The 70,148-nt window shown below is 45.3% G+C and overlaps 2 protein-coding genes across 4 annotated transcripts; one reads left to right on the top strand and one right to left on the bottom strand.

Moving 5' to 3' along the window:
* The first annotated feature begins 22,041 nt into the window (after positions 1-22,041).
* CCDC78 (coiled-coil domain containing 78) lies at positions 22,042-45,415 on the top strand. The gene is made up of 15 exons (XM_058157565.1): positions 22,042-22,398; positions 23,928-24,059; positions 24,578-24,664; positions 25,374-25,553; positions 27,251-27,427; positions 27,519-27,572; positions 27,712-27,800; positions 30,405-30,483; positions 31,832-31,957; positions 33,219-33,412; positions 34,137-34,311; positions 34,866-34,906; positions 41,072-41,162; positions 42,316-42,416; positions 43,789-45,415. The coding sequence occupies exons 1-15, from the start codon at positions 22,327-22,329 to the stop codon at positions 43,865-43,867; spliced, it is 1,677 nt and encodes a 558-aa protein (XP_058013548.1). The 5' UTR covers positions 22,042-22,326; the 3' UTR covers positions 43,868-45,415.
* Positions 34,850-60,334, bottom strand: ANTKMT (adenine nucleotide translocase lysine methyltransferase). 3 transcript variants are annotated; one of them, XM_058157563.1, is made up of 6 exons: positions 59,699-60,334; positions 58,697-58,863; positions 55,260-55,364; positions 49,359-49,409; positions 47,441-47,631; positions 34,850-34,935 (listed from the first exon to the last, which is right to left on the bottom strand). In XM_058157563.1, the coding sequence occupies exons 2-5, from the start codon at positions 58,856-58,858 to the stop codon at positions 47,443-47,445; spliced, it is 507 nt and encodes a 168-aa protein (XP_058013546.1). In that variant the 5' UTR covers positions 58,859-58,863; positions 59,699-60,334; the 3' UTR covers positions 34,850-34,935; positions 47,441-47,442. The 3 variants fall into 3 exon arrangements, with proteins under 3 accessions (XP_058013546.1, XP_058013547.1, XP_058013545.1); XM_058157564.1 differs by lacking the exon at positions 34,850-34,935 and adding an exon at positions 51,477-51,617 and having other exon boundaries at positions 46,819-47,631; positions 59,699-60,333; XM_058157562.1 differs by lacking the exon at positions 34,850-34,935 and having other exon boundaries at positions 46,819-47,631; positions 59,699-60,332.
* Positions 60,335-70,148: the final 9,814 nt, after the last annotated feature.

Raw genomic sequence — 70,148 nt, 5'->3', positions numbered from 1 at the left:
GTTGGGGAGCAAAGCTGGTATTCAGCCGGTTCAATCCGGTTCGGACGAACCTGTAGCGGTGGCTGCGGGAGGCTCCGCCCACCCGCCCCGACGTCATCACATCCTGTTTTTGAGACTGTGCATGCGCGGAAGGAGTGCGCGCTCACATTTGCAAACTGGTAGCGAAGGTACCTGTTGGGGATGATGGAGACTGTAATCTAATTGGTGGTCAAGAGACTGAAATAATGAATCTTGAAATGGGGGAGGGGGTTTCAAGATTCCTAATCCGGATTTTTGGGAAGAGGATCTTCTGCCACTAATTTTTGAATGTAGGAATTTGAATCACAAATTTAGACCCAGCAATATTTTTAACGGACTATATATATATTTTTGGTCTCGGTCATGCAGTTATTCTCTTAAGCAACTAAGCATGTAATTGCGCACGCGCGCGCGAGAGTATGGTGGCCCAAATGATGATGCAGTGGCTGATTCAGTTTGGTAAAGCAATGGACCATGAAACAGAAAGAAGCGAGCAGCTTCTGAGTCAGAAAAAGTCATCTGCCCAAAACTTTATATATATTCACATAAAGAACGGTTGCTGGAATTGGCTATGTCTAAGAAGGACAAGAAGTGACATGATAGCAGTGTTCCGATATCTCAGGGGTTGCCACAAAGAAGACGGGGCCAACCTATTCTCCAAAGCACCTGAGGCAGTGGTGGTATTCAGCCAATTCTATCCGGTTCGGGCAAACCGGTTCGGGTGACTGCGGGATGCCCCGCCCACCTGCACGGACGTCATGACGTCCCATTTTTCCATGTTTTCAAGGCTCTGCGCACGATGTAGGGTCTGCTTGGGCGGTGGGTTGGACTAGATCAGTGGTCACCAACCAGTGATCTGTGGTCCGTGCACTAAATACTATTTATCTTCTTAAAAAATTCATATTAGTGGTCCGCGGGACTTAAAATTAGGAATTTAGTGGTCCCTGAGGTCCAAAAGGTTGGTGACCTCTGGACTAGATGTCCTACAGGGTCCCTTCCAACTTTGTTAATCTGTATCTGTATTTGTTCCTCACAGCAGTGATGGGTTGCTACCGATTCACCCTGCTTCGGTGGGAGGCTCCACCCACTCGCATGGATGCTTCTGCGCATGCGCAAAAGCATTGCGGGCGCGAGTCGCGTGTGCACCCACGAGCAAACAGGTAGCGACGGGTTTTGAAACCTGCTTCTGCCTCACAGGATAACCTGAACGGCTTGTGTAAGTTCCTGTCCATGTAGCTCTCTTTCTCCTTCGATTTTTCTCATTGTCCATCTTTTAAGCCATCTTTTGCTTTCTCATCTCGGGGCCCCAAAAATCGCAACCAGGGTGGAGTGAGGGACTTCTACTTTCACCCTAAATGTGAACATGACCTCTTCTTCTCGGCCTCCATGCCAGAAAAAAAAATCAATGGCTGCAATATGTTAGCACTCCAAACAAGTTCCAATATTACACGGCCATTAACCCCACAAGCACTTAGTTATCTTCTGCCCATTAGGCGAAACACCAGGTTGTAGCTTTCTACATGCTTGTATTCACCGGCATTGTAAAAAAAACAAAACACAAGGCCATCACAAGTGCACGCGACTCTGAGGTGAGTAACGGAGGATGAAATGTGTCGCCCATTTTTTATTTATACCTTTGAGTCTGCCGTACTGGAACACAAGAAAGGCCGAACGCCGAAGAATTGATGCTTTTGAATTGATGCGGCTTTTGAATTGAGGCTTTCGAATTGTGGTGTTGGAATCCCTTGGACTGCAAGGAGATCTAGTCAGCCGATCCTAAAGGAATTCGATCCTGCCTGTCCTTTGGAGCAGGGATCTCCAACTTTGGCAACTTTAAGACTTGTGGACTTTGTTGGCTGAGGAATTCTAGGAGTTGAAGTCCACAAATCTTAAAGTTGCCAAGGTTGGAGACCCCTGCTTTGGAGGATAGATACTGAAGCTCAGGTTTTTTGACCATGTAATGAGAAGTGGTGAGTTTCAGAAATGCTTTACCACAGGTTCACCCCGCCCGCGCACCTTCCATGCACGCACCCGGCCTTCAGCACATATGCTTTGCTCGCACGCAAGCCTTCTGCATATGCACATGGCCTCAAAAATGTGCCTAAATAGGACGGCATAGAGCCGGGGTGAGTGGAGTTGGGACCACCTGCCATTTCCGCTACCGGTTCGAGTGAACTGGTCCAAACCAGCTGAATAGCATCTCTGGTAATGAGAAGAGATGACTCCTTGGAGAAGACCCTGATTGTTGTGGTCCGCCAGGGGCCTGTGGAGCTGGCAATGGAGTCAGACAGCGATGAGGCTGAGGAAGAACATGGGCCAGTCCTGGAGACTGAGGAAGGCCCAGATGAGGGCTCTGCGTCAGAGGCAGAGGTGGGGCCAGGGCCATCGGGGAGTGATGTGCAGACTCCGGAGCCTCCAGAGGCTGACAGTAGTGAGGCAGAGGAACAGGAGGAGCCTGTTCCTAATGCACACATGAGAAGAGCTGCCAGAAGGCAAGAGCAGCTCAAGCAAGGAGGATGACTTGGGAATAGGGCCAAGAGATGATTGGCCCCTCCCAGAAGACTTAAAAGACCAGCAACTGCATTTGGGCTCTTTGCCGGAAAACAACGTTGATAGCTTTGTCTTGTTGCATTTGTTTCGTGTTGGTGTCTTCTGAATTTTTGCCAAGAAAGGCCTTTGGCAGTTTGCCTAATTGGACCAAGGTTGGTGATAGGACTGAGGAATTTGTGTTGGGAGGAAAATGGTTTAATTTAGTTGGACTGCGCTGAGAATGAAGTAATTCTCAGCTGTTCTAATACAGTTTGTTTGTTCTTACACTGACTGAGTTTCCTATTACCTACTTGGGCCTGGGCCACAACACTGATGTTGGGAATGATGGAAGGCAAAAGGAGAAGGGGACAGCAGAGGACGAGAGGGTTAGATAATGTCATCGATGCAATGAACATCGATGGAGGATAGGGTGGCTTGGTGTGCTATGCCCCATGAAGAGTCGGACACCACTTGGCGACTGCACAACAGCAACAACTGAATCAATGTTGACTCCTGGCCCCTGTCTAGAAAAGTCTCAGCAATTTGGGCAAGATTTTCGGAAATGGTTTGCTGTTATTTGCTTCGTAGGATGGAGAGAGAGAGTGAGGGATGCTCCATTTTAAGTACAGGTAGTCCTCAACCATTCATTTAGTGACCATTCAAAGCTACAACAGGACTACAAAAAACCGACTTACGATCGTTTCTCAGACTTACAACCGTTGCAGGATCCTCATGGTCACGTGATCAAAATTCAGATGCTTGGCAACGGACTCCTATTTATGACGATTGTCCCGAGGTCATGTGATCACTTTTTGTAACCTTCTGACAAGCAAAGTCAATGAGGAAAATGGATTCATTTAACAACCGTGTCCCTAGCTTAACGATTGCAGCGATTCACTTAACAGCTGTGGCAAGAAAGTTGTAAAATGGAGCAAAACAAACGTTCTCACTTAGCCACAGAAATTTGGGCCTCGAATGTCGTAAGTCAAGGACTGCCTATACTTTTCATCAGGCATCTAGCCGTTCAGCTTGGTTCTCATAAATATGATTCTTATATATATATGAATATATATATATATTCCCTAAGAATCTGTTGAGGAATCCTAAACCTTTTGGATATCAACTTTCATCAACCCTTGCCAAACAAGAACAGCATTAAGGGATTTTGGAAGATACTGGACCCGAATCCAGCTCATCTAGGCTAACTGCTGTGCCTCTGTGGTTGTCTCTTTCTTCCTTCTCAATGTTTTTTTTTTAAATTTGCATTTATATCCCGCCCTTCTCCGAAGACTTAGGGCGGCTTACATTGTGTTAAGCAATAGTCTCATCCATTTGTATTATATACAAAGTCAACTTTTATTGCCCCCAACAATCTGGGTTCTCATTTTACCTACCTTATAAAGGATGGAAGGCTGAGTCAACCTTGGGCCTGGTGGGACTTGAACTTGCAGTAATTGCAAGCAGCTGTGTTAATAACAGACTGCATTAGTCTGTTGAGCCACCAGAGGCCCAAGATTGACTCAGCCTTCCATCCTTTATTTATTTCCAACTTTTGGAAATGCTTTATTTCCAACTTTTGGAAATGCTAAAGGGTTTGATGTTGGCAGCCCCAGATGCCCTCTCTAGAACAGGGGTCTCCAACCCCAGGCCATGACCCACTACCAGCAGGGGTGGGTTTCAAAATTTTTAGCAAGGGTTCTCGGCCCAGTTGCCGGGTGGGCATGACCATGATGGGCATGGCCTAATCGACCTCCTGCACCAGAGGGGGGGGGGGGGGTGTCGTGTTTTTGCCCTATCCAAGCTCTGGAGGCTTTACTCGAGCCTCCAGGAGGGCAATATGGCCAACCTAAGCTCCAGAGGGCCTCTGGAGGCCAGAAACAGGCCCGCTTCCAGCCTTCCAGAACTTCTGGTAGGCCCAATTTTTGCCCTCTCTGAGCCTCCATGCATACCCTGCACTTACCTACATCTAAAATGGGCCGCATGGGGACTCCTGGGAGGGGCAGAGTGGGCAGAGCCAGCCAGGAGTGGGATTTGGGGGTTCTCCGAACTGCACAGAAATTAGCTAGAGGTTCTCCCGAACCCCTGCAAACCCCTAGCAGACCACCCCTGACTACCGGGCCTCGGCCCGTTCGAAACCGGGCCGCGGGAGAAATGGGCTAGAGCGTGTGAGCACATACGCGCGCCCTCCACTCGTACAAATGGAGTTTCACTCGTGTGCTTGCCACTCACATGCCCTCCCCACGCCGGAAGGAGGACATGCTACACTAAACTGGAAAAGTTGGGGACCGCTGCTCTATAGAAGGTGGCTGCCCTGCGAGATTGGCAGAAGGAGCCCTACTTTTCAAACCCACTGTTTCGCACAAAAGGGACAGACGGTTTGGTCCCCTGACTCTTTAAGAGGTGCGTCCGGGTTTCTTTCACCGGGGCCCTTTGCACAAATGACGTGCAAATCCCAGCCCTGTGTGTGGGAGTACTTTGTCTTCTCCAAACATTGCGGCTGGCAGCCCTCCTGCCTCTCCCGCACGGCTATCAAAGCCATTTGCAGACTCGACAAACAGATCCAAGCCGCAGCTGATAAGGCAGCCGTTGCTCTTCCAATATGCTCCCGTGACGTCACCGAGGCCACTTCTAGTTCCGCGGTGCGCAAAGCAACCAGACTGATCTTTCAAGCCACGGGGTAGATCAGGAATCTTAGGATCCGTTCTACCTCTAAAGGAGTTAACCGGCCATGCCCACCCGGTCAAACACAACCCTGACACAGCCTCAGTGAAAACAAGTTTGACACTCCTGTCCTAGGGAGATACATCTGGCGGGACCCAGAAGAAGGGCCTTCTCCGTGGTGGCTCCCTCCCTCTGGAATACCATTCCCCCAGAGGTTAGAGTGGCCCCCACTCTAACACTTTTCCGAAAGGTGCTGAAAACCCAGTTCTGCCAGTGGGCCTGGGGAACTCAGAGAGGGATGGAGCCCTTTAAATGGCTCGTATAATAAATAGATGCTGTGGGTGGGGACTATCATTTTATTATTTTTTATTATTTTCTTTTATTATTCTTATTTTTATATAATGCTTTTATATTGCGTAAGCCGCCTTGAGTCGCCATGGCCGAGTGGGCGCCAATATAAATTTTCTAAAATGAATAAAGAAATAAAAGAATCCTCATTTATAAGTGATGATTACAGGTTAGATGCTATCAGGTTTTCTCCTGTCCAGTCGTGTCCAACTCTAGGGGCGCATCTTTGTAGTGATGCGGTGGCTCAGTGGCTAAGACGCTGAGCTTGTTGATCGAAACGTCGACAGTTCAGCGGTTCAAATCCCTAGTGCCACATAACAGGGTGAGCTCCCGTGACTTGTCCCAGCTTCTGCCAACCTAGCAGTTTGAAAGCACGTAAAAAATGCAAGTAGAAAAATAGGGACCACCTTTGATGGGAAGGTAACAGCGTTCCGTGGGCCTTTGGCATTGAGTCATGCCGGCCACATGACTATGGAGACATCTTTGGACAGTGCTGGCTCTTCGGCTTTGAAACGGAGATGAGCACCGCCCCCTAGAGTCAGGAACGACTAGCACATATGTGTAAGGGGAACCTTTACCTTTACCTTTACCCATCTTTGTTTCCTAGCCAAGGGAGCCAAGCATTGTTCGAAGGCATTTCCGTGGTCAGATGGCCAGCAGGAGTATATCCCGAGATGCATGGAACCCTGTTACTTTTCCACCCAAGTGGTACCTATTTATCTACTCACATTTGCATGCTTTCGAACTGCTAGGAGCTGGAGCAAGGAACGGGAGCTCACCCATCATGCAGCACTCGGGTCTCGAACCCAGGCTGTCAACTTTCCAACTGATAGGCTCAGGGTCTTTACCCACTGAGCCATCGTGCCCCAGATGCTCTGAAATCAGTGTCAACTCTGTGAGACCACCCGGATCTTCTCCAGGATGATTTGCCTTCTGGTCCTTCAGAATTTTGGATGGTGTGCCTATCACTGCTGTCAATGGGTCCATTCTCCTTGCTGATGGTCCTTCTTTCCTCCACTTTTTTTTTTTATGGACTTCTCAAGGAGTTGCATAAGTTTGTATTTTATATGCATAATTTTGTGTTTTGTATGCATAATTGTGTATTTATTTATTTTGTCATGTTTATGCTATGTATATTGGAGGCGGTCCCCTTTAAGAGCTATATGCAACATTAAAATTTCATTTTAGTGTATGCCGATTAATGTACATTCAAAGTGATAATAACGTTATTCTCAGGGGTGGGATTGAAAAATTTCAGCAACCGGTTCGCTGCCTGGTTGCTGGGGGTGCGTAGCAAAATTTATGTTGCTAAGTGAAGCATTTGTGAGGTTTGCCCCATTTTGTTAATTTAGGAACATGGTGGTTAAATGAATCTGGTTTTCCAATTGACTATGCTTGTCCTAAAGTCATAAAAAGGGGTTCACAAGACCCTGCGACCAGAGGTGGGTTTCAGCAGGTTCTGACCAGTTCTGGAGAACCGGCAGTGGAAATTTTGAGTAGTTCAGAGAATCGGTAAATACCACTTCTGACTGTCCCCGCCCCCATCTATTCTCTGCTTCCCAAGTCCCAGCTGATCAGGAGGAAAAGGGGATTTTGCAGTATCCTTCTCCTGGAGTGGGGAGGGAATGGGGATTTTGCTGTATCCTTCCCCTGGAGTGAGGAGGGAATGGGGATTTTGCAGTATCCTTCTCCTGGAGTGGGGAGGGAATGGGGATTTTGCTGTATCCTTCCCCTGGAGTGAGGAGGGAATGGGGATTTTGCAGTATCCTTCCCCTGAAATGGGGTGGGAATGGGGATTTTGCAGTATCCTTTCCCTGGAGTGGGTAGGGAGTGGGGATTTTGCTGTATTCTTTCCCTGGAGTGGGGAGGGAATGGAGATTTTGCAGTATTCTTCTCCTGCCAGGCCCTCCAAGCCATGCCCACCAAGCCATGCCACACCTACGAAGTCACACCCACAGAACCGGTAGTAAAAAAATTTGAAACCCACCACTGCCTGGGACACAACAACCGCCTTAAATAGGAGTCACTTACCGGTCATCTGAATTTGGATCGTATGACCCTGGGGATGCTACAATGGTTAGGAGTGTGAAACAATGGTCATGTCACTTTTTCCAGTGTCGTCGTAACTTTGAAAGGCCACTAAATGAACTTGTAAGTCGAGGACAACGTGTACTAAGAAAAACTGGCTTGTTGCAAAAATTGTTAAGACTGTGCACTTGGAAAAACATCTACTAAAAATCCCCAGTTTTGCAAATGCTGCAAAATCTGGGTTTTTTAAATCTGCCTGTTACAGTATTTTAAAGAAAGGTTTCTCCTTTCTTGGTTTCTAATGCTTTCAGGGTGTGAGCAGTCAAGGTATCAGGCCTGGAAGCAAAAGGCTGTGAGTTCAAGTCCAGCCTTAGCCACGAGAGCCAGCTGGGTAACTTTGGGCCAGTCCTATTATCTCTCAGACCCAACCCACCTCACAGGGTTGTTGTTGTGGGGCAAATAGGAGGAGGAAGGTATATTCGATGTGTTCCCAGCCTTGAATTATTTGCAAATAAAGTCGGGAAATGAACAAACAAGTAAATAAATAAACAGAATAAAGCTTGTCTGGATTTAGCAGGATGTTGCAAATGGGAAAACTGTCAGAGGGCTTGGAGAACTCTCATTTATTTCCCTTTTTTAGCTATGGAGAACATGAGTGACTTTGAACCAGTCGGTAAATCTCAGATCAACTTACCTTACAGATTTTTTGGAGTGTATGTGTGAAGCTTCTACTGTACTGCCTTTACTCCCTGAGAAAAAACTGGACTAAAATGAATGCAAAAATAAAATAGATGATAAGAAGAGAAGAGAAGAGAAGAGAAGAAGATCACGTAAGATAGATAAGATAAGATAAGATAAAGGTAAAGGTTCCCCTCTCACATATGTGCTAGTCGTTCCTGACTCTAGGGGGCAGTGCTCATCTCCATTCCAAAGCCGAAGAGCCAGCACTGTCCGAAGAAGTCTCCATGGTCATGTGGCCGGCATGACTCAACACCAAAGGTGCACGGAACACTGTTCCCTTCCCACCAAAGGTGGTCCCTATTTTTGTACTTGCATTTTTTACGTGCTTTTGAACTGCTAGGTTGGCAGAAACTGGGACAAGTCACGGGAGCTCACCGTGTTACGCGGTGCTAGGGATTCAAACTGCTCAACTGCCGACCTTTCGATCGACAAGCTTAGTGTCTTAGCCACCCAGCCACCGCATCCCAGATAAGATAATTAAACATTTCTTGTTTCAATAAGTTAACAGAAAAAACAAATGACTGCTTTCTTGAAATTCTAAAACCAATATTATTGTAAGGAATTGCTATTCTTTAAGGGAACTGTCTTGCAGGGATATTAGTAGTATGGATGTAAAAAACCCATGTCATACAGCTAGTCCTTGACTTACAACCGCAATGGAGCCCAAAACTATCTTGCTAAGCAAGACAGTTGTTAAGTGAATTGTGCCCTATTTTACGACCTTTCTTGCAAGACAGTTGTTAAGTGAATCACTGGTGACATTAGTAACACGGTCATTAATCTGGCTTCCCCGTTGACTTTGCTCGTCAGAAAAGGGGGGGTGTCACATGATCTCGGGACACTGCAATGGTCATAAATATGAGTCAGCTGTCAAGCATCTGAATTTCTGATCACGTGACCCTGGGGCTGCTGCAACGGTCGTAAGTATGAAAAATCGTCATAAGTCACTTTTTTCAATGCAGTTGTAACTTTGTACAGTCACTAAACCAACTGTTGTAAATTGAGGACTACCTGTACATAAAAACCAGGCAGAGCTTTGATCCTTTGGCCACCATCTGGTGTAGGGTTTCCTGCCTGGGCAGGGGGTTGGACTAGAAGACCTCCAAGGTCCCTTCCAACTCTGTTATTATTTATTATTATTATCTTGCGTTTTTTGACCACATTTTGGTCAATAGGTGCAGCGTTCCAAAAGTTCGTATGCCTGCAGTATATGAGAAACCCTCATAGACGTATTGGAAGAAAGAAGAATTACCTACAACTGAAGAATGGACACTCAAAGTATCAAATCTGGCAGAAATGGCAAAAATCTCTGCTTACATGAAAGACTATACACAAGAAAAATATATTTTAGAATGGAAAATGTGGATTGATTATATTCAAAATATGTATCAGATAAAAAAATATCGAATAGCATATGAGTAAATTTAGGAAATATTTTGTATTAGATATATTTCTGAAGGAGAGGGGAATTGAGAGTGTGATTATGTGTGGAGTGACTAGAGATTATAATTTAGAAATTATTTTGGATTATGATTGTTAGTTTTGATACCCTGCATTTTGTTCTGGGAAGTCGGGGTGGGGGTGGGGGTAAGGGGAGGGAATTGGGGGTTGAGGGTAGAGATGGAGTGATGGTTAATGTACAAGGATTATTGAAGATGTATAAATATAATTAATGTAGGGTCGGGTCTGCCCAGTTACCATTTTAGAACGGTGGGAGGGAGAAAAGAGAGAGTAGGAGGTAGGAAAGAGGAGAAGAGGAAGGAAGAGGGTAGAAGAGGAGAAGGAAGGTGTAGGGTGGAGGGAGGAGAGGATGTAGATAAGAGAAGGAGAGGAAGGTCTGGAAAGTAAAAGAAGGTAGAAGAGGGAAGAGTGTTAAAAAGGGGGGTGGTGACTGGGCAAGCCCGACTAATTGTATATAACTGTACATTGGATGAGCTGTTTGATATGATTGTAAAAATAAAACTTTTTTAGGAAAAAAATAAAGAGAGAGAAACCCTTATAGACTGAATATTCTCTGTATCTTTCCTTCCTTCTTTCCCTGTTCTAACGTTTTGTTATTATTGTTCCTTTGTGGTCTATTTAATAAAGATCCCCAATTTTTTAACACTCTAAAATGAAAGGCACCCTAATCTTTCTACCCAAGCATCTTGGTCTTTGTATCCTAAATGTTTTTAGAGATTCTCAGTCATCGTGGTCGTCCCAAAGGTGCTTTTTTCAGGAGGCAACTGGACTTTCTTGTTTGTTTTTTTCTTTTGAAGACGTTTCGCTTCTCATCCAAGAAGCTTCTTCATCTTTGACAGGATGGTGGAGAATGGAAGGATTTATATTCCTTGCAGATAGCTGGTCATTTGCATCCTTTTAAAGGGACGTTGAGGCCACTTGGAGGTTTACCTGTGTCCTCAGGGTCACCTGAGTAGCGCAAATGGTTCCTGTAGTCTGCAATTTTTCCTCTGGAAATCCCTTCCTACTCCCACACCATTCAAAAGGTATTTATCCCAAATAGTACAGCCCAAAGCCTGTAGAGATTCTCAGTCATCCAGGTCATGGTTGTCCCAAAGGTGCTTTTTCAGGAGGCAACTGAACTTTCTTGTGAAGATATTTCACTTCTCATCCAAGAAGCTTCTTCAGTTCTGACAGGATAGTGGGGAACCGGAAGATCTAGATTCCTTGCAGACAGCTGATCATTTGCATCCTTTTAGAGGAACGTTGAGGCCGCTTGGAGGTTTATCTGTGTCCTCAGGGTCACCTGAGTAGCGCAAATGGTTCCTGTAGCCTGCAATTTTTCCTCTGGAAATCCATTTCTACTCCCACACCATTCCAAGGGTGTTCATCCCGAATTGCATAGCTCAAAGTCTGTAGAGATTCTCCATCATCCAGGTCATGGTTGTCCCAAGGTGCTTTTTCAGGAGGCAACTGGACTTTCTGGTTTTATTTTCTTTTGAAGACGTTTCTCTTCTCATCCAAGAAGCTTCTTCAGCTCTGACAGGATAGTGGGGAACTGGAAGATCTATATTCCTTGCAGACAGCTGGTCATTTGCATCCTTTTAGAGGATCCTTGAAGCACTTGGAGCACTTGTGGGTTGCTCCCGGTTCTGTCCGGTTCTATAGAACTGATAGTAAAAGCGGCGGGAGGCTCTGCCCACCCGCCCGGACGTCATAAAACGCACGCTCCCGTTGCGAACTGGTAGTAAAGATAAGTAGAGCCCACCCCTGACTTGGAGGTTTATCTATGTCCTCAGGGTCACCTGAGTTAGTGCTCCTGGTTCACATAAGTCTGCAATTTTTCCCCCTCTGGAAATCCCTTCCTACTCCCACACCATTCCAAGGGGGTTCATCCCAAATTGCATAGCTCAAAGTCTGTAGAGATTCTCCATCATCTAAGTCAAGATTGTTCCAAAGGTGCTTTTTTCAGGAGGCAACTGGACTTTCTTGGGTTTTTCTTTTCTTTTGAGGACGTTTCGCTTCTCATCCAAGAAGCTTCTTCAGCTTTGACAGGATAGTGGGGGAATGGTAGGATTGATATTCCTTGCAGACAGCTGGTTATTTAAATCCTAGGAAGCAAAACGTCCTCAAAAAACAACGACAAGAAGAAGAAAGTCTACTTGCCTCCTGAAAAAGCACCTTCAGGTTGGGGAATATTCGAAAGGTTGCATTTCCCTAGCTAAGGCTTTTCCAATGAGGTGGGGAACGCCAGCATCTCTTGTTTGCTCACAAATTGTTAGATAAGCATTACTTTTCTTCTGGAGATGATTTCTACTCCTGGAGTCAAAAGACCATGAAATTTAATTTTACGCCTATTTGACCAGGATCAATTTGGGCTCCAAATCAATGTGAGAGATAAGAGTCAATGGGCGCCAGGCGGTTTGGCAGCTGGAGCTGCGGAGCGCGGAGGGAACTCAGTGGCCATAACACTTGAAAATCGCCTGGGAAGTCCACCATTAAGGTGAGTCCCTATCGCCCATCCTCGCTGGCTCCTTGTCAGCTCTGTTCTTTGGTTGCCGGGCACTAAAGCAAACCAAAGCTTTGTTTACGGAGTCTACGATTACAATGCAGGGTCCAAATATTTGCTAGTCTGCAATCTTGCAGCTCCCACTATAAATACTTTGGCTCCAGGTGGATGGGCGGAGAGCTAGCAGAGAAGGAGGCAGAGGGGGATTACCTGCAGAGCATCAGGTAAGCATCTTGGAGATTATTAGTGGTGGGTGGGTGGACGGGACTGGCCTTTTGGTCTCTGGCTTCTTGGCTAAAGATCATTCAGTGGAGCAAAATGAAGAGTACAGCCTTAATTAAGCATCTACAGAGATGTCTCCTCTTTGGTTCTTAGAATAGAATAGAATAGAATAGAATAGAATAGAATAGAATAGAATAGAATAGAATAGAATAGAATAGAATAGAATAGAATAGATGGAAGGGACCTTGGAGGTCTTCTAGTCCAACCCCTGCTTAGGCAGGAAACCCTACACCACTTCAGACAAAGGTTTATCCAATCTCTTCTTAAAAACTTCCAGCGTTGGAGCATTCACAACTTCTGGAGGCAAGTTGTTCCACTGATTAGTTGTTCTCACTGTCAGGAAATTTCTCCTTAATTCTAAGTTGCTTCTCTCCCTGATTAGTTTTCTACTCATTGCTTCTTGTCCTGCCTTCAGGTGCTTTGGAGAATAGCTTGACTCCCTCTTCTTTGTGGCAGCCCCTGAGATATTGGAACACTGCTATCATGTCTCCCCTAGTCCTTCTTTTCATTAAACTAGACATACCCAGTTCCAGCAATCTTCCTCTATTTTTCTTGTTCCTTGTTCCTTCTTTTCCCAAGTTGCATTGAGAACATTATGTCCCTCTTCTTTGGGGCAACCCCTGAGATATTGGAACGCTGCTATCATGTCTCCCCTAGTCCTTCTTTTCATTAAACCAGACATACCCAATTCCACCAACTGTTCTTTATATTATTTGGGCTTCCAGTCCCCTAATCATCTTTATTGCTCTTCTCTGCACTCTTAAGAAGTCCCTGAGGTAGGTCTAGTGCAGAGGTGGGTTTCAGCAGGTTCTGACCTGTTCTGGAGAAACGGTAGTGGAAATTTTGAGTAGTTCGGAGAACCGGTAGTAAAAATTCTGACTGGCCCCATCCCCATCTATTCTGTCTCCCAATTCCCAGCTGATTGGGAGGAAATGGGGATTTTTGCAGTATCCTTCCCCTGGAGTGGGGTGGGAATGGAGATTTTACCATATCCCTCCCCTGCCACGTCCACCAAGCCATGCTACACCCACCAAGCCATGCCCACAGAACTGGTGGTAAAAAAATTTGAACCCCACCACTGGTCTAGTGGTGACTTTTGTACAGCTCCAAATCAACCCAATGAACAAGGCGATAGCAGAGGTCCAAACTGACTGTTTTAAGACTTAAAACTCTGGGACACTTTCATGCTGGGTGGGAGGAAGAGGAGTGGGCTATTTCTAAAGTTTTCTGAAAAGAATGCCCTTCTCAGGTAGAAAGAGAACAGTTTCCATAGCAGTAAAGGGGTCCTTGTTTAGCCTGCCTTGTGTACTGCTCGTGTTCTATCTGCAGGGCCTGAACAAGACTGTAACTTACACACTGTAAGCCGCCCTGAGTCTTCGGAGAAGGGCGGGATATAAATGTAAATAAATAAATAAATAAATAAATAAGACAGCAAGGAGCATTCAGAATAATATTATTAGGTGGCCTGACTCGTATAATGCAGGGGTGTCCAACCTGGGCAACTTTCAGACCTGGAGACTTCAACTCCCAGAATTCCCCAACCAGCCCTGGATGAAAGACAGTAGCAAATACATTCAACAGACTCTCTGTCTCTCTCTCCATTTTGCTCCCTTTTTTCTCCCCCCCCACCCCCAGTGAAATAACTTTTGCTAAAAAAAACGTGGGGTTTTGGTCTATTCTGGGTTTGAAAGTGGAAACTGGAATAAGAGAGTTGGAAGGGATCTTTGAGGTCTTTTAGTCCAACCCAGTGGTGGGTTTCAAATTTTTTTTACTACCAGTTCTGTGGGTGTGGCTTGGTGGGCGTGGCAGGGAAAGGATACTGCAAAATCCCCATTCCCTCCCCATTCCAGGGGAAGGATACTGCAAAATCCCCATTTCCTCCCGATCAGCTGGGACTTGGGAGGCAGAGAATGGATGGGGGCAGGGCCAGTCAGAGGTGATATTTACCGGTTCTCTAAACTACTCAAAATTTCCACTACCGGTTCTCCAGAACCGGTCAGAACCTGCTGAAACCCACCTCTGGTCCAACCCTCTGCTCAAGCAGGAGACCCTATACCCGTGATGGTGAACCTATGGCATGCATGCCCGAAGTGGCACACGGAGCCATGTCGCCTGGCATGCGCAGCATCTCCCGTTCCTTTTCCAGGTTTCTAGTGCGCATGCACGTGTGTCGATTAGCTGGCCTTTTTGCATACGGCAGTGCTGGAAACTAGAAGATCTTCTAGCTGGTCTTCCGTTTTCCTTCGTGAGCATGCGCGCCGGCCAGCTGATCGTCGCGTGTGCATGCGCGCCAGAAACCCGGAAGAGTAGCTGGCTGAAACCGGAAGTTCAGTACCTGAAACCGGAAGTTCAGTACCTGAAACCGGAAGTTCATTTTCGGGAGTGCGCGTGAGCCCTGGGCAGCTCCTCTTCCGGGTTTCTCGGTGGCGGAAAGGTTCACCATCACTGCCCTATCCCATTTCAACTAGAGTCCCAACATCTTTTTTTGCATCGTGGCGACCAAAGCTGGATGCAATATTCCAAGTGTGATCATACCAAGGCATGGTAAAGCAATCAATCCATGTAATATTGCCCTTCTACCGACTTCTTCAAGGATTTGTTGAATGGGGTGGTTGTTTAACGCTGGCCTTGTTTTGGATCTCAAGAAGAAAGCTTAGAGATGTCACAAGCCAGCCAACTTTCTCTTCCTTTCTTTTGAACAGCAAAGAGGAAAAAGATGGCAGCTGGGGTGATACAAACTCTAAGCAAGTTCAGGCTAGCCACAGAATTCCAGCATCCATTTCTGACCTCCATCGCTGGCCAGGAGATGGGTTTCCAGTATTTATCTGGCGAAGATGACACCGAAGAGGAAGAGGAGGATGAGGCAGAAGAGGGAGGAAGGGAAGAGCTGGAACTAGAAGGAGGTCTTGTGAGCTCTGCGCACGAAGATGCCGTCGCGGACGTCAACCCCAGCATCAATAGCACGAAAAAGACCTTGCAGCTCCTCCAATTCGCTGAACGCATCAGCAACGACATCCAGAGGTATTTCGGCAAGAAGAACAAAGGGCAGTTAGAGGACGAAGAGGTGGAAGAAAACAGCTGCGACACTTACGAAGACTTCTACTCCCCGCCATTGCCCGGACCGGCAATATCCTACACAGACCTGATCAGGATTTCTCAACGGACGGAAGATGAAGGAGGTTTTTCTGACCCCCACAAGACTTTTGAGCCGCTCTGGAGATCCCTGTGTGGGAAAGACGAAAAGCTGGGGCCCCTGGCTGAACTTTTTGAGTATGGTTTTTGTAGGTGCCTTCAGCGGCATCTCTCTCCCGATAATAAGAAATTGATGAGGCTGGAGAGGAAATTTGCGCACGTCACCCCCATGCAGAGCAGGAAGTTACCTCAGTCCTTCTGGAGGGAGCCGACGCTCAGCCCCATCGGCACCCCCAATGACAACCCTCCCGACTTTAGTGATCTGCTGGCTAATTGGACTTCTGAATCTGGCCAAGAGGAGCTGAATGCCAGCCGAGAGCATTTGGGTGAGGTTACCGGTGATGGGCACTGAGAAGGAACCAAAAGAAGGGTGGGAAACTTCATTTTCCCATTGGCAGCCTTCCCTTCTCATCGGTTCAATGTGTACATTTCTAAAGACATATTCAGATAAATGTTGGTATCTTCCAGTACTTTCCCTTCCCAAGGAAGCAACGAGGGGTTGGGACTCTATGACTGGCAGTGATGACATTACCTAGTTGGGTATTAAAACATCTGCACGAAAAATAAGCAAGCTCAGCAAAGGTGGATTCCAATTTTTTTTACTACCGGTTCTGTGGACGTGGTTTATTTTGTGGGTGTGGCTTGATGGTCATGTGACTGGGTAGGCGTGGCCAACTCAATGTCTCTCACGTCAAGGGGTGCCTCGCCTGGCCCCTCCCCCCCCAGCCATTCCTTGTCACACCCAGCCTCAACGTATCTATAGTTCTGTAAAAATGTTGTTCATCCTTTTTCATCTTTATTATCTACATACTACTGATGCACTTTCATGGACCACTGAAAGGAGGAAATGGTTCACATGCTTTGCCCAAGAGTGTGATAGACAACAGGCTTTTAAGGGGCTGCCAGAAAGAATGGGGGGGGGGGCAATGTACTATATTTTCTTTTTTTTTTCATAAAAAAGTTTTATTTTTACAATCATGTCAAACAGCTCATCCAATGTACAGTTATATACAATTAGTCGAGCTTGCCCAGTCACCACCCCCCTTTTTAACAATCTTCCCTCTTCTACCTTCTTCTACTTTCCAGACCTTCCTCTCCTTCTCTTATCTACATCCTCTCCTCCCTCCACCCTACACCTTCCTTCTCCCTCTTCTACCCCTCTTCCTTCCTTTTCTCCTCTTTCCTACCTCCTACTCTCTCCTTTCTCCCTCCCCACCGTTCTAAAATGGTAACTGGGCAGACCCGACCCTACATTAATTATATTTATACATCTTCAATAATCCCTGTACATTAACCATCACTCCATCCTCTACCCTCAACCCCCCAATTCCCCTCCCCCTTACCCCCCACCCCGACTTCCCAGAACAAAATGCAGGGTATCAAAACTAACAATCATAATCCAAAATAATTCCTAAATTATAATCTCTAGTCTCTCCACACTTAGTCACACTCTCAATTCCCCTCTCCTTCAGAAATAAATCTAATACAAAATCTTTCCTAAATTTACTCATATGCTATTCGATATTTTTTTATCTGATACTTATTTTGAATATAATCAATCCACATTTTCCATTCTAAAATATATTTTTCTTGTGTATAGTTTTTCAAGTAAGCAGAGATTTTTGCCATTTCTGCCAAATTTGATACTTTGAGTGTCCATTCTTCAATTGAAGGTAATTCTTCTTTCTTCCATTATTGAGCAATCAAAAGCCTTGCGGCTGTTATTAAGTTCAAAATCAATTTAGTCTCTATAGCATGTACTATATTTTCCAAAGCACCAGAAGGCAAAACAAAAAGCAATGGATGGAAACTGAACAAAGAGAGAAGCAACTTAAAACTGAGGAGAAACTTCCTGACAGTGTGAACCAACATAGGTGCAGAAATATTTCAGTCATAATTTCACATATAAAATAGCCATTTGTGTAATACAACCTGCATATTGTTCAAAACAGTCATTAGTATTATGGCTGATGTTTGACAGCAAACCTAAAAGTCAAAGATTTTTTTTTTATTATTTGCATTTATATCCCGCCCTTCTCCGAAGACTCAGGGTGGCTTACACTATGTTAGCAATAGTCTTCATCCATTTGTATATTATATACTAAGTCAATTTTTATTGCCCCCCCAACAATCTGGGTCCTCATTTTATCTACCTTATAAAGGATGGAAGGCTGAGTCAACCTTGGGCCCAGAGGCTCAGGCTGGTAATTACAACAGTTAATTACAACGGTAATTAATTACAACGGTGCTTCTTTCTCTGTATGTATACAAAACATCACATACCAGGAACAGCATATTAAGATGGACTTATCTCCAAGAGACCACCAAGGATCCCTCGAATCTATAACTTTCCAGATGTTGATTGAATTACTGCCTACTCCCCAAGCATCCCCTAGATAGTCTGGTCAATGCTGCCGGTAACTGTAATCCAATATTGAGGCATTGAGTTGCTCACTCATGAACCATGACTTTGAGTGATGTTTTTGGCCATCGGTTGGTAATTAGGGTTGAGATTTGATGAGCTTGAGAGTTCAATCCTAGGTAGAGGCAGATGTTTGTCTATCAGGGCGCAAAGAGAAAATATCTGCTGCGAACCTCTCCCAGGCATCAGGAAGGGAATCCGGCCAGTAAATGCTCAGCTCCATCCAGTCGCTCAGATTCTACCCCGAATTAAGGGATTACAAGGGTTGTTAAAAAGGGAGGGTTTTGTTGTTGTTTTTTAAATGGTGAGATGGATGTGAGAAAGCTTTTGGAACTGAGGATGGCGCATAGAAGGTCCCATTTTGTGAGATGGGCTTTCAGGTTGATCTCAGCCCTTCCTGGCCAATCTGGAGGCAAACAGATTGAGAGATGGCCAAAAACATTTTTGCAGTATAGAAGAAGAGCCATAAATGAAAGGTCCAGAGCCCTCCACCAATCCATGAACTTTCTGTTTTAATGGGATGAAAGCAGTGGTGGATTTCAATTTTTTTTTTACTACCGGTTCTGTGGGCGTGGCTTGGTGGGTGTGGCATGGTTTCGTGGGTGTGGCAGGGGAAGGTTATTGCAAAATCCCCATTTCCTCCCGATCAGCTGGGACTCAGGAGGCAGAGAACAGATGGGGGCAGGGCCAGTCAGAATTTTTACTACCGGTTCTCCAAGCTACTCAAAATTTCCGCTACCGGTTCTCCAGAACTGGTCAGAACCTGCTGAAACCCACCTCTGGATGGAAGGGGAAAAAAATATGAAAATATACCTCAGGATCTGGCAGCATCTAGTTGACTTTCTCTGAAGTTCAGAAACAAAACAGGGAGAAAATTGCTTTATACTGGATGAAGGACTATCTAGGTCAAGGATGTCCATTTTAGCAACTTCAAGACTTATGGACCTCAGCTCCCAGAATTCCCCAGCCGGGAATTCTGGGAGTTGAAGTCCACAAGTCTTAAAAGTTCTCAGTATTTGGACACCCTAACCTAGGGTATCCTAGCACTGTTTTCTAGACCAGGAAGTAAAAAAAACCATCCTCCAATGTCCAAAGCAATGTCCAAACACTTCTATTCTGCTGCCAAGAAAACAACATGGAGGTCAGTGGTGAAATCCACATTTTTTTACTACCGGTTCTGTGGGCATGGCTCGGTGGGTATGGTGTGGCTTGGTGGGCATGGCAGGAGAAGGATACTGCAAAATTCTCATTCCGTCCCCACTCCTGGGGGATGGATATTACAAAATCTCCATTCCCACCCTTTCTTGGGCTAGCCAGAGGTGGTATTTGCCAGTTCTCCGAACTGCTCAAAATTTCCGCTACAGGTTCTCCAAAACCTGTCAAAGCATGCTGGATTTCACCCCTGATGGAGGTGTTACAAGAGTTGGTGATCATCTCTTCAAGGGGATCTGGTGGATTCAACCAGGGGTGAAATCCAGCAGGTTCTGGAGAACTGGTAGCGGAAATGTTGAGCAGTTCGGAAAACCGGCAGATACCACCTCTGGCTGGTCCCAGACTGGAGAGGGAATGGGGATTTTGCAGTATCCTTCCCCTGCCATGCCCACCAAGCCACGCCCACAGAACGAGTAGTAAAAATTTTTGGATTCAACCCAGCGTTGATCCTCCCATTGTAAGACAGTGTGGTTGTAGCTATAATTGCTTTCACCCTCATATTACACAGAAACTCAGGGCTGATTTATAATTACACTGCCCGCCTTACTAATTAATACTATTCAAAGGTTTGTAGCACCATGCTAGAGGGATAAGTAGATCTGGAACAAAACAGTATAACTGTTGAAGGCTCAAAGAAAACTGAAGGGTTACTATAAGGGGTCTGAAAATAAAAGCGAAATGAAAACGGATCGAGTAAAATAACCTCACTATTTGGTCTCTTCCTGTTGATTAAAAAAAAGAAATCCAAGAAGGTACCAATTGATTTTTGAAAGCACACTTTTGTCCTCAATAACCAGAAACAAAATGAATGTTTAATTCCCAGGGAGCAACTGCGCGCAGAGAAAAGGTTGTAGGACTTTGCAGTCCAACGGGGATGAATAAGGAAATTTATGGTCAGGAGAAAAATATTTGAAAACAAACTTCAAGAGGAACAAAGTCATTTGTCTTCTCAGCAAAGCTGTCTCTTTGCTGGGGGGGAAAAGGAAGGGAGGGAGGGAGGAAAGAAGGAAGGAAGGATACTAATGAGAGGGAGGAAGGAAGGAAGGAAAGAAGGAAGGATACTAATAACAATGAGAGGGAGAGAGGGAGGGAGGAAGAGAAGAAAGAAGAAAGGAAGGATACTAACAATGAGAGGGACGGAGGAAGGAAGTATACTAATGAGAGGGAGGAAGGAAGAAAAGAAGGAAGGATACTAACGGTGAGAGGGAAGGAGGAGGAAGGAAAGAAGGAAGGATAATATTAACAATGAGAGGGAGGAGGAAGAAAGGAAGGAAGGAAGGAAGGAAGGATACTAATAACAATGAGAGGGAGGGAGAGGGAGGAGGAAGGAAGGAAGGAAGAATACTAACAATGAGAGGGAGGGAGGGAGGAGGAAGGATACTAATGAGAGGGAGGAAGGAAGGAAGGAAAGAAGGAAGGATCCTAATAACAATGAGAGGGAGAGAGGGAGGGAGGAAGAGAAGAAAGAAGAAAGGAAGGATACTAACAATGAGAGGGACGGAGGAAGGAAGTATACTAATGAGAGGGAGGAAGGAAGAAAAGAAGGAAGGATACTAACGGTGAGAGGGAAGGAGGGAGGAAGGAAAGAAGGAAGGATAATATTAACAATGAGAGGGAGGGAGGAAGAAAGGAAGGAAGGAAGGAAGGAAGGATACTAATAACAATGAGAGGGAGGGAGAGAGGGAGGGAGGAAGGAAAGGAAGGAAGAATACTAACAATGAGAGGGGGGAGGGAGGGAGGGAGGAAGGATACTAATGAGAGGGAGGAGGAAGGAAGAAGGAAGGAAGAAGGAAGGATACTAATAACAATGGGAGGGAGGAGGAAGGAAGGAAGAATACTAACAATGAGAGGGAGGAGAGAAGGAAGGATACTAATGAGAGGGAGGAAGGAAGGAAAGAAGGAAGGAAGGATACTAACGATGAGAGGGAAGGAGGGAGGGAGGAAAGAAGGAAGGATACTAATAACAATGGGAGGGAGGGAGGAAAGGAAGGAAGAATACTAACAATGAGAGGGAGGGAGGGAGGGAGGATACTAATGAGAGGGAGGGAGGGAGGGAGGAAGGAAAGAAGGAAGGAAGGATACTAACGATGAGAGGGAAGGAGGGAGGGAGGAGAGAAGGAAGGATACTAATAACAATGGGAGGGAGGGAGGGAGGGAGGGAGGAAGGAAGGAAGGAAGGAAGGAAGGAAGGAAGGACTGACACCATAACCACATCATTAAACTGACTGGGGAATTCTGGGAGTTGAACTGCACACATCTCAAAGTTCCCAAATTTGAAAAACCGAATGTTCCAACTTAATTTTCATTAGAAGAACAGAGGCCAAAAAAAAAATCACCTGAAGGGATAATTCAGTTCCGCTGCTTTGACAAAGAATGTTTATCAAACATTCCCTTGAATCACAATCAAGGGATTTTAGACAAAGCTTCCACTACAGTTGCCAAAACATTTCAAAAATTCTGTCGGAAGTGGCTTTAAGCAAACAGCCTTTATTGTAGCCCCAATCTAGCTTTTTTTTTTTTTTTGGAGAGTGGCCCCTAATACATTTCTCAAAATTGAAGGTTTGGTCCAAAGAAAAGAAAACCTGACTTTTTGTGTAATTCAGACAACTCTGAATTACACAAATTCAGAGAAGGGATGCGGGGGGGGGGGGGAGAGATATTACATTTCAGATCTTTTCTGGGACAATCTCGCACTACCTCGTTTTATTTTCTGGATAGCATTCTTCCAGAAAGTTTGATCTGAGTTTTGTTAAGGTGGTTGTACACCCGCCTCCCTGCACCTTACTGAGAAACGGAGAGCCACACCTGTTAGCAACTGGAGTTGATAGCAACCCTGCCTTTGCCCGCCCGAACTTCCTTCCTTGCCATTCAGACAATATTCTTTGGCTCCTTCTTGGATTTTGCTCCGTACAGGCAAAACTTCATCCTCACTGCTAGGACTCCCATGGCCAAAGGTCTTGAATACAGCGACCTCGGCACATTCCGTGAGCAAGTTCAGTGCCTCACCAATGAAAATGTAAGTGGACGGAAAAAGTGAAGGGTTCAAATAAACGCTTTCCTGTCCTATGATATTGGTATTAATAATAACCAAGATCCAGGTTATTAACTGTCCTATTATATTGGTATTAATAATAACCAAGATCCAGAAACAGGGACGCAGTGGCACAGGGGCTAGGACGTTGAGCTTGTCGATCGAAAGGTCGGCAGCTCAGCGGTTCGAATCCCTAGTGCTGCCGTGTAACGGGGTGAGCTCCCGTGACTTGTCCCAGCTTCTGCCAACCTAGCAGTTTCAAAAGCACGTAAAAAATGCAAGTAGAAAAATAGGGATCACCTTTGGTGGGAAGGGAACAGCGTTCCGTGCGCCTTTGGCGTTGAGTCATGCCGGCCACATGACCACAGAGATGTCTTCGGACAGCGCTGGCTCTTCGGCTTTGAAACAGAGATGAGCACCGCCCCCTAGAGTCGGCAATGACTAGCACGTATGTGCGAGGGTAACCTTTACCTTTATCTTAATAACCAAGATCCAGGAAGCAGAACAGTTTTATCCCTTTAAACTCCCATTTCAAACAGGCTATGGGAGCTATTGTAACTATCTATAACCGTGATGGCGAACCGATGGCACGTGTGCACAAAGAGGCACACGGAGCCATGTCGCCTGGCACGTGCAGCGTAGCACGTTCCTCTTCTGGGCTTATGGCATGCACACGCACCGCCAGATGATTGCCGTGTGTGCACGCACACCAGAAAGCTGGAAGACTAGTTGGTCAGCGCACATAGGCGCTCTGGAAACTGGAAGTTCATTTTCGGGTGCGTGCATGCGCCCTGGGAAGCTCCCCTTCCAGGTTGTGGCCCTGACAAGCGCTCGTGCGCTTCCTTTTTGGCACTCGGTGCCGAAAAGGTTCGGCATCACTGATCTATAACCTTCAAAATAATTCTGCATCGTTTGGGGAGAGATCTGTCATCTGTCTGTCCATCATCTGTCTGTCTGTCTGTCTGTCTGTCTGTCTGTCTATCATCTATCTTCCATCTATCTATCCACGCTCTCTATCATTTATCATCTCTTGTTCCTTCTTTCCCTTCTGTCTCTATATTCTGTCCGTGCATCCATCCATCCATCCATCCATCCATTCAATCTCTCCTTCTTCAGTTTCCATCCATTATTCCTTGTCTGGCCTTCAGATGCTTTGGAAAATAGCTTGACCCCCTTCCTCCTCTCTGTGGCAGCCCCTCCAATATTGGAAGAGAGCGATCCTGTCTCCCCTGGTCCTTCTCTTGGCTAGGCTATCCATGCCCAGTTCCTGCAACCGATCTTCGTATGTTTTAGCCTCCAGTCCCCTAATCATCCTGGTTGCTCTTCTCTGCACTATTTCTAGAGTCTCAACATCTTTTTTATAGTGTGGGGACCAAAACTGGGTTCAGAACTCTGGATGTGGTCTTACATCCATGTGTGCTTGATAGAGTGGTATTGGCACCTTCCTTGATCTTGATTGTATCAAGTTGCCCGAATTGACCAGGGGCACTGAATCTGCCTCTTTCCTCACTCAGGTTCAGCTGCAAGATCGAAATGAAAAGCTCTACAGCAAAGTGGGAGAATTGCAGGAGAGGCTGGGGCAACTGGCTATCTCCAAGGCGGACCTGTCCTCCAGGCTGATCCGCAGTGAAGAGGAGAAGCTCAAGGTAACAGGGGGACAAATTTGCTGCTCTGTTGAACCTGAAGAGAAGCACATAAGCATTTTGTCCTTTCCTCTTGGGTTCGAGGCACTCGATTCTTCAATAAGCCCAGATATCAGTTTTGCAAGGGTGGCCAATTTTCTGTGGCAATACTAAAAATGTCCCTCATGCAGAAGGTCACGTTCAACTGTTTCTAGGGCCACCTACAACACCAGTTCAGGTTTCAAGGGGGCACGTAGGGAATGAATTTGAGTGGCCTAGAGGTGGAGCTCTCGCCTCACAATCAGGAGGCTGTGAGTTCGATCCTAAGTAGAGACAGCCATTTCTCTCTCTGAGCACAATCTGCTGAATATATGTAACTCAGCGCTGGCAACAGGAAGGGCATCCGTCCAGTAAACACTCAATCTCATTCAGTTGCCCAGACTCCACCATGCAAGAGATTATTATGGGGTCTACAAGGAGATGTAGGGGACAAAGTAAATACCCAGGGGTACAAAGTAAGCTTGATGTATCTGTTTCCGTAGATTTCCAAAGACTTTGTCGATTTCCAGATTGAAACTAATAAAAAGAGAGAACAACATGAAGAGGAGAACTTTGAACTGAAGAATCTGGTATGTCATCTTTCGTAGGTGACTTAATTATTGCACCTTTATCAACTGATACTTGATTTCCCCTCCCCCACATATTTTATGTCACGTTAGGTCCCCCTTCCCAGCTGACCTCTGCTGTCCACTCAACACATTTCTCCCTCCATGATCCAGTTGCATCATGGGAATTGTGGATTTAAGATCAGGGGTGGGCTTCAAAAATTTTAGCAAGGGGTTCTCGGCCCGGTTGCTGGGTGAGCATGGCCATGTTGGGCGTGGCCTACTTGGCCTCCTGCACCATGGTGGGAGAGGCATTTTTGCCCTCATCAGGCTCCAGAGGCTTTCCTTGAGCCTCTGGGAGGGCGAAAACGGCTGCCCCAGGCTCGGGAGGCCCTCTGGAGGCCGGAAGCAGTCCCGTTTCTGATCTTCTCGAGCTTCCGGTAGGCCCGTTTCTCGCCCTCCCCGAGCCTCCGTGTGTGCCCTGCACTTACCTGCATCCAAACCAGGCCACATGGGGACTTCTGGGAGGGGAGGGGTGGGCGGGGCCAGCCGGGAGTGGGATTTGGGTGGATCTCTGAATTGCACAGAATCTTAGCTAGAGGTTCTCCCGAACCCCTGCAAACCCCCAGCAGCCCATCCCTGTTTAGGATGTATTCTACTTTCCTATTCTCATTCTTGATCCATGCTTATTTTTGACCTGCATTTCTCTCTTTCTCTGGATTTACTCTACCAGATCCTGGACTTGGAGAATCGTATTCTGGAGATTGAGCTCCATGATGAAAGGACCACTGGCGAACGTGATGCTTTGCAGGAACACCTGCACACCTTGGAGAATGACCACAAGGAGCTGGGAAATGAGTACCTTGCTTTGAAGAGCAACTACCTTGTATTGGACAAGGAGCATGAACAGGAAGTATGAATGGCTCAGGAATAATCCTTCACCTGCTTCAGACACTAGGGAACTATCAGGTTCCAAAAACCAAGAAAGACATGTATGTTTCTCCCAAGCAGGTTATTGTTCTTCACCTATGGACAGAATCTTGGCAAACTGAAGCAAGCCAACACCTACATAAAGCATATAATCTGAGAGTTACCAGTAGTAGAGAGGAGCTGTCTTCACCCTCTCATACAAACTGTTAGAACTGAGTTGTATCTTACTCCTTTCTTCCTGGGAATCCAGGAAGGAAGGGAGGGAGGGAGGGAGGGAGGGAGGGAGGGAGGGAGGAAGGAAGGAAGGAAGGAAGGAAGGAAGGAAGGAAGGAAGGAAGGAAGGAAGGAAGGAAAATGTTATGAATGGATGGAAGATAGGATGGATGGATGGAAGGAAGGAAGGAAGGTAGGAAGTGGAAGAGGAAGAGGAAGGAAGGAGGGGGAAGGGAGGAATGGGAATGGAGAATCAAGCTCCCAAAACCAAGAAAAATACTTAGTGGTTCTTCCAAAGAGATTTCTTTATTGTTCCTCACCTATAGACAGAATCTTGCCAAACTGAAATAGACTATACCCCCATCAATCTTGTACTCTGGAAACAATTAGGGAAGAGCCGTCTTCAGCCTCTTTCTCTCACACAAATTATCTTAACTGAGTTGTCTCTTACTCCTCTGGAATTCACACCCTCCCTCCTGGCCCACCACATTCCATCACAGCAACCTATGACTATCATTAAGTGTTGTATCATTAAGTGTTAAATTTGTAAACTTGGAGCGTATGCACCAAGACAAATTCCTTGTGTGTCCAATCACACTTGGCCAATAAAGAACTCTATTCTATTCTATTCTATTCTATTCTATTCTATTCTATTCTATTCTATTCTATTCTATTCTATTCTATTATCAAACTGGGAAGGAAGAAATCAAGGGGTCAATGGTAGAAGTGTTGTAATTAGAACATGCCAAGCTTGATGTCCAAACCTGAAGATTTAGATTCAAAGGCCATTTTATTGCAAATTGTCTTTATATAATTGCTGGAACAATCATGCTTGTTTTTATGCCATAGGAGCGAGTAGTTCCAGAGTTGGGATAGTTTCAGGGCCTTTAAAATCAGAGACCAATATCTTACGAGGTAATCAAACACTGCAAGATTTAAGGAGACTCATACGTAAGACCCTACTGTCAACTCGTAAAGCATCCCTGACCTGCTCTCGAGTTGCCATAGGCAGGAGTAGGGGAAAACTGATGGAGCAGCATGGCAGCCACAATCAGAAGCACATTCCATGCATACCTTTCTCAAGGCTGTATCCCAGGTTACTGAAACCAGCCGGCATGATCTCTACAGCCCTCAAAAGTGCTCTGTTGGAGAATGTAATTTATGACACACCCTGGGAGGAGGGTGGAAACAGGGTCATGGATGGGCCATATATTACATGGGGCAGAGCTGACTTCACTTGGGTACCTGCTGACATGTTGCTCCTAATAAATAACTGAATTTCTTTTGAAACTTGGCTCGAGGCTCATAGTTTAATTAAGGCATCTGTCGTAACCCTGCCACCTACATGATCTCACATGAGAACAGTGAAATCTCCAAGATTCAGTGAACTTGTGAAGTTGCAACTAATTTGGGGCGGGTGGGTGAGCGGGTGGGGTCACTGTAGTCATCCCCTCTCTCATTTGTTAGGTCTCTAAGAATGAAGAACTGAGCAGGGAGTTACTTAACTTGGTTAAGTCCAAGCAGGAGCATCTACACCACCTCCAAACCAAGAGCAGGGAGTCCCGGTCTGAAGCTGAAGAACCATCTGCTGAAGTGAAGCGGGTGCAGACCTTGGTCCATCGCCTCTCTGCCCGCAAAGTCAAGGTATCTTCATTCTTTGTGCCTCTCTTGGTTGTGAACAAATTGTGACGTGTATTGTCTTGATCTGTTCCGATACATGCTTTGTTTCTTTTAGCCCGAAGATGTGGCGGTGGCTTCAGACCAAGAACATCAAAAATTGGAGAAAAGTGTGAGTTGAACGGCACAGCCGCTTCATTCCCCCAAATGACGGAGTTTATAATCTAAATGAACCAGACTGAAAAATATTCAGGATGAACTGTGATGAAGACCCATAGCTCTGTCTGAATGGTTGCTTTCCCCTTCAACAGTTACTTGGAAACCAAGGTCACATCACTGAAGAGATGGAAAAAATGAGAGAAATGTACAATTCCCAGCAACAGAAATTGGAGGAGAGAATGTGAGTAAGATCTCTCCATACCTGAGTCCTAATTAAACCAACTGAGAACGTGTGCTTTGCAGATTTTTATGGGCTACTAACATTTTAGCTATCCAATTGTGTTCGTTAAGAAACAGTGGAAATTGTTGTCCAAGGTAGATAGCTGGAACGATCTGTCATATGTTTCTCCTTCACCCTTTTAGAGATATGGGACCCCAACATTTAAAAGCATTTTAAGAAATTCCAGGATTGGAAACTTGCTTATGTATTAAATCAAACCTGTAGCTAAAGGAATTTTCTTTGTTCTGGATAATTTTAGCATATTCTCTTTCAGTCCCAAAGTTGATAGATGATAGATGTTGTCATTGTTATGATCCCTTCTTCCTTTTTAATCATGTATCATCCTCTCCTTTTGGCTTGGTCTCGGAAGAAAAGCAGGAAAATATAGGTGGACATCTCAAATGCTTCACCCAACACGAGGAGGAGGAGGAGGAGGAGGAGAAGGAGGAGGAGGAGGAGGAGGAGGAGGAGGAGGCTCAAAAGTACCATAAAAAAGTCAGCAATACAAGAAAAAACAAGCAACAGAATTTGAGTTCAGGACCATGGAGAGCAGCCCTAGAGGTGGAATTGAGAGAGGTTATTCCAGCTCTCTCCTTTGGAATTACAGATTGAGATTGGATAGCTGATCTTCCTCGAAGTTCTATTTCTCAAATACTACAGCTAATATCCCTTTCCTGCCAACCTCTTCCAGGTCAATAGTTGGAGATATGATCAGTAGGTTAGAGAAAGCTCATCCATTGGCTGCACAATTTGGAGTTCCATTCCTCTAACTGCAGGCTCCAGATTTGAGTTTGAAAACAGAGGAACCTGGTTTTGAGTCACAATCTTTGCTCAACTCTATTCCAAAGACTTGCAAAATGAAGAAATTTCATGTGAATGGCAGCCATAGACATAGTTTCTGCCGATCCATTGATCCGGTTAAAAACATACTGCACAGGAAACAAGAAGGAACCAGACTGAAGCAGATGTGGACCTCCTCACCAAGATCACACGAAACAAGAGTGTAGCATATGTCTGTGGAGTTTCTCAGTCATCCAGGTCACAGTTGTCCCAAAGGTGTTTTTTTCAAAAGGCAATCGGATTTTGTTTTTCCTTGAGGACGTTTCGCTTCTCATCCAGAGAAGCTTTTTCAGTTCTGACTGAATGGTGGCGTGTGGAAGGATAAAGCTTCTTGGGTGAGAAGCAAAACGTCTTCAAGGAAAAACAAAGGAAGTCCAGTTGCCTTTTGAAAAAGCACCTCTGGGGACAAGAGAGTAGCACCTGTGTTCTCAGGATTTCAAATTTTGGCACTACCCAGCGTTTCCCAGATGCCAAACTTTCGTGTCCTGCTGACATTTGGGGGAATGAGCCACATTGCTGTTTCGGTTTAAGAATAAAATAAACTTGACACGAGGAAATATATCCCTGCCTCCAGATAACAGCAGGTGCCAGAAAAGAGAGGCCTCATTAATTTACCCTAATTGTTCCATCCCCTGTATCTGCCTAAAAGCATTAAACAGAGCTGCTGATCCATGAAGAGCAGCTCACCAAGAATAAAGGACAAAGTGCAATATTTACTGTATTTTTTGGAGTATAAGACACACTCCCCCCCCCAAAAAAGAGGGTGAAAATTTGGGTGCATCTTATACATCGAGTGTAGCCAAAAAAGGAGAGGAGTTTCAGTTTTAGTTTAGAGATCAGCACAGCATGCAGCTTTAGAACAGTTGACCTAAGCCACACCCAGGCTCCCTGCTGTCTCCTTCCTTGTTGCTCACACAGCAAATAACTGTTTCAGTTTCCAAACAGCCCTCAATTCTCTCTCACACTGACAGGATGCTAGCCAGATTGTTCTGTCCCCCTCCCCACCTCACAAATAAGAACGCATGGGCGAGCGTCTAACAGTCATTTAATTTACAACCGACCTGAAGTTCTTTTTGCAGATAAAAAACTTGGCAGCTGAAGTTCAAAGGCCTGCCAAATTACTTATCACTTGGCAGAGACAGGAGTCCACGTGTCAGAAGCCATTGCCAGGGCAGCCAAGAGTTCACAGAATAATTCCTTCACACAGTCCAGGCCTTAACTCAGAAACAACCGATCCGAAGTTCACGCTTCGTAGTTTTTGTCCGTCACAGGGGCTATGGAGCAACTCCACCCGCTTTTATCCCCTATGGGATGTGGCTCAATGACTCAGCAGTCTCTGGACCTGCCACACCTCTTCCTTTGCTGCGCATACTTCTCCTTCCTACGCTGTCTGGGATCAATCCAGGATCGATCCTCCTCACCCTCTGATGGTGGGGGCTCCGACATGCCTTCTTCCTGGCCTTCAGCTGGCACCTGAGGCATTGCCAGAAAGGAGGGACCTGGAGAGGGAGGTCTTGTCGGCTCCTCTCCCTCACTCTCAGAGTCATCCTCCTCCATGAGGACAGGCTCGGGAGCCGGAGTCACAATACAGATGAACACCGATGGATGCTGGTATGCAGAGGCAGAATTCTTTTTTCTTATTTTCCTCCCCCAAAACTAAGGTGCGTCTTATACTCTGGAGCATCTTATACTCCGAAAAATACATGTTGTTTTTGGTATCTCCAGGATCACCATGGGCAAGGAACTGCAGGAGGCCAAGAAAGCAATTCGGCACACGCAGCATAAACTGGCAGAAGAGTCGGCGGTGAGGATCAATCGGTCCTGCTTTGTGTGCAAAGGGATGGGTACTGATATGTGGGAATGGCCTTGGGAGACAGGAGGGAGAGTCATAGACTGGAAAACCAGCATGTAAAAGGTATCTCAGCTCAGAGAAGAAGGCAAAGTGTGGAGGACGTTTCAAGAGGGACCCTCCCTAGTTTTTCAGAGAGTAAAAGCAAAGGAAGGGAGGGGAACTCTCAGACTTGCAAGATTCTGTTACGGGAACCGTACTATAAAGATAGCACTAGTACTTAAGGTTGTGCTTCTTCTCTGTACTACCTCAAAGGGCTAACAGGAGGGAAGCAAGATAAATTGGCTTCATCACCCATTACTAGAATTAGAGGTTCACCCATGGCTTTCAACTGGGCATGGCTAGTCTAGAGAAGAGAAGGACCAGGGGAGACATGATAGCAGTCTTCCAATATTTGAGGGGCTGCCACAGAGAGGAGGAAGGGGGTCAAGCTATTTTCCAAGACACCCGAAGCCCAGACAAGGAATAATGGATGGAAACTGAATGAGGAGAGATTCAACCTAGAAATAAGGAGAAAGTTTCTGACAATGAGAACAATCAGCCCATGGAAGAGAAGCTGCCTTCAGAAATTGTGGGAGTTTCACCCCTGGAGGCTTTCAAGAAGAGACTGGACTGTCATCTGTCATAAATGGCGTAGGGTCTCCTGCATGGGTAGGGGGTTGGACTAGATGACCTACAAGGTCCCTTCCAACTCTCTTAATCTGTTAAAAAACCCCACCTTATAATAGCTCTAGAGCAGGGGTCTCCAAACCTGGCAATTTGAAGACTTGTGAACTTCAACTCCCATGCTGGCTGAGGAATTCTGGGAGCTGAAGTCCACAAGTCTTCAAGTTGCCAAGTTTCCCCTGCTGTGAAGCAAATGAATGAAAATAATTCTATGCAGGAGCCTTTCTTCACTTTGTCTGTTATTAGAGCGCCCAGATTGATAGTTGTCAAGCTTTTATTGCTCTTTTAAAAAAAAAATCTCAGACCTTGGAGAAAAACAAACCCACGAATGGTTTTTAGCGGAGACAAGCCGCTAAAAATATATATGTTGCAGGTAGTCCCCTCAGCTCTTTTCTCAAGGCACTCCATTCCATTCCTTCTTCCAACCTCTTTTCTTTTTTTAATGATTTTATATTTTTCATCCCACCTTTATTGTTTTACCCATCTAACAAAGAATATCCCAGCACTCCAGATTCAAAGGCCTAAAGGCATTTGGGAATGTGGAGGTACTACCTAATCCTCATTTCCTTAAATCCAAGTTCCAATTTTGGTCGTAAATTGAGGACTACCTGTATGTTTTTCTCTCCTGGGGCTACAGATATTGCTGTCCTCCCAAGGCCATCTTCAAGAGGTTGAGTCCGAGAATTCCCGGCTACAGTTACAAGTCAAAGAGCTGAACGAGGAATACCGTACACGCCTCGTCCAGTACATCACAGATCTGGCGGTAAGTATTTCTCATTGGGGGTGTGTGTGAGTCCCGATTCCCCTCTCAACTTGCTTCGCCCCATTAAAGCAATCCAAATCAGGAGCCAGCCAAACATTGCCGGAGTCAAAAGAAAACCACTTGGCCAGCATCGCGACGAGACGGTCGCAAATCCTGGGAGCTCTAAGGGGAGTGCCAATATTCCCATCGTTATGGGGGTCCGCAACGGACCATAGCTGCCCTGCAGGGACAGCGAAGAAAGAAGGAACTGCCGGAGCGAACAGGGAAGTTGCAAATTCCCTGCAGCACTGGCCTTTTAGCCTTCGACCCAGTGATGAGAACACGCAGCCATTACAAGCTGCCAAAGTTGGGGTGGCCACGTAAGACTGTGCTGGAGTGTTGAAGCCGTGAATTGGACAAAACATTAAAGCCGGGTGAGTGAACACCAACTCACGGAGGACTATTTTAAAATTGACATTTGCCAGAAAACCACCCCACATTTGGGTGCCATGGAATCAGTAGGTAATTATCTCCATGTTGCACCTGTTCACCACGTTTTGAAAGCCTTGAAACCAAGGCAGAAATTAGACTGCGGGGAAGGTGGTGAGAACTGGAAATCAGTGTGATGTGGTAGTTAAGGGGCTGGCTTAGAAACCAAGAGATGGTGAGTTCTGGTCCCATCTCAAGCATGAAAGCTGGCTGGGTGACTTCAAGCCAATCGTCAAGAAACTGGGAGTTCTAGTCCTGCCTTAGCCATGAAAGGTAGCTGGGTGTCCTTGGATCAATCACCAGGAGCAGGTGAGTTCTAGTTCTGCCTTAGTCATGAAAGCCAAACTGGGTGTCCTTGGACCAATCGCCAGGAGAGGGTGAGTTCTAGTCCTGCCTTAGCCCTGAAAGACAGCTGGGTGTCCATGTCCCAATCACCAGGAGAGGGTGAGTTCTAGTTCTGCCTTAGGCATGAAAGCCAAACTGGGTGCCTTTGGCCAATCACCAGGACATGGTGAGTTCTAGTCTCACCTTAGGACTGAAAACCAGCTGGTGACTTTGAGCTAATCCATCTCTGAGTCCAACCCACCTCACAGGATGGTTAGGGAGAAAACAGGAGGAAAGAGTATTAGATATACTTTCTGCCTTGAGCTACTTACAAAATAATAAATGTGGGATAAAAAAAATCTAATCAACAAATGAATTTTAAAAACCGAGCAGTGACCTGACGGGTAGTAAGCAGTTAATGCTAGAGTGCCCCATTCTTTAGTCTCACCCAATGTATTTGTATTTCAAGGAATACACCGATAGTACATCATCAACGGCTAAAAAGGAACCCCCTCAAATGAAGCGATTTGTGGACAGCATGTTGAGAGACATCCGGGCTGCCTATAAATCTCGGGAGGAACAGCTGGTGAGAGCTGCTCGTGGTTACAAGAAGCGCATGCAGAATTTGGTTAAGAAGCACGAGGGTCTACTCATTGCCTATGGGTAAGAGAAGGAGCCAAGGTGGAGGACAGCAAACCCCAGATCTCAGTGGTGCAATGTGAAATTTGTTACTACCGGTTCTCCAGAACCTGTTCTGTCCCCACTCGCCTCCATCCGAGCGATGGCTTAATTAGCCAGCACTATCAGCTCTGGCAGCAAACTAGCAAGCGTCTGCCAAGTGACTCTGTTATCTCCCTTGATGCCGATGAGTCACCCAGGAACAAGCAGTACTTCAGCTCTTAGTTAAGCAGTTGATTTGCCTGCTACGAAGAGGCAGAGCAGCCCTCGCTGGTTTTATATCCTGTGGGGTGTGGCGCCATGACTCAGCACTTCCTAGGCCTGCCCCACTCCTGCTTCTGTTGTTCTCGCCTCTCCTGCCTACGAAACCTAGGGTCCAGCCAGGCCTGATTGCCATCAGCTGGGTCTGGAGGCGTGGCCTGGGGGGAAAGAGTCAGGGGACGGAGGCCTCGTTATCTCCTCCACCTGGCCTGCCTCTGGCTCCTGGAGCTGAGCCAGGGAAGCCGGTGCTCCAGAGGTAAGTCCTGATGGCCCTTCCCCCTCACTTTCCAAGTCACTTTCTGGCAGGGGGCCCGGCTCGGGGGGCGCAGACACAACAGAAGCTGTCAGAACCTGCTGGATTTCACCCGTTTAGTAACCTTTCTGGTGCTGTCTTATGATCTTTACAGCCATAAGGCCAATGGCCAATAACACATTTGATTGGTGATAGGATACAACGGGAGCAAATCCGGTTGCTGGGCTCTCATGATCTGGATCCTGGCCCACCGGAGCACCATTTCTCCATCACGGATGCTGAACTGCTGACCAACACCTCGCAAGAGTTAAATCGGTTGCGGGAAGACAAAGCCAATCTGGAGGGACAACTCTATGAGTTGCAGATGAAGGTGAGTCCACAATGTACTTTTCCCTGAAAGGGGATCTTATGAGGCTGGCACCACTCCTGGCTGACCCCGCCCACCCCACCCCACCTCTCCCAGGAGTCCTCACACAGCCCGTTTTGGATGCAGGTAAGTGCAGGGCACGTGCGGAGCCTCAGGGAGGGCAAAAATGGGCCTACTAGAAGTTGAATGGCCCCGTTTTCGGCCTCCAGAGGGTCTCCAGAGCCTGGGGAGGCTATTTTCGCCCTCCCGGAGGCTCGAGAAAAACCTCCAGAGCCTGGGGAGGGCAAAAATGTCGCACCCTGCCATTGTGTAGGAGGCTGACTAGGCCACACCCACCAAGCACCCGGGCAGAGAACCCCTTGCTAAAATTTTTGAAGCCCGCCCCTGGGCAGTCCCTCCCTCTCTCGGTCTCAACCCACCTCACAGGGTTACTGAGGAAAATAGCAGGGGAGATCACTGTGTCACATCTTGAGTTGTAATAAAATAAAAGGCAGGACATCAATCTAATCACAAATTTATTGTTTCCCCACCCCCCCCCCCTGTTTCTGTTGCTTTAGGTAAAACTGAATGAAAAAATGATCTCTGGAACGTCTTCTCAGTGAGTACGCATCCCTCTCCATGGGGCTCCTGTGAATTCAAATCTTTTATCACTGCCAAAATTCAGAGAGAAAAGACACAACTGAAAAACCGAACAGCTAGGATATCGTTAAGTAAAAGTAATGCAGGTAGTCCTCGGCTTACGACCTCAATGGGAGCCCAGAGATTCTGTTGCTAAGCAGGACAGTTGTTCAGTGAATTTTGCCCCGTTTTACGACCTTTCTTGCGACGGTCATTAAGTCTGTGGGCATGGCAGGGGAAGAATACTGCAAAATCTCCATTCCCACTCCACTCCAGGGGAAGGAAACTGCAAAATCCCCATTCCCTCCCCACTCCAGGGGAAGGATACTGCAAAATCCCCATTCCCACCCCACTCCAGGGGAAGGATACTGCAAAATCTCCATTCCCACCCCACTCCTGGGGAAGGATACTGCAGAATCCCCATTCCCTCCCCACTCCAGGGGAAGGATACTGCAAAATCCCCATTCCCTCCCCACTCCAGGGGAAGGATACTGCAAAATCCCCATTCCCACCCCACTCCAGGGGAAGGATACTGCAAAATCTCCATTCCCACTCCACTCCAGGGGAAGGAAACTGCAAAATCGCCATTCCCTCCCCACTCCAGGGGAAGGATACTGCAAAATCTCCATTCCCACCCCACTCCAGGGGAAGGATACTGCAAAATCTCCATTCCCACCCCACTCCAGGGGAAGGAAATTGCAAAATCTCCATTCCCACTCCACTCCAGGGGAAGGAAACTGCAAAATCCCCATTCCCACCCCACTCCTGGGGAAGGATACTGCAAAATCCCCATTCCCACCCCACTCCAGGGGAAGGATACTGCAAAATCCCCATTCCCTCCCCACTCCAGGGGAAGGATATTGCAAAATCTCCATTCCCACCCCACTCTGGGGCCAGCCAGAGGTGGTATTTGCTGGTTCTCCGAACTGCTCAACATTTCCGCAACCGGTTCTCCAGAACCTGTCAGAACCTGCTGAATTTCACCCCTGAAAAATCCCTTTAAAACTCACATATAGAAACACAGCACATGCAGGAGGTTAACCTAAGTAGGCGCCCTGCCTTTAAGCATTTATCTATCCATCCTCTTTCCTACAGCACAGTGCATGGAGCATTTTCAATGGAAGCATTCACAATTAAGCCCGGCTACATCATTAAAACGCTGGGAAACAAAAGCGCTTCTCACATTCACAAAACGGCAAAGGCCGAACAGAAAAAGGGGGAGGGGAAACCCCCAAGCTTGTACATGATGAATACTTTATTTTGCCTTTCTGGCCAAAAAACAAAAAACACAAAGATAGTTTGGAGAAGGCTAACGATAAATGCCAACCTAAAATATATATATATATATATATATATTTTAAAAAACACCATTTATTTACCTTTATAAACGGCATTTCCGAGCCAGATCTGGCTGTTCAAATGTTGATCTCTCTCAGTGGTGGGTTTCAAAAGATTTTATTACCGGTTCTGTGGGCGTGGTTTGGTGGGCGTGGCATTGCTTAGTGGGCGTGGCAGGGGAAGGATACTGTAAAAATCTCCATTCCGTTCCCAATCCAGAGGAAGGTTACTGCAAAATCCCCATTTCCTCCCAATCAGCTGGGACTTGGGAGGCAAGAGGATAGATGGGGGCGGGGCCAGTCAGAATTTTTACTACTGGTTCTCCAAACTACTCAAAATTTCCGCTACCGGTTCTCCAGAACTGGTCAGAACCTGCTGAAACTCAACTTTGATCTCTTTTTCTTTTAAACGGATGAAAGTGAGAGAGGAAAAAAGGAGATGGAAAATTTGTGGCAGCATCTCCTCCAGAGGGCGCTCTGGGTATCCCAAATCCATGTGTTCCTTTCCCCCCCCCCTTCCCCCCCCCCCCCCCGCAACATGTAAATTGGAGCACAATGCATTCCTCCCTTCATTCCATTCTTTTATTACAGTCAGAATTCTCCAAACATCAAAAGTGACCTATATTTTACTTATGCGGGACTCGGACCAACTCGGCCGAACTTTCCCACGGCTTGCTCGCATATTTCCCCACGATTAGATCACCTAGCCTCAACACCCCACAAGTGAAGTGGGGGTATTTGCTCCCTGAAGGACAAAACCCCCCCCCCTCCAGAATGGAAGCATAAAAGATGGGCGAAGGTCAAGATGGTGGGGGCCTGCTTCCCAGCATTTCTCACCTCCATTTTTTTAAAAGAGAAGGCTTCCCTTGTGCAGAAACCGGGAGGGTGCAGTTTGGGTTTGTACTGGATCGATCTCTCGGGATATTTAAAGGTAAAGGTTCCCCTCGCATATACGTGCTAGTCGTTCCCGACTCTAGGGGACGGTGCTCGTCTCCGTTTTAAAGCCGAAGAGCCAGTGCTGTCCGAAGACGTCTCTGTGGTCATGTGGCCGGCATGACTCAATGCCAAAGGCACACGGAACGCTGTTACCTTCCCACCAAAGGTGGTCCCTATTTTTTCTACTTGCATTTTTTTACCTGCTTTCGAACTGCTAGGTTGACAGAAGCTGGGACAAGTCACGGGAGTTCGCTCCCTTACGCAGCACTAGGGATTCAAACCACTGAACTGCCAATTTTATGACCGACAAGCTCAGCGTCTTAGCCACTGAGCCACCGCATCCCTTTCGGGATGTTTATCCAGGGGTAAATTTGGAGTTGCCAACAGAATTTTTTTTTTTTATTTGCATTTACATCCCGCCCTTCTCTGAAAACTCAGGGCGGCTTACACTATGTCAAGCAATAGTCTTCATCCATTTGTATATTATAGAATAGAATAGAATAGAATAGAATAGAATAGAATAGAATAGAATAGAATAGAATAGAATAGAATTTTACTGGCCAAGTGTGATTGGGCACACAAGGAATTTGTCTTGGTGCATATGCTCTCAGTGTACATAAAAGAAAACATATGTTCATCAACGTACAACATTTACAACACAATTGATGGTCAATATATCAATATAAATCATAAGGATTGCCAGCAACAAGTTATAGTCATACAGTCATAAGTGGAAAGAGATTGGTGATGGGAACGATGAGACGATTAATAGTACTGCAGATTCAGTAAATAGTTTGACAGTGTTGATGGAATTATTTGTTTAGCAGAGTGATGGCCTTCGGGAAAAAACTGTTCTTGTGTCTAGTTGTTATGGTGTGCAGTGCTCTATAGCGTCGTTTTGAGGGTAAGAGTTGAAACAGTTTATGTCCAGGATGTGAGGGGTCTGTAAATATTTTCACGGCCCTCTTCTTGATTCGTGCAGTATACAGGTCCTCAATGGAAGGCAAGTTGGTAGCAATTATTTTTTCTGCAGTTCTAATTATCCTCTGAAGTCTGTGTTTTTCTTGTTGGGTTGCAGAACCGAACCAGACAGTTATAGAGGTGCAAATGACAGACTCAATAATTCCTCTGTAGAACTGAATCAGCAGCTCCTTGGGCAGTTTGAGCTTACTGAGTTGGCGCAGAAAGAACATTCTTTGTTGCCCTTTTTTAATGATGTTTTTGATGTTAGCTGTCCATTTGAGATCTTGCGATATGATAGAACCTAGAAATTTGAAGGTTTCTACTGTTGACACGGTGTTGTCTAGTATTGTGAGAGGTGGAAGTATGGAAGGGTTTCTCCTAAAGTCTACCACCATTTCTACGGTTTTGAGTGTGTTCAGTTCCAGATTGTTTTGGTTGCACCACAAGGCTAGTCGTTCGACCTCTCGTCCATATGCAAAGTCAACTTATTGCCCCCAACAATCTGGGTTCTCATTTTACCTACCTTATAAAGGATGGAAGGCTGAGTCAACCTTGGGCCTGGTGGGACTTGAACCTGCAGTAATTTCAAGCAGCTGCTGTTAATAACAGACTGCCTTACCAGTCTGAGCCACCAGAGGCTTGGTGAGATAGTTTTCTTGCAGACATTTCATTACCCAAATAGGTAACATCCTCAGTGCTACAAGGGAGAGGGCTTTGCCTTAGGCAGTGGGAGAGCAGTGATGAACCCATCAGCTTGATATTGGCCCTTCCTTACTTCCTTTCTCTCTTCCCTTCCCCTTCCCCCATCTCTCCCTCTCTCCTTCCCTCCTTTCTTTTCCAGTCTTTCTTCCTTTCTCCCTCCTTCCTCCTTTCCAGGTTTATTAGTACTACAGCTGCCATCCCTCCAGACAGCAGGCGGTTGTAATCCAGTGCATAAGGATCTTAAGAGACCCTGGTTACCAAGGTCTTCTCCAGGGATAGGGTTGCGGTTTTGGAGACATCTGAGCTTGAATGTGGAACCCAGGCATCATCATCATCATGATATCTTCTTTTAACGACCCCATTATCCCTTGCGGGGTGGAGTCTGGGCAACTGAATGGAGCTAGCAGAGTGCTTTAATGGCTGGAATGCCCTTCCTGTCGCCAATGCGGAGTTCTGTACAGCAGATATATTCGCATTGTGCCCAGAAAGAGAAATACCTGCCTCTACCTAGGATCACACTCACAGCCTCCCGATTGTGAGGCGAGAGCTCCACCTCTCTAGGCCACCACACTAATGTGGAACCCAGGCCTGCAAAGCAGATATTCTATCGCAGAACCAACTTAGTAGGCAACTCCCCATCACAACTCCTTCTCCTTGCTGTTCATCTTCCTCCTCTTTTCATTGATCAGACCTTTGTCTTGATTTCGTTCATATCACGTTCACATCATGAATCAAGAAGAGGGCTGTGAAAATATTTACAGATCCCTCACATCCTGGACATAAACTGTTTCAACTCTTACCCTCAAAATGACGCTATAGAGCACTGCACACCAGAACAACTAGACACAAGAACAGTTTTTTCCCGAAGGCCATCACTCTGCTAAACAAATAATTCCATCAACACTGTCAGACTATTTACTGAATCTGCACTACTATTAATCGTCTCATAGTTCCCATCACCAATCTCTTTCCACTTATGACTGTATGACTATAACTTGTTGCTGGCAATCCTTATGATTTATATTGATATATTGACCTTCAATTGTGTTGTAAATGTCGTACCTTGATGAACGTATCTTTTCTTTTATGTACACTGAGAGCATATGCACCAAGACAAATTCCTTGTGTGTCCAATCACACTTGGCCAATAAAATTCTATTCTCTATTCTATTCTATCAGACCTTTGTTTCGGCTGCAGATTTTCCTCCCGTCTCCCAAGGTTATTCTCACAGCCCTTTACCCTGGCTGTTCAACATCTGTTACCTAGATCAGTTACAAACCAAGTAGCTGCAAGTAACCTAATCAAGTAACCCTGGCGAAGCTGGTTGGTGGATAGCAGTGTTCCAATACTTGAGGGGCTGCCACAGAGAAGATAGGGTCATTTTCCAAAGCACCCGAAGGCCAGACAAGGAATAATGGATAGAAACTGATCAAAGAGAGATTCAATCTAGAAATAAGGAAAAATTTCCTGACAGTGAGCGCAATCAACCCATGGAACAGAAGTTGCCTTCAGAAGTTGTGGGAGCTTCATCCCTGGAGGCTTTCAAGAAGAGAATGGACTGCCGTCTGTCAGAAATGGTGTAGGATCTCCTGCTTGGGCAGAGGGCTGGACTAGATGACCTACAAGGTCCCTTCCAAGTTGGTTAATCTGTTTTGTTAGTTAATGGCTTAATGTTTTGAGAAATGAGTGAATTCAGTAGATAATCATAAAGATGATTAGAGGACTGGAGGCTAAAACATATGAAGAACGGTTGCAGGAACTGGGTATGTCTAGTTTAATAAAAAGAAGGACTAGGGGAGACATGATAGCTGTGTTCCAATATCTCAGGGGCTGCCACAAAGAAGAGGGAGTCGGGCTGTTCTCCAAAGCACCTGAGGGTAGAACAAGAAGCAATGGGTGGAAACTGATCAAGGAAAGAAGCAACTTAGAACTATGGAGAAATTTCCTGACAGTTAGAACAATTAATAAGTGGAACGACTTGCCTGCAGAAGTTGTGAATGCTCCAACACTGGAAAGTTTTAAGAAAATGTTGGATAACCATCTGACTGAGATGGTGTAGGGTTTCCTGCCTAGGCAGGGGGTTGGACTAGAAGGCCTCCAAGGTCCCTTCCAAGTCTGTTGTTATGTTATGTTAGTAGTCAAGGTAAAAGGGTTATCCATGCACAGCCTCGACAGCATAACAACATTGCCTCTTTTTAATTCACAGTGTCCTGCCTCTCCCTGTCCCTACTCTGTTGGAGGGCAAGGGCTGGGCTGAACTCAGGAAGCAGCTACGGGAATTTACCCACACTACTCAAGTAAGTGAAAACTCTCCCAAAATGTGGCAATGTCCATCAACAAAAGCACAACGGCGGGCATTTTTCTAAGTCCCCCTATTGATTGATGAGATATTGGCATGCGAGAAAGACCCGTCAATGAGATTTTGCATAGGGAACAATCAGATAAGAGACAGCATAGCCCACAAATGGATATTGGGCAGATCAAAAGACTCAGAAGGGACCCTCCTTTAGTTACTTGGGCTGTGAAGGAAATGGGAAGGCGGCGGCAGATTGTACTTTCAAACTTGCAAGATTCTGTTAATGTAGATTTACAATAACGTAGAGTCAGTTTATCTATTTTGTAAGTCTCAATGTATAATTTTCTTCCACTTTATCGCTATTGGAAGCTAGACACTGTTTCCCGTTCTTTCCCTCTTATACCAGTGAGTCAACTTTGAGTTTCTTTCTCATTCTTTTTTATTTGCATTTATATCCCGCCCTTCTCTGAAGACTCAGGGCGGCTTACACTATGTCAAGCAATAGTCTTCATCCATTTGTATATTATATACAAAGTCAACTTTTATTGCCCCCAACAATCTAGGTCCTCATTTTACCTACCTTATAAAGGATGGAAGGCTGAGTCAACCTTGGGCCTGGTGGGACTAGAACCTGCAGTAATTGCAAGCAGCTGCTGTTAATAACAGACTGCATTAGTCTGTTGAGCCACCAGAGGCTCTCGGATTTGTTTTCCCCATCTGTTGCTACGTGTTAATATTTCCTCCGAGACCCATCTCTGTACTTGTAACAAACTGGGAGAATAACCTTAAGGAAGAGCCACTTGTCAAAGCAGCAGTCAGATAAGAGAAGTCTGAGTCCCGAAATAGAAAAGTAATTGGAGAAATCGTACCGTCCCCTCCCTAGTTCTCGTTCTATATTAGATTGTTTTATTTATCTAGTTATTAGATTTATTTGCCAGCCATCTCGCCTCGAGGTGACTCTTTAGGATAAAAACGAGGAGGAAAGGGGCCCGCTCAGAGTTTCAAGAGTCTGCAACTGTATAATAAAAGTAGGTTCAGTACTTTACAACTGGGGTTCAAGTCTACTTTACTGTGAAGAGCTGAGTGTTCTCCCCTACAGACATTCGGTTATTGGCCATCCTTCATGATCTCTGCTTCCCTTCCCACAACTTCAGGTGGAACTGGAAAGGGAGAGAAGTCAGCTGCTGGCCCGGGCGATGGTAGCAGAAGAGCAGGTTGTTGAACTGCAGGAATATGTCGACAAACACCTGGTGAGGTGAGGAGACCAAAGGCAAAACCTTTCTTTGGGTCTATAGCAGGGGTGTCAAACTCAAAGCCAGCGGGCTGTATCCAGCCTGCGGGCTGCTTAAATCTGGCCCACGGAGCTCGTCTGGGAATATCAAAGGATCAGCCTGCTGGAGGCTGGTGCGGCTGAAAACGGGCCACGTGCGGCCCCAGTGTGGCCTGTTTTCAGCCGGCAGAGTACTGCAGGAGGCAATGGAGGGCAAAAATGAGGCAGAGGGGGCTGTGTGCAGCCCCCTGATGGCGCATTTTGGCTGGCAGGGCGCTGCAGGAGACATCTCGTCCCATTTCTCTCCACTGCGAACTACAATGCTGATCTGACCCTTGAAGAAATCCAGTTTGACACGCCTGGTCTATAGCAAGGGTCTCCAATCTTGGTCCCTTTAAGACTTGTGGACTTCAACTCCCAGAGTCCCTCAGCCAGCAAAACTGGCTGAGGGAGTCTGGGAGTTGAAGTCCACAAGTCTTAAAGTGTTCTGTCCACCCCAACCACAACCAAGAAGACACGTGAGCTGACTATATTTGCCAGCAATTTATTCCTACGACAGATACCAGTTCTGGCAACGAATCTGCAGTTGCCTGCCAAGTTCTCTTATCTCCTCAGAAGCCAGTGTAACTGCAGTTCATTGCTGGAGCAACCAAGAGTTCAGAAATAAACAGAAATCTAAAAGCCAAATTCTTAGTCTCAAAATATTGCAGCCAAAGTTTCCAAGAGTCAGTTTTTGTCCGTCACAAGAAACTACAGAGCCGCTCCTCCTGCTTTTATACCCTGTAGGGTGTGGCTCCATGACTCAGCACTCTCTAGGCTTGCCCCACTCTTCTTTTGTTTTTCCCGCCTCTCCTTTCTGCGATGCCTGGGATTTAACCAGGACTGATTGTCAGCAGCTGGGTCTTGAGGCGTTGCTGGGAGGGGGAGTGTGCGGGAGAAAAAGGCTTTGTCATCTCCTCCACCTGGCCTGCCTCTGGAACCTGGAGCGGAGCCAGAGAGGAAGGTCCTGCAGAGGGAAGCCCTATTGGCTCTTCCCCCTCACTCTCTGAGTCACTCTTTGCCAAGAGGCCAGGCTCGGAAGCCGAAGACACAACATAAAGGGACCAAGGTTGGAGACCCCTGGTCTATAGCATTGTCAGTCTTCATCCTGAGCTTTCAAAAATCCCAAGATGAAAGCTTCAGGTCGCTCTGGCTCCCAAATGCACGGGTTAAATCTCTCCCAAGTATGTTCATTTTCCCCCGTCTCCTGCCCTCTTTGGTCTCCCTTATTTTTCACATTGGAAGCTGCTGGAACCCTGGATTCTATCAGTAAAAGTTAAGTACAGCACCCGTTATTTCCTCTGTGCTTCCATTGCAGATACAAGCAGGAGATTGTGAGAATGCGCAAACTCCTAGGAACAGACGGATCCCAAGCATTGAGTGCTGGAGCACCTTGAGTTTCTAGTACTTTTGATGTCCCAAAGGAACCTCAGCAAGGAAATGTAGTTTTCTTCTCAGAATAGAGCTAGAAGGGGCCTTGGAGGTCTTCTAATCCAGCCCCCTGGACAAGCAGGAGACCCTCTACCATCTCAGATAAGTGACTGTCCAGTCTCTTCTTAAAAACCTCCAGTGATGGAGCACCCACAATTTCTGGTGGCAAGCTGTTCCACTGGTTAATTGTCCTCACTGTTAGGAAGTTTCTTCTTAATTCCTGGTTGTTTCTCTCCTTGATTAGTTTCCATCCATTGTTTCTTGTCCTGCCTTCTGGGGCTTTAGAAAATATCAGAATCTTTGCAGATGTTCTCAAGAGGCCCGAGTAACAACTGGACCCAACATCTGGTACACATTCATTCCCAAGAGATAGGAGGAAGAAAAAGGCTTGAAGTCTTCCACAGCGGCCAAAGTGGCTTCCTGGGTGAAATTTAAGCTTCAAAAATGTGAATGTTTTGTTCAATGCTACTCCAAAATTCCGGAATGTTTATAAAGAGCTTTTGGATAGAATACTGTATATTATGAAGACTTTTGGATAGAATACTGTAATCTATATGTATGTATGTATGTATGTATGTATGTATGTATGTATGTATATATATATATATTTGTTTTCTGAGGTTTTCGCGGGTGTTTGTATGTAGATCTTTGGATATTTGGGTTTTCTCCCGCGTAAAGTTGGAAGTGTCTTGGCGACATTTCGACGAAGTCTCATTCGTCATCTTCAGGCTTCAGCTTCGTGCTTCTGGGAGCAATTGCACACACACACACATATACATACACCCACACACATATATACAGTGTGTGTGTATAAGAGGTGATTATGCATTCTTGGAAGGACATCCTGCATAACTTAAACAAAATCTGTCCACACTGATTTTAGTCTCAGTTCACTTACTTTCAGATACTGTACTGTATTACTCTATTTCAGTTTTTTCTTCATCTCCCCCCCCCTCCCCCCCTTTCTCTCTTTTCTCTTCATTTTAGATCTACCGTTTAGCTTTCTTCCAGCATACATTATATAGTATCGGCAGTATTGAGTAGCGTAGCTTGACATTTCTAAATACTGTATTCGATGGGTATCACCAGTACAATTTAAGTAAAAAGCGGGGCTGGCCTGATTGATTTTAAATATTGTGGGTTTTTAGTGGGCTTTTAACAGGGGTTTTTATCTTTCTGTAATTTTCTTATTTAACTATTTTTAACATACGGCGTTTAAATTAGATTTTTAAATTTGGTACTGTATTTTAAAATTTTTCTGGATTATTGTTGTTTTATCTGCTGTACACCGCCCTGAGTCTTCGGAGAAGGGCGGTATAAAAATGTAAATAATAAATAAATAATTAAATAAATAAATAAACAGCTAACATCAAAAACATCATCAAAAAAGGACAACAAAGAATGTTCTTTCTGCGCCAACTCAGTAAGCTCAAACTGCCCAAGGAGCTGCTGATTCAGTTCTACAGAGGAATTATTGAGTCTGTCATTTGCACCTCTATAGCTGTCTGGTTCGGTTCTGCAACAAGAAAAACACGCTATAGAGCACTGCACACCAGAACAACTAGACACAAGAACAGTTTTTTCCCAAAGGCCATCACTCTGCTAAACAAATAATTCCATCAACACTGTCAAACTATTTACTGAATCTGCACTACTATTAATCTTCTCATAGTTTCCATCACCAATCTCTTTCCACTTATGACTGTATGACTATAACTTGTTGCTGGCAATCCTTATGATTTATATTGATATATTGACCATCAATTGTGTTGTAAATGTTGTACCTTGATGAACGTATCTTTTCTTTTATGTACACTGAGAGCATATGCACCAAGACAAATTCCTTGTGTGTCCAATCACACTTGGCCAATAAAAATTCTATTCTATTCTATTCTATTCTAAACCCCCGACGGTTCACTAAGTAATTTGGGGAGACATGAATCTGAAGCAGTGGTAGGTTCCACTTACCTTCGCTGCCAGTTTGCAACTGTGACCCCACGCGCACAGCACTTCTGCGCATGCACAGAACCTTCTACGCATGCGCAGACCATCCGTGATGACGTCCAGGCGGGTGGGCGGAGCCTCCTGCGCCGCTACTGGTTCACGCGAACTGGCAGAAACCCACCACTGATCTGAAGCTCACGTTTGGACAGTCAACCCAGGATGATGTGAGCTTTTGAATAACCCACATACAGGCAGTCCTCAACTTACGACAGTTCATTTAGTGACGAAAGTGACAACGGCTCTGAAAAAAGGGACTTATGACTGTTTTTCATACATCCCCACGGTCACGTGATCAAACTTCAGATGCTTGGTAACTGACTCATATTTATGATGGTTGTCGTGTCCCAGGGTCACGTCTGATCCTCTTTTGCAACCTTCTGACAAGCAAATGTATAAATAAACCCTATTAAAAGCAGATGACTTATATATCGCTTCACAGTGCTTTACAGCCCTCTCTAAGTGGTTTACAGAGTCAGCCATTTGCCCTCAACAATCTGGGTCCTCATTTTACCCACCTCGGAAGGATGGAAGGCTGAGTCAACCTTGAGCCTGGTGAGGTTCAAACTCCTGACTTTGGGCTGAGTTAGCCTGCAATACTGCATTCTAACCACTGGGAAGGAAGGAAGGGAGGGAGGGAGGGAGGGAGGGAGGAAGGAAGGAAGGAAGGAAGGAAGGAAGCAATAGTAATTAGACATATACTGCTTCACAGTGTTTTCCAGCCCTCTCTAAGCGGTTTACAGAGTCAGCCTCTTGCCCCCAACAATCTGGGTCCTCATTTTACCCACCTCGGAAGGATGGAAGGCTGAGTCAACCTTGAGCCTGGTGAGGTTCAAACTCCTGACTTTGGGCTGAGTTAGCCTCCAATACTGCATTCTAACCACTGGGAAGGAAGGAAGGAGGAGGAGGAGGAGGAGGAGGAGGAGGAAGGAAGGAAGGAAGGAAGGAAGCAATAGTAATTAGACATATACTGCTTCACAGTGTTTTCCAGCCCTCTCTAAGCGGTTTACAGAGTCAGCCTCTTGCCCCCAACAATCTGGGTCCTCATTTTACCCACCTCGGAAGGATGGAAGGCTGAGTCAACCTTGAGCCAGTCAGGATCGAACTCCAGACAATGGGCAGAGTTAGCTTGCAATACTGCATTCTAACCACTGGGAAGGAAGGAAGGAGAAAAGGAAAAGCAATAGCGCTTAAACTTATATACCGCTTCACAGTGCTTTATAGCCCACTCTAAGCGGTTTACAGAGTCAGCCTCTTGGCTCCCAACAATCTGCATCCTCCTTTTATTGACTTTGGAAGGATGGAAGGCTGAGTCAACCTTGAGCTGGTGAGATTCAAACTGCCAAATTGCAGGCAGCCGGCAGTCAGCAGAAGTAGCCTGCAGTACTGCAGTCTAACCACTGTGCCACCGGATGGAGAATGGAAAAATGGAGACACCCCATCCCAATGTAGAAAGGGACACCTCAGCAAAGATGGGTGGTTGTGTTTTTGTTTTGTTTTTTTGTTTTTGAGAAATTTGCATGTCCAAGGTGACTTGCCCTCACACTGGACTCCCTTCTGGTTCATCCTTCTTCAGTTGCCGGGCCACCTGGACATCGTATGCCCAGGCTTGGTTCACACCTTCCCCAGCTGTGTCAGTATGGGTCCAGTTGGGGAGAGGAAACCGCCCAGCCACCACCCGAGCTTCTTCTGGAAGTTCCATCAGTAGCTTTTTCTCCAGAAGCATCAGCTAGGAAGAAGAAGAAGAGTAGAGATGTCCTTCTGAAGGATCGATTAGTCAATACGGAATAAAGATAGGTCAACAGAAGAGAGTATTTGTAGCTCAGGGTTGAGCCATGGGGTCCTCGGTGCTCTCTGAGCTCGGGTGTCGTTTTGCAGATGCTTCATTGCCCAACTAGGTAACATTATCAGTGCCAGAAGGGAGCAGGGTTGGGGGGGGGGCAGAAGGAGGAAGAGGAAGAAGAGGAAGAGGATTGTGGGTTCCTTGGTGTTTTCTGAGTTTGGCTGTTGTCTTGCAGATGTTTCATTACCCAACTAGGTAAAGAGGCCGAAAAAGTTGTAAAAAAAATGCTTCTAAAGAGTTCTGGCAAGCAGGCAACTCAGTTGGGATCATCAGAACCCTTTAAAAGCATTTTTTTCTACAACCTCTTCGACCGAAGAGGTTGTAGAAAAAATGCTTTTAAAATAAAAAAAAAAGTTGGCCACGCCCACCCAGTCACATTACCACCACCCCCACCAAGCCACACCCACAGAACTGGTAGCAACAAACTTTACATTTCACTCCTGGTTTCCACCCGTTGCTTCTTGTCCTGCCCTCAGGTGCTTTGGAGCAGGGGTCTCCAGCCTTGGTCCCTTTAAGACTTGTGGACTTCAAGTCCCAGTGTCCCTCAGCCAGCAAAGCAGTCCACAAGTCTTAAAGGTCCACAAGTCTTAAAGGGACCAAGGTTGGAGACCCCTGCTTTGGAAAATAGCTTGACTCCCTCCTCTTTGGGGCAGCCCCTGAGATATTGGAATACTGCTGTCATGTCACCCCAAGTCCTTCATTTCCTTAAACTAGACATACCCAATTTCTGCAAACGTTCCTCATATGTTTTAGCCTCCAGTCCCCTAATCTTCTCTGCACTCTTTCTAGAGTCTAGAACAGTAGTTCTCAACCTTTATAGTGCTGCGACCCCTTTAATACAATTCCCCACGATGTGGCGACCCCAACCGTAAAATTATTTTTTTTTTGAATTTATCGCGCCTGAAGCCATATTGGCTAGCGATCTGAACTGCTTGCGATTGCCTTGAGGACGGAGGCATTAAAGCGGAGAGACGCCTCCCCTATTAAGTTTATCGCGCCTGAAGCCAGATTAGGCTAGCGATTGGGAGTGATTGCAGCTGGCTTGAGAGGGAGACATCAAAGTAAAGATTTATCTCTTTTTTAATTGATCGCGCCTGAAGCCGAATTCGGCAAGCGATTTGAAGAGCCTGCAGCTGGCTTGTGGAGTCAACCATTGGAGCGCGATTCTTCGACTCGCAAGTATACTTCCCATATTTCCGATGGTCTTAGGCGACCCCTGGGAAATCGTCCCGACCCACAGGTTGAGAACTGCTGGTCTAGAAAGTCTAGAGAATTAGTTTCCATCCATTGTTTCTTGTCCTGCCCTCTGGTGCTCTGGAGAATAATTTGACCCTGTCTTCTCTAGGAAAGCCCCTCAGATACTGGAACTCTGCTATCATGTCGCCCCTAATTCTTCTTATACTTCACTACATCGATTTTGTAATAATGAAGTTTTACTGCAGTTCTCCTATTTTGTTTCAGAATCTGTTTTCCGAACAGATCAGTGACAGTAATAATATTTACGGTTGCCACAAACAGGAGAATCCATTCCAACTACCCCCCACCCCCGCATCTGCATGGATATATATTTTTGGAGGGGAAAAAAACTCTTCTGGAGACAATACGATACATACCACACTAGGTGCCAGGAACACAATTACATTCCGACAATCTGATAAGTTCACCTTAAAAAAGAAAAAGACAAAAAGACAAAACATAAATTAAAGAAAAAAAGTTTGCTTTTTGTGCAATGTGGATGGCAGTTTCTATTAAAAAAAGATCTGGAGCAAAAAGGAGGGGAAAAAACGTTCTCGGGCCAACTCACTGGGTGTCTCTTCACATTTCCCTCACAAGCTATAAATAATATTGGCTAAGCTTGGCTTTGGCTCATAGGGTTGGAGAAACCGAGAGACTTCAGTCTGCAAATGGAGAACTTCGGGGGTTTGAACCCAGCCAAGTGCAATTCCTTCAAGAAGCAGAAGCCAAATAAACCACAACGTAGCACAATTTACCGTATTTTTCGGAGTATAAGACGCACCTACCTTTTCTGAGGAGGAAAACAAGGGGAAAAAAATCCCCCTCTGCCTCCCAACAATTTGCCTCCTTGCAGCAAACAGCCTGTTTCAGTTTCAGCACAGCCTGATTAGCGCAAGAAAAAAAAATCCCCCTCTGCCTCCCAGCAATTTGCCTCCTTGCCCATTTCAGCTTCAGCACAGCCTGATTAGCGCAAGAAAAAAAATCCCCCTCTGCCTCCCAGCAATTTGCCTCCTTGCCCATTTCAGCTCCAGCACAGCCTGATTAGCGCAAGAAAAAAAAATAATCCCCCTCTGCCTCCCAGCAATTTGCCTCCTTGCCCATTTCAGCTCCAGCACAGCCTGATTAGCACAAGAGATGATCAGGATATAGACTTTATAGCATCCCCATGATCATGTGATCAAGATTCAGACGCTTGGCAAATGGTTCAAATTTATGACCGTCGCTGTGTCTTGAGGTCACCGGATCCCCTTTGGCGACCTTCTGACAATCAAAATCAATGGGGAAGCCAGATTCACTTAACAACCGTGTTACTAATGGAACAACTGCGGCGATTCAATTAACAACCAGGGCAAGAAAGGTCATAAAACAGAGCGAACTTAGCAACAGAAATTTTAGGCTCAATTGGGGTCATAAGTAGAGGATTTCCCGAACATTCAATTGGGTTTCGATGTCCTGGTATTATGCTCTACGGAGATTCTTAGTCATTCAGGTCATGGTTGTCCCAAGGTGCTTATTCAAGAGGCAGCTGAACTTTCTGGTTTTTCTTTGAAGACGTTTCGCTTCTCATCCAAGAAGCTTCTTCAGTTCTGACTGGATGGTGGGGAATGGAAAGATTTATATTCCTTGCAGACAGCCGGTCATTTGCATCCTTTTAGAGAGTTGTTGAGGCCACCTGAAGGTTTGTCCCGTCAGAGCTGAAGAAGGTTCTTGGATGAGAAGCGAAACATCTTCAAAGAAAACCCAGAAAGTCCAGTTGCCTCTTGAAAAAAAAAACGCACCTTTGGGTCTATGCTCAGAATTCCAATGTCTTTCCCTTTTTTTCTCACCTTCCAAAGGTCTTCTTTATAGTAAGAAACTTTTCCATAACAGCCAGCTTTCCACGCACGATAGCTGGAAAGTCGCAACAGCCATGGATTGAGCTCATAGCCAACAGCTGGCCTGAAGCCTCGCTTGTAAGCTTCCAGGACCTGCAAATATAAACCAGGTTTGTTTATTTCCTGGATTTGTAGTCTTCAGAAGCAAGCTTTCCAGGAGATCAAACAATCCATCTTAATCTGGTTTTATTCTGATTGGAATAAAGGATTCAGGGCAGAGGTGGGTTTCAGCATGTTCTGACCAGTTCTGGCGAACCGGTAGCGGAAATTTTGAGTAGTTCGGAGAACCGGCAAATACCACCTTTGGCTGGCCTTGCACCTGTCTATTCTCTGCCTCCTGAGTCCCAGCTGATTGGGAGGAAATGGGGATTTTGCAGTATCCTTCCCCTGGAGTGGGGAATGGAAAGATTTATATTCCTTGCAGACAGCCGGTCATTTGCATCCTTTTAGAGAGTTGTTGAGGCCACCTGAAGGTTTGTCCCGTCAGAGCTGAAGAAGGTTCTTGGATGAGAAGCGAAACATCTTCAAAGAAAACCCAGAAAGTCCAGTTGCCTCTTGAAAAAAAAAACGCACCTTTGGGTCTATGCTCAGAATTCCAATGTCTTTCCCTTTTTTTCTCACCTTCCAAAGGTCTTCTTTATAGTAAGAAACTTTTCCATAACAGCCAGCTTTCCACGCACGATAGCTGGAAAGTCGCAACAGCCATGGATTGAGCTCATAGCCAACAGCTGGCCTGAAGCCTCGCTTGTAAGCTTCCAGGACCTGCAAATATAAACCAGGTTTGTTTATTTCCTGGATTTGTAGTCTTCAGAAGCAAGCTTTCCAGGAGATCAAACAATCCATCTTAATCTGGTTTTATTCTGATTGGAATAAAGGATTCAGGGCAGAGGTGGGTTTCAGCATGTTCTGACCAGTTCTGGCGAACCGGTAGCGGAAATTTTGAGTAGTTCGGAGAACCGGCAAATACCACCTTTGGCTGGCCTTGCACCTGTCTATTCTCTGCCTCCCGAGTCCCAGCTGATTGGGAGGAAATGGGGATTTTGCAGTATCCTTCCCCTGGAGTGGGGCGGGAATGGAGATTTTGCAGTATCCTTCCCCTGGAGTGGGGCGGGAATGGAGATTTTGCAGTATCCTTCCCCTGGAGTGGGGAGGGAATGGAGATTTTACAGTATCCTTCCCCTGGAGTGGGGCGGGAATGGAGATTTTGCAGTACCCTTCCCCTGGAGTGGGGAGGGAATGGGGATTTTGCAGTAACCTTCCCCTGGAGTGGGGCGGGAATGGAGATTTTACAGTATTCTTCCCCTGCCACGCCCACCAAGCCACACCCACAGAACCGGTAGTAAAAAATTTTGAAACCCACCACTGATTCGGGGAGAGAGAGACATCTCCATCTCCAAGTTAATTTTTAATTAGAAATCTCCAGAAGTGAACCTCAAAATTTTGAATGGTGTCATCTTTCTATTTTTAACAAGCGTTTGGGAGAATTTTAGGCTCTCAAAAGATTACATAACTCTTGATATAGCAATAGAACCAACTCACAGAAGAAGAAGAAAAATCCCAATATAACTGAAATACTACACACAGCTCTGAAACGATGCCATTTCTGTGGCAAAATAAATATTAAAAATAAAAATACAATACAATACAATACAATATGAAGGAGGATAACAAGAGCAAACTGAACTTTCCCAGACTGCAACTGATTTTAGGGCAAGAAAAAGAAGTTTTTTTATAAAAAAAAAAAAGTCCTTTAAAATACAGAATTACAACAACAGAATTTTTTTTAAAAATGGCACAAAACCACACTTTTTTTGAAATGAATTAAGAAAGATCTTTGGACCTTTAAGCGTGAGCTCAAAACTTTCTTTTTCCACCAAGCGGGGCTGGCTTAAATGACAAATTTTAATACTGAGGGTTTTTAGTGGGTTTTTAAGGAATTTTAATTTATTTTGTAACTTTTTACTTAGAAATTTTAAATATACAGCTATTGAATTAGATTTTTAACTGGATATTGTATTTTAAAATTTTTTGGGTATTTGTATTTTATTTATGCTGTCCTGAGTCCTTGGAGAAGGGCGGTATAAAAATTTGAAAAATAAATAAATAATAAATAAATTAAGAAAGAAAGGTTACTTCCATTTCTCTTCTATATGGATACAGTTACCTGATAAAAGGCACTCTACTTTCAGTTTAACCAAAGGAAAAAAAAAGATAGAAAACTATAAAGATATACAAATCAAAACCGTCAAATAATAACAGCAACCATGTATAATATCATCAGCAAAAGGAGATTTTCTTGAAATCACAGGTCATGAGGTAAATAGGAAAAACAGGTCAGACTGCAGATATCCTGGCCAGGTTAGAGGTGAGCAAACTTGATCCACAATTTTTTGTTTTAGACCCTGTATCCCCCTCAAAATTCCAGCCTCATGGCTTCCTGTTGTTTTCAGGCAGAAACCAGAATAAAATTATTAACTAAAAAAAAGAAAAAGATCCCTTCCTCAAACATCCTATCAAGAGAACCAAAAAAACCCCACTCACTCCCTCATTTATTTATTTATTTATTCACATTTATTTAATCGCATTTTTATACCGCCCTATCTCCCAAGGGACTCAGGGCGGTTTACAGCCTGATAAAAAACATACATATAAATACAGAGTAAAACATCAATTAAAAAAACTTATTAAATAAGGCCGAATAATTAAAATAGCAATAAAAGTAATAAAACCCCAATTCAAAACCAAATTCAAAATTTAAAATTCTAATCCAGTCCTGCGCAAATGAACAGATGCGCCCCATGCTCATAATATAGGTAGTCCTTGACTTACGACCACAATTGAGCCCAAAATCTGTGTTGCTAAGCGAGACAGTGGTTCGTCCCGTTTCTTGCCACGGTTGTTAAGTGAATCACTGCAGTTGCTAAGTTACTAACACGGCTGTTAAGTGAATCTGACTCCCCCACTGGCTTTGCTTGTCAGGAGGTCACAAAAAGGGATGACGTGACCCCGGGACGCTGCAATCGTCATAAACGTGAGTCAGTTGGCAAGTGTCCAAATTTTGATCAGGTGACCACAGGGGGATACTGCAATGGTCGTAAATATGAAAAACGGCCATAAGTGATTGTTTTCAGTGCTGCTGTAGCTTTATAAACGGTTGCTAAATGATCTGTTGTAAGTCGAGGACTATCTGTATAACTTGTCCTGTTTGGGTCATCACCCTTACAACGCTGTGCTCCTCTCCTCATTGTATGAAATCCAATGGCTGGCTAAGGGGGACTTCACAAGTGTGCAGCAAAATATCTTTTATGAGCCAAACAGACTTCAGAGGATAATTAGAACTGCAGAAAAAATAATTGCTACCAACCTGCCTTCCATTGAGGACCTGTATACTGCACGAATCAAGAAGAGGGCCGTGAAAATATTTGCAGATCCCTCGCATCCAGGACATAAACTGTTTCAACTCCTACCCTCAAAACGACGCTATAGAGCACTGCACACCAGAACAACTAGACACAAGAACAGTTTTTTCCCCGAAGGCCATCACTCTGCTAAACAAATGATTCCCTCAACACTGTCAAACTATTTACTGAATCTGCACTACTATTAATCGTCTCATCGTTCCCATCACCAATCTCTTTACACTTATGACTGTATGACTATAACTTGTTGCTGGCAATCCTTATGATTTATATTGATATATTGACCATCAATTGTGTTGTAAATGTTGTACCTTGATGAAGGTATCTTTTCTTTTATGTACACTGAGAGCATAGGCACCAAGACAAATTCCTTGTGTGTCCAATCACACTTGGCCAATAAAATTCAATTCAATTCAATTCAATTCAATTCAATTCTATTCTATTCTATTCTATTCTATTCTATTCTATTCTATTCTATTCTATTCTATTCTATTCTATTCTATTCTATTCTAAACAGGACTTCCCCATGTCCCGTTTTAATGCTCTCAGTAACAGTAACAGAGTTGGAAGGGACCTTGGAAGTCATCTAGCCCAACCCCCTGCTCATGCAGGAGACCTGTACTAGGGATTCGAACTGCTGAACTGCCGAGCTTTCTGATCGACAAGCTCAGCGTCTTAGCCACTGAGCTACCTAGTTTGCCGGGTTCTCAGAAGAGCACGACAAAAATTTTCATTTCTTTTTCCTTTTTGCATAAAGCTTTTTATTTTTTAAGATATCGAAGTTTCATTTTCAATTAAACAGGGTGTTGTCTGGGTATAAACAGTTTGAAAGATAGCAATCCTAACGTTTAAAACAATATTCATTAGACTGGGATTAATTCTGTAATAATAAAGAGGATCATCATCGTATTTACTTCTCTATTTTAACCAATCTCCCTTATTTCATTGCATTTCGTTTCGTTTCATTGCAATGAGATTTTCTTACAATTCTGCCATCTCCGGAGCCCAGGTCTACGATCTTCCCAGAACGTCCTTTGAGTAACTGCATCACGTTCTCGATTTGTTTAGCACTCGCTGGGACATAGGGGACCTGAAGGAGAAAAGAGAAAAGCTGTATTCCAGCTTATTCTTTTTTTTTTCCCCTCAGTCATCCAGGTCATGGTTGTCCCAAAGGTGCTTTTTCAAGAGGCAACTGGAGTTTCTAGTTTTTTCTTTGAAGACATTTTACACAGGAACCATTTGTGGTTCAGTTTGAGAGGGAGACAACACAGTTGTTGTGGTCCACCAGCAGCCTATAGAGCTGGCAGCAGAGTCGGACAGTGAGGAGGCTGGGGAGGACAATGGGCCAGTCCTGGAGTCAGGAGAAGGCCCGGAGAAGGGCTCTCCGTCAGAGGCAGAGATGGGGCCAGGGCTATCTGGGAGCGATGCGTGGACTCCGGAGCCTCCAGAGGCGGACAGCAGAGAGGCAGAGAAACAGGAGGAGCCTGTTCCTAGTGCACGCATGCGAAGAGCTGCCAGAAGGCAAGAGCAGCTAAAGCAAAAAGGACGACTTGGGAGTAAGGCCAGCAGATGATTGGACCCTCCCATAAGGCTTAAAAGAGCAGCAAAGGCTCTTGGGCTCTTTGTTGCTACATCTGCTTCTATTCGACGACTCTGAACTTCTCAAGTTTCTGAACTTTGTGGGGCTTTGCCAAGAAAAGCCTTTGGCAGGGTACCAAAGAAGACAAAGGTTTGTGATAAGGCCCAAGGACTTTTTCTGAAGGATTTGTTTTGGAATTAATTTGGACTGAGCTGAGAATGAAGTAATTCTCAGCTGTTCTAATAAAATACGTTTATTTAGAATTGATTGTGTCTGGTAATAACTACTTGAGCCTAGGTCACAACAGCAGTCTCATTCCCAACATTCCCCAGGGGAAGGGCCTTCTCTGTTGGAGCTCCTACGCTTTGGAATGAACTTCCCCCTGGTTTACGTCAAGTGCCTGATCTTTGGACTTTTCGCCGTGAGCTGAAAACGCACCTATTTATTCAAGCGGGACTGGATTGAAATTTTATTGGGGTTATTTATATTTTAAGATTTTAAATTGTTTTAATTACTTCGGCCACATTATAATATGTTTTTTAAATTTCTTTTAATGTTTATATAGTATTTTTACTTGGCTGTACACCGCCCTGAGTCCTTCGGGAGAAGGGCGGTATAAAAATCGAAATAAATAAATAAATAAATAAATAAATAAACAGCCTGTGTTCAACAGTGAAGGGACACAGGGCAGAAAACGTCCTGCAGAAAGCACAGTTCCAACAGTTTCACAGTTCCACAGTTCCAACAGTTTCAACAGTTCCAAAAAGGGTTCGTACACATTTGCATGACTCAGGTGACTCTGATGATACAGACAAACCTCCAAGTGGCCTCAATGACTAAATGTAAAGGTTCCCCTCGCACATATGTGGTAGTCATTCCCGACTTTGGGGGGCGGTGCTCATCTCTATTTCAAAGCCGAAGAGCCAATGCTGTCCGAAGACATCTCCAGGGTCATGTGGCCGGTATGACTAAACACGGAACACTGTTCCCTTCCCACCAAAGATGGTTCCTATTTTTCTACTTGCATTTTTTACATGCTTTCGAACTGCTAGGTTGGCCGAAGCTGGGAAAGGTAACGGGAGCTCACCCCGTTATGCGGTGCTAGGGATTCAAACCATTGAACTGCCGACCTTTCGATCGACAAGCACAACGTCTTAGCCACTGATCCACCACATCCCTTAGTCAATGACTCTTTAAGAATGCAAATGACCAGCTGTCTGCCAGGAGTATAAATCCTTCCATTCCCCACCATCCAGTCAGAGCTGAAGAAGCTTCTTGGATGAGAAGCGAAAGGTCTTCAAAGAAAAACAAGGAAGTCCACTTGACTCTTGACCTTTGGGACAATCACAGTCTGGATGATTGAGAATCTCCATTGGCCTTCTTGCCATAGCTTAAAAGTTTTGACTTCAAAAATCCCCTCCAGCGCTGGACATGTGAAAGTCGAGGATGGAGAGGAAGAAAACAAAATTTCTTTTAATGTTGTTGCGACCCAACAGGTCACAAATAGGTAGTAGGAAACTCAGTCACTGTAAAAACAAACTTTATTAAAACAGCTGAGAATTACTTCATTCTCAGCGTAGTTCAACTAAATTCTACAGAGGAATTATTGAGTCTGTCATTTGCACCTCTATAACTGTCTGGTTCAGTTCTGCAACCCAACAAGAAAAACACAGACTTCAGAGGATAATTAGAACTGCAGAAAAAATAATTGCTACCAACCTGCCTTCCATTGAGGACCTGTATACTGCACGAATCAAGAAGAGGGCCGTGAAAATATTTACAGACCCCTCGCATCCTGGACATAAACTGTTTCAACTCCTACCCTCAAAACGACGCTATAGAGCACCGCACATTAGAACAACTAGACACAAGAACAGTTTTTTCCCGAAGGCCATCACTCTGCTAAACAAATAATTCCCTCAACACTGTCAGACTATTTACTGAATCTGCACTACTATTAATCGTTTCATAGTTCCCATCACCAATCTCTTTCCACTTATGACTGTATGACTATAACTTGTTGCTGGCAATCCTTATGATTTTATATTGATATATTGATCATCAATTGTGTTGTAAATGTTGTACCTTGATGAACGTATCTTTTCTTTTATGTACACTGAGAGCATATGCACCAAGACAAATTCCTTGTGTGTCCAATCACACTTGGCCAATAAAAATTCTATTCTATTCTATTCTATTCTATTCTATTCTATTCTATTCTATTCTATTCTATTCTATTCTAAATTAAAGCAAATTCCTCCCAACACAAATTCCTCAGTCCTATCACCAACCTTGGTCCAATTAGGCAAACTGCCAAAGGCCTTTCTTGGCAAAAATTCAGAAGAGACCGAAACAAATGCAACAAGACAAAGCTATCAACGTTGTTTTCTGGCAAAGAGCCCAAACTCCGTTGCTGGTCTTTTAAGCCTTATGGGAGGGGCCAAACATCTCTTGGCCCTCCTCCCGAGTCGTCCTCTTTGCTTGAGCTGCTCTTGCCTTCTGGCAGCTCTTCTCATGTGTGCATTAGGAACAGGCTCCTCCTGTTCCTCTGCCTCACTACTGTCAGCCTCTGGAAGCTCCGGAGTCTGCACATCACTCCCAGATGGCCCTGGCCCCATCTCTGCCTCCAACGCAGAGCCCTCATCCGGGCCTTCCCCAGCCTCTAGGACTGGCCCACGCTCTTCCTCAGCTTCATCGCTGTCTGACTCCGTTGCCAGCTCCGCAGGCTGCTGGCGGACCACAATAAATGTGTCCCTACTGACCCATCCCCGTTTTCTTCCTGGCCTGCACAACTCAAGTGCCATTCTCCCCTTTAAAAGCCTTATTCAATCACTTCATTTTACCTGCAGTTTTAAGGGCACCTTGCGGAAACCGGGCATTAGAATTCCTGCCCACACGACATAAGCCGTCAAGCCCGTGCCGGCTGCAATTTGCAAAACGCCCCAGCCATCTATTTTCTTGCCTTGCAATTCAGCGGCCACCTCTTCAACATCTTCTGGATCCATCTTTTCTGTAAATTAATTCCATTTAATTCAACCAGGTTTAGCACTAGTTCAGTAGATGTTAAGATTGCAATTTTAAAGGTAAAGGTACGTGCTAGTCGTTCCCGACTCTAGGGGGCGGTGCTCATCTCCGTTTCAAAGCCAAAGAGCCAGCGCTGTCCGAAGACATCTCTGTGGTCATGTGGCCGTCATGACTCAATGCCAAAGGCGCATGGAACGCTGTTACCTTCCCACCAAAAGTGGTCCCTATTTTTCTACTTGCATTTTTTACCTGCTTTCAAACTGCTAGGTTGGCAGAAGCTGGGACAAGTCACGGGAGCTCACCCCGTTATGCGGCACTAGGGATTCGAACCACTGAACTGCCGACCTTTCAATCAACAAGCTCAGCGTCTTACCCACTAAGCCACCACATCCCTGTGTGTGATTTTACTGCAATTTTAGTTCTCCTAAAAATCTTCCTTTTCCTTCTTTCCATATGGGGTTGGTTTAATAAATCTTCTCAAATCTTAAATTAAATTCCCCACACACACATTCAGAGATTTTGCTTGGCCGCTGCACCAAACACTTTTTCTTTTGCAGATCAAGATTTTTGGATATTTAATCAGAACCCCCACCCCAAAAGCAGATGGTTAAGACTTTGACAAAGATCTGAAAATAAAATTTTTGCTGCATTGTTCATCCTGGTACAGTATAAACTACTACAATAAACAGCCCTGAACCTCAGCTTTAAAACCACTCTCAGCCTGTCCTACTTTGCAGGGCTGTTTGCCATAAGGGAGGAGAAAAAATATCGTGCCCCCATTTAATTGCAAGAATGCATGCAATTTTCCGCCCAGTACTGACCACTGCAACTTTGAACTCAGCACAATTGCAAGGTGGATGGTCTGGAAATAAAACACAGGCAGTTCTCGACTTATGGCCACCATCAACCCCGAAAGTACAGTCGTTGAGTGAGACATTTAGTTCAGTGAATTTTGCCCCATTTTACGCCCTTTCTTGCCCCACTTGTTCAATTGTTAAGTAGATCTGGCTTCCCCAGACTCTTGGCTTGCTGGAAGATCTCGAAAGTTGATCACGTGACCATAGGACACTGCAATTGTCATAAATACGAACCAGTGGCCAAGGGTCCAAATTTTGATCATATGACCTCAGGGACGCTACAATGGTTGTAAGTGTGAAAACACGGTCCTAAGTCACTTTTTCCCATTTTCGAATGGTCCTAACTCCCTTTTTTTAAACTATTGTTAAATGAACTGTTGTAAGTCGAGGACTACTTGTAAGGCAGACAGAGAAGGTTACTCCAGGGCATGGGCAGAATGCACATCCCCAATTGGGGACAAGAAACAGGAGGCTTTTCTTGTTCCAACCACACCAAGAGAAAGAGCTACTGCAGATTTGCACCCAGAAGCCCTCTTTCTTTCTTTTTCTTTCTTTCCTTTTCTTCCTCCCTCCCTTTTTTCTTCCTTCCTTCCTCTCTCCTTTCTTCCCTTTCTTCCTTTCTCCCTCCCTTTCTTCCTTCTTCCCTCTTTTCTTCCTCCCTTTCTTTCTTCCTTCCTTCTGTCCTCTCTCCTTTATTTCTTCCTCCCTCCCTTTTTTCTTCCTTCCTTCCTTCCTTCCTCCTCCTCCCTCCCTCCTTTTCTTCCTCCCTTCCTCCCTCCTTCCTTTTTTCCTCCTTCCCTCCCTTCCTCCCTCTCTCCTTCCTTCCTCCCTTCCTTCCTTTTTCTTTCTTCCTTCTTTCCTTTCTCCCTCCTTCCTTTCTTCCTTTCTCCCTCCTTCCTTTCTCCCTTCCTTCCTCCCTTTTTTCTTTCCTTTCTCCCTCCCTCCCTCCCTCCTTCCTTCCTTCCTTTCTTTCTTTTTCTTTCTTTCTTGCAAATCCAATTCAAGTCGCCTCTGCCTTCCTTCCTTCCTCCCTCCCTCCCTCCTTTCTTCCTTCCTCCCTCTCTTCTTCCTCCCTCCCTCCTCCTTCCTTCCTTTCTCCTTCCTCCTTTCTTCCTCCTCCTCCTTCCTCCCTCTTCCTCCCTCCTCCTCCTTTTTCTTCCTTTCTCCTCCTCCTTCCTTCTTCTTTTTTTCTTGCAAATCCAATTCAAGTCGCCCACCTCCGCCTTTCTTCCTTCCTTCTTTCCTTCCCTCCCTCCCTCCCTCCCTCCCTCCCTCCTTTCTTCCTTCCTTCCTTTCTTTCTTGCAAATCCAATTCAAGTCGCCCTCCTCCGCCCCCCGCCCCCTCCCAGCGCTTCTTCGCCCAGACCCGCTTCACCTCCGGGAAAGGCACTTCCTCGGGAGCCACGTGGCTCGCCCTCGGGAGACCCGCGCGCCAGCCGGACGCTCCGTGTGGAAACGGAAGCGAGGCGGGGAAGGTTCCGTTCTTCCCGTTGTCTTCTCCAAGAGGAAAGGTGGCCGGCAGGTCCGCTGCGCCGGTGGAAAGTTGCGCGCTCGGTGCTGGGCGCAGGATTGCACGCTCCCTGGTGGTGCATCAGAACAGAATCAGACCAGAACTGGAAGGGTCCTTGGAGGTCTTCTAGTCCAGCCCCTCGCTCAAGCAGGATATACCAATAGATTTAAATTTAATGTCAACCGCTTTAATCTAGATTGCAGAAAATATGACTTCTGTAACAGAATCATCAGTGCTTGGAATACTTTACCTGACTCTGTGGTCTCTTCCCATAATCCCAAAAGTTTTAACCAAAAACTTTCTACTATTGACCTCACCCCATTCCTAAGAGGACCATAAGGGGCGTGCATAAGCGCACAAACGTGCCTACCGTTCCTGTCCTATTGTTTTTCTTTTGTTCTTCCTATATACATATATGCTTATACCTCCTTATATTTACTCATATATGTGTTTATATATTATATAATCCTTTTGTATGATACCTACATATATTGTTATTGCAAACTAAACTAAACTAAACTAAACCATTCCTAGACAAGTGGCTCTCCAGCCTCTTCGTAAAGACCTCCAGTGATGGAGCATCGGCCACTTTGGAGGTGACCCATTCCACTGATCAATCAATCAGTCAATCAATCAGTCAGTCAGTCAGTCAATCAATCAATCAGAATAGAACTTGGAGGTTTTCTAGCCCAACCCCCTGCTGAACCAGGAAATCCTATACCATTCCAGACAAGTGGCTGTCCCATCTCTTCTTAAAAACCTCCAGAAAATTATACAAATGATACACAATACTACACATATTAACAGCAGCACGCATAGCTTACGTGCAAAAGTGGAAGAAGGAGAACCCACCAACACAAGAAGATTTAATTAAGAAAATTATAGAATGTGCAGAGATGGATAAACTCACAAAAGAAATCAAAGAAAAATAGGATACAGAATATTATACGGTCTGGTGTAGATGGTATGAATGGTTGGAAAATAGGAAAGCTAATGAAAATTGAACAACAGTAAAATCTGTATGTAGATGAAATAAATAAAATGTAGATGAATGTAGATGAAATGTAGATGAAATAGAGGAAGATAGATAATATAAAAGTAGAATAAGATAGAATTAAAATATGTATAAATAGTAAGAAAGGACCGCTTTGAATAGCTGATAAGAAGCAGCGATATGTATATAAATGTTTGTTGGAAGAAATATCCATCTGGGTTCAGTTCCAAGTGGGGACAAAGACACTGGAAACATGGAGGCTGCTTGGAAAGATGGTTTAATGGTGGTCAGGATCACATGGCTTGAGATCCTGAACAGAAAAAAGGGCTGAGATCCTGTGCACTCCCTGGCTTTATGCTTTCTCTGAGCTTTGAATTTCCTGGGGCACAAGAAGAGTATCCTGATTGGTTGTCAGACTCCCAGGGGGTGGGGGTCTTAGCTAGCCTTGCTGGCTGATGTAATCTTCCCAGGTGTCATGTGGTGAGTTTCAGTTGCTAGATGGGTCCTATTATGTTGCAGATGATGATGGCCTATTGACAAAGGTGGGGAGAATGAGTTTCTACCTCTGACCCATTGACAAAGGTGGGGGGAAATGAGTGAACTTGGCTGAGACTTTAATGGCCCATTGACAAAGGTGGGGGGAGTCAGGAAGCTGCTTTGTCTTTAAAACATGTTTCTCCATTTCTCATCCAGGGAAATATATTCTGCCTTTTTAAATATTTTCTAAAATATTTCATTCTTCTAGGAGGGGGGTGGGTGCTAAATTCCTACATGTTGTATGTTTGTCTTGTGTTTTAATGTGTTCAAAATAAAAAACTTTTTATTAAAAAAAAACTCCAGTGAGGAAGCATCTTTGGAGGTCGGGATGGTACAATGGTCGTAAGTGTGAAAAAAACGGTCATAAGTCACTTTTTTCAGGGCCATTGTAACTTTGAATGTTTATTCAATGAAGGCTACCCGTATAGGGGAAAATGAGAAGGAATTCTGCCCCTAGTCGCTCGGCCCAATTTGTCTCTGACCTGTTGCTCAACAGAGGAAGTCAGAATCTAATATTCATATTTGTCTGACTGCGTGGCTAAGATCAGGCGAGTGCCAAGTTCAGAAAGACTGCCCTTCCATCATCCTTGGTCCACCTCCTGCAAGGTGAGGCCAGGTTGCTTTTTCCATACAGAAATTCCACCTCCTCAGTTTATATTATTGCTGCTGACCTTGGGCAGCGATGTTTATTTGCATAGCATGGGATGAAGGACAGTTAATTCAAGGAGGTTAAACAGCAGGCTTCCCACCACATAAGATGCCTTTAGTGCCAAATTGGGTGATTGATGTCTTTCTTTCCTCTGACCCAAGGATCATATTTACCACGTGGCCCAAATGCCTGTTGCCAAGAGCTATGATGTACATTAATTTCATCTCCCTCCCTGTGTCTCTCTCCTCTTGTTTTAACAGATTAACAGAATTGGAAGGGACTTCGTAGCAGGGGTGAAATGTAAAATTTGTTACTACCGGTTCTGTGGGCGTGGCTTGGTGGGGGGGATAATGTGACGGTGGGTGTGGCCAACTTTTTTTTTTAACTTTTTTTTTTATTCAAAAAGTTTTACAGAAAATTTTCCCCCCCTTTCCCCCCCACCTCCCCTTTTTTTAAAAAAAATAAACTTTTTTTTTAACTTTTAAAAGCATTTTTTCTACAACCTCTTCGGCGGAAGAGGTTGTAGAAAAAAATGCTTTTAAAAGGCTCCTCTGACGATCCCAGCTGAGTTGCCTGATCGTCAGAGGCTTTTCTTTTAAAAGCATTTTTTTTGGGGCCTTTAAAAGAAAAAAAAAAGCCACTGAAGATCAGGCAATTCAGCTGGGATTGTCACAGCCTTTTAAAAGCATTTTTTAACAACCTCTTCAGGCAAACGGGGGGAGGAGGAGGAGGAGGAGGTGGAGACTTGGTGGTTTTCTTGCAGACTTTTCATTACCAAACTAGGTAACATCAGGGCTAAAAGGAAGTGGAACGGAGGATTATGGGGCCCTTGGTGCTCTCTGAGCTTGGCTGTTGTCTTGCAGACATCTCATTACCTAACTATGTAACATCATCAGTGTTAGAAGGCAGTGGGGTTTCCTCTTTGTTTATACTTATATTTAATTGCATTTTAAATTATATATTGCACTGTTTGTTTTATTTTTGCCTGTACACCGCCCTGAGTCCTTCGGGAGAAGGGCGGTATAGAAATCAAATAAATAAATAAATAAAATAAATAAATACAAAGGTGCCAATAGAAGAGAGAATATTTATAGCTCAGGATTGAACTGAATTGAAATCCACCCAATTTAACATCCCTGAGATTGAGAGTCCCTGCATTAGACAAATACAACAGATGTTCTAAGGGAGGCAATCTGCACTCAGTCTACGCCCCCCCCTGTTCGTTTTCATGCATTTCTCTTCCATCATCACCCAGACTTTTTATCCTCACCCCAGGACTGTCCAGCCTCCAAGAGGATATGCAGAACAGCTGGCTGTACGAGTTTGGAACCGCAGCTCTTGTCAGAGAAGTTTGTTGTTGTGTGTGTGTTTTTTTTTAAAAAAGGAAGGGATTAAATGCAAACCACAGTTTTTGTTCCAGTGAGAAAATTTCAGTTTTCCGAAAAAGGGAGCATCGCACATGAGTTTTCCCACCTACGCACATTCATGCAGTAGAAAGTTTGGTTTATATCAGGCAGGCGCAACTGATGTGAATTCCAGGGTCATATTGGCCACTGAATGACACCCCTGATCTGCAGGGCGAGGATTAGAAGGAGGCGCTGCTAATTTTTATAGCTTGCATTGTTGATTTTTTTTTTAAGTTGCTATTTTCCCAACCAGACTTGCCAAAGCAATAAATATGGCTCTTACCAGTCAGGAGTGTGCAAATCTCTAATGCCTTGGTAAGGCCACACTTGGAATACTGCATTCAGTTGTGGTCGCCACGATGTAAAAAAAGATGTGGAGACTCTAGAAAGAGTGCAGAGAAGAGCAACAAAGAGGATTAGGGGACTGGAGGCTAAAGCATATGAAGAACGGTTGCAGGAACTGGGTACGTCTAGTTTAATGAAAAGAAGGACTAGGGGAGACATGATAGCAGTCTTCCGATATCTCAGGGGTTGCCACAAAGAAGAGGGAGTCGGGCTGTTCTCCAAAGCACCTGAGGGTAGAACAAGAATCACTGGGTGGAAACTGATCAAAGAAAGAAGCAACTTAGAACTAAGGAGAAATTTTCTGACAGTTAGAACAATTAATAAATGGAACGACTTGCCTGCAGAAGTTGTGAATGCTCCAACACTGGAAATTTTAAAGAAAATGTTGGATAACCATCTGACTGAGATGGTGTAGGGTTTCCTGCCTGGGCAGGGGGTTGGACTAGAAGGCCTCCAAGGTCCCTTCCAACTCTGTTACTCCTCTTCTATTCTACAGTATTCTGAAGTGGAATAGATAGATGCTATAGGACAGGTGTTATACCTGCCTAGATGTTGGTTTCTGTTTTGTTACATGGTTGTAAAGTTGGATGAAACTCACTTAGTTCTAAGTTGCTTCTTTCCTTGATCAGTTTCCACCCATTGCTTCTTGTTCTACCCTCAGGTGCTTTGGAGAACAGCCCGACTCCCTCTTCTTTGTGGCAACCCCTGAGATATTGGAACACTGCTATCATGTCTCCTCTAGTCCTTCTTTTTTATTAAACTAGACATACCCAGTTCCTGCAACCATTCTTCATATGTTTTAGCCTCCAGTCCCCTAATCATCTTTGTTGCTCTTCTCTGCACTCTTTCTAGAGTCTCAACATCTTTTTTACATCGTGGCGACCAAAACTGGATGCAATATTTCAAGTGTGGCCTTACCAAGGCATTATAAAGTGGCACTAACACTTCACGTGATCTTGATTCTATCCCTCTGTTTATGCAGCCCAGAACTGTGTTGGCTTTTTAACAGCTGCTGCACTGCTGGCTCATATCTAAATGGTTATCCACTAGGACTCCAAGATCCCTCTCACAGGTACTACTATTGAGCAAGGTACCACATATACGGTACCTATGCATTTTGCTTTTTTTGCCTAAATGTAGAACCTTACTTTTTCACTGTTGAATTTCATTTTGTTAGATAGCGCCCAATGTTCAAGTCTGTCAAGATCTTTCTGTAACTTGAGCCTATCTTCTGGAGTGTTGGCTATTCCTGCCAGCTTGGTGTCATCTGCAAATTTGATGAGTTCCCCATCTATCCCTCGTCCAAGTCATTGATGAAGATGTTGAAGAGTACTGGGCCTAAAACAGAGCCTTGGGGTACTCCACTGCATACTTCCTCCATGTGGATGTAGTTCCGTTGAGGACTACACGTTGAGTGCGGTTGGTCAGCCAGTTATGAATCCATCTGGTGGTGGTGCTGTCTAACCCACATTTTCTACTTTATCTAGTAGTAGGTTATGGTCTACTTTATCAAATGCTTTACTGAAGTCCAAGTAAATTATATCGACAGCATTCCTCTGGTCTACTAATTTTGTCATTTTGTCAAAGAATGCGATAAGATTAGTCTGGCATGATCTGTTTTGACAAACCCATGTTGGCTTTTGGTTATTACTTTGTTTGCTTCTAGGTGTTCGGTGATTCGTTGCTTGATTATCTTTTCCAGAATCTTCCCGGTATTGAGGTCAGACTGATAGGTCTGTAGTTTCCTGGATCTGTTTTTTCCTTTTTGAAGATGGGAACTACATCAGCTCTTTTCCAGTCCTCTGGCAGCTCCCCTGTGCTCCAGGATCTTTGAAAGATATAGTTCAGTGGTTCTGAGATCACGTCTGCCAGTTCCTTCAGAACCTTGGGGTGTAATCCATCCGGTCCTGGTGATTTGAACTCGTCTAGGGTAGACAGGTGTTCACTTACCATTTTCTTCCCTATTTTAACTTGTGTTTCTAATCTGTTTTTTGTGGTGCTGTTTTGATAGGTTGGATTGTTTTTCCTTTTGTGTAAAGACAGATGCAAAAAATGAGTTAAGTAGATCTGCTTTCTCCCTGTTGCTTGTCATCTTCTTGCCACTTTCTCCCAGCAATGGGCCAATTGTTTCCTTGACTTTTTTCTTGTTTTTAACATGTTGGAAGAAGCTTTTTTTGTTATTTTTTACTTTTGTCGCTAGCCTTTGTTCATTGTGAGCCTTAGCTTTCCTCACTTCATCTTTACAGGCTCGGGCTATTTGCTGATATTCTGCCTTAGTTATTTGCCCCTCTTTCTACTTTTTATATTTGTCCTTTTTGTCTTTCAATTTATCAGATAGTTCTTTATGCATCCATGCTGGTTTCTTTTGAGATCTATTATTTTTCTTCTTCACTGGTATTGTGTTAGACTGTGCTTTTATAATCTCACTTTTCAAAATTTCCCAAGTTTCTTGAGTTGTTTTCCCCCTGAGGATTCTCATCCATTGAATCCTTCTCAAGCTCTCTCTTAAGTTTAAGTTTATTTATTTATTTTTAAGTTTATTTACCTCACTTGATCAGCTTCCATCCTTGTCTGGCCTTCAGGTGTTTGAGAAAATAGGTTGTTCCCCTTCCTCCTCTCTGTGGCAGCCCCTCAAATATTGGAAGACTGCTATCCTGTCTCCTCTGGTTCTTCTCTTCACTAGACTAGCCAGGCGCAGTTCCTGCAACCGTTCATCCTAGCCTCCAGTCCCCTCATCATCCTGGGTGCTCTCTTCTGCACTTTTTCTGGAGGGAAGGAGAGAGAGAGAGAGAGAGAGAGAGAAAGAGAGAGGGTGGGAAGGGGGAAGGAAGGGAGGAAGGGAGGAAGGGAGGAAGGGAGGAGGGAGAGAACCTTTCTCACTCTGAAGATGTTCAAGGCAACCACTTCCAACTCTTCCAACCTGGGATACCACCCCAAAATTCCCATGGGACCATCCAAGGTTGGGGGGGGGACAGATCTTGTCACTATCACCTTAAACGAAAGGGAGGTGTGTGCGTGTGCGTGTGTGCGCGTGTGTGTATGTATCAGAGGTGGGTTTCAACAGGTTCTGAAGAACCGGTAGCAGAAATTTTGAGTAGTTCAGAGAACCGGTAGTAAAAATTCTGCCTGTCACTGCCCCCATCTATTCTCTGCCTCCCGAGTCCCAGCTGATTGGGAGGAAATGGGGATTTTTGCAGTAACCTTCCCCTGGAGTAGGGTGGGAATGGAGATTTTACAGTATCCTTCCCCTGCGATGCCCACCAAGTCACGCCCACCAAGCCGTGCTACACCCACAGAATCAAGTCACGCCCACCAAGCCATGCCACACCCACAGAATCAAGTCACACCCACCAAGCCATGCCACACCCACAGAATCAAGCCATGTCCATCAAGCCATGCCACACCCACAGAATCAAGTCACGCCCACCAAGCCATGCCACACCCACAGAATCAAGTCACGCCCACCAAGCCATGCCACACCCACAGAATCAAGTCACGCCCACCAAGCCATGCCACACCCACAGAATCAAATCACGCCCACCAAGCCATGCCACACCCACAGAATCAAGTCACGCCCACCAAGCCATGCCACACCCACAGAATCAAGTCACGCCCACCAAGCCATGCCACACCCACAGAATCAAGTCACGCCCACCAAGCCATGCCACACCCACAGAATCAAATCACGCCCACCAAGCCATGCCACACCCACAGAACCAGTAGTAAAAAAAAATTGAAAGCCATCACAGGTGTGTATGTGTGTTAAAAAGCAGAAGGGATCATTGGAAGAGAAAAGGCAGATAGGTTGTGACAAAACCCAGCCAGTGGAAACAAGGAAACCTCCCCTCCCTCCAATGCCTGGTTCCCTCCAAGTGACCTCTCTACTTTTTCTCAAACCCTCTCCCCTAATTGTAGAAGGATCTTCTTCGGCCTCCTAAACGAGGAGGGGCTGGTGAGTGCCAGCTTCCACCCCCACCACGATTACCCAGAAGATGCCTCCCCCCCTCCCTCCCTCCCCTCCCCTCCCCTTCTTTCCCCAATTCCTCCCCATCTTCCCACACACTCGGATTTTCCCACAGCCCCAGCCTTCCTTCCTTCCCAAGCCTGTTTTTATTAGTGGGAGCAGCAGCGGGGGAGGGGGAGGGGGTCCTGAGGAGCGGGAAAACTAAGCCGGGCATCTGAATGTAACACAGCCCGGACAACCGCAACAGGTGGCGTCATTTTCAGAGACAGCCAAGAGGTGGGAGGGAGGGAAGCCATCAGCCATCAGCACAAGGGAATTAATGGGGAAGGGGAGGAGGAGGTGTGGGCAGAGATGGGCTGATATAGGGGCCCCCGAGGGTGAAAATCCATCTTCCTGGCAAGGAGGAAGAGGAGGAGGAAGGAGAAACTCACACGGAATCTCGCAAGGCCTCATTTTTCACCTCTTGAACATCAACCCAACACAGGCCATTTTCCTGCAGGAAAGAGATTCCCCCCAATGGGAAGGGTTTCTCTATGTGCTTCTGGGTGCAAATGTTGGAGAGAATACAGAACTATCTGGGGGTGGGGGGGAGGAAATGGGAGAGAGAAAGGAGAAAGAAAAAGGAAGGAAGGAAAGGGAGGGAAGGAAGGAAGGGGAGGGAAGGAGGAAGGAAGGAAGGGGAGGAAGGAAGTAAAAAAGAAGGGAGGAAAGAAGGAAGGAAGGGGAAAGGAGGGTTGGAAGGGAAAAGGAATGGAGGAAAGAAGGAAAGAAGGAAGGAAGGGGAAGGGAAGGAAAGAAGAAAGGAAGGAAGGAAGGGGAAGCGAAGGGAAGGAAGGAAGGGGAACGGGAAAGGAGAAAGGAGGGAAGGAAGGGGAAAGGAAGGAAAGAAGAAAAGGCAGAAAAGAAGGAGAAGTGGAAGGGAAAGGAAGGAAGGGGAAAGGAGGGAAGGAAGGGGAAAAGAACGGAGGAATGAAGGAAAGAAAGCAGGAAGGGGAAGGGAAGGATGAAG

The sequence above is a fragment of the Ahaetulla prasina genome, chromosome 14 (genome assembly GCF_028640845.1).
Source record: "Ahaetulla prasina isolate Xishuangbanna chromosome 14, ASM2864084v1, whole genome shotgun sequence".
Lineage (NCBI taxonomy): Eukaryota > Metazoa > Chordata > Lepidosauria > Squamata > Colubridae > Ahaetulla > Ahaetulla prasina.
This window is presented reverse-complemented; position numbering and strand designations above follow the sequence as displayed.

What these genes read in the sequence shown, in the direction of transcription:
- ANTKMT (XM_058157564.1), bottom strand. Translation starts at nt 58,858, where the DNA reads ATGGATCCAGAAGATGTTGAAGAGGTGGCCGCTGAATTGCAAGGCAAG. An exon ending in GCTCCGGAGATGGCAGAATT is followed by an intron (nt 51,618 to 55,259) that starts GTAAGAAAATCT and finishes TTATATTTGCAG; the next exon opens with GTCCTGGAAGCTTACAAGCG. An exon ending in TGTTCCTGGCACCTAGTGTG is followed by an intron (nt 47,632 to 49,358) that starts GTATGTATCGTA and finishes TCTTCTTCCTAG; the next exon opens with CTGATGCTTCTGGAGAAAAA.
- CCDC78 (XM_058157565.1), top strand. Translation starts at nt 22,327, where the DNA reads ATGGCCAAAGGTCTTGAATACAGCGACCTCGGCACATTCCGTGAGCAA. An exon ending in ATCAAAAATTGGAGAAAAGT is followed by an intron (nt 27,573 to 27,711) that starts GTGAGTTGAACG and finishes CCCCTTCAACAG; the next exon opens with TTACTTGGAAACCAAGGTCA. An exon ending in GTCGACAAACACCTGGTGAG is followed by an intron (nt 42,417 to 43,788) that starts GTGAGGAGACCA and finishes CTTCCATTGCAG; the next exon opens with ATACAAGCAGGAGATTGTGA.